The sequence below is a fragment of the Nansenia antarctica genome (assembly GCF_963989245.1).
Source record: "Nansenia antarctica genome assembly, chromosome: 1".
NCBI lineage: Eukaryota > Metazoa > Chordata > Actinopteri > Argentiniformes > Microstomatidae > Nansenia > Nansenia antarctica.
The window spans coordinates 13,396,869-13,463,516 of NC_137674.1; the positions used below are offsets into that span (position 1 = coordinate 13,396,869).

Below are 66,648 nucleotides of genomic sequence, written 5' to 3' on the forward strand. Positions count from 1 at the left end.
TTGTAGGGTCCCCTGTATGTAACTAATTATGTTATTTTGTAACATTATATTGTAACATTATTTTGTAACGTGTTTGACACCATTGCTCATTCCATTCCATTTGAAGTTTCCTATTCTACCTCCACTAGCCTCCATTGTTCTAAAAGTAACATTCTCCTTATTGACATTAAGGGGACATTGAGAATGTCCCATTTAAAGTCTTGATAAGTCTGAAGGAATAGTACAAAATAATGTCATAAGTTATATACAATGGACCCTACAAACTAAGCATACCAGGGGTGTTACTATCATCCAAGTGACTTTCACAGTGGTGCTGTGACTTTTACAGAGACTTAAACTACCTTGCCCCAAGATCCAAAGCATATCCCAAAAGGGGGATAATGATAATGATCAGCTTCACATCAGAGGGCAGAGAAGAAAGCAAAAATATTGCATCTATTCTATGTCCTGCATATACTGTATGTAACATTAAGTACAGTACAGTATGTGGATGTGTTCCAAAGAAAATGGCACAGCGAAATTGTTTAATCTATTGTTTAATTTATTTATTTACTTTGATAAAAGTGACTGAATTGGTCCATTTTTGCGTCCACAGTGTGTTTCGTATGAAGAGTAGGATTGTCTAAGACTGTCTAATAATGTCTGATAAGGAAGAAGGGACCTCAGAGCTGGCACTCAATGTGACTCTCACATTACGGCTTCTCATGCACGGAAAGGTAAAGAAAACTCCATTATATTATACTATCACTATAATAATAATAATAATAATAATACATTTTATTTATAAAAGCACTTTACATATAAAATCTCAGAGTGCTAAAACACAGTAAGATATACTATACTATACTATATACTATATACTATACCAATGTTCCAATTAAATCAAGAGATCGACTGAAGGTATTTTCTTATACAGTATGTATTCATATGTATTTATGTCATAGATATTGTACATATTGTTTCTTTTGTGTCTTTGTTCACAGGAAGTGGGCAGCATAATTGGAAAGGTACTGTAAATTGATTTAGATTTACAAAAACAAGTTTTCATTTCAAATGCGTATTTATTCCTTGTGTTTCATGTTCTCACATTTTCTGATTTATTACAGAAAGGGGAAACTGTCAAAAAGATGAGAGAAGAGGTAAATCAAATCTTATACCACTGTATAATATATATTATATATAATTGAATATGGCATTTTATGACACAAACTACAAACTAGAAAATGAACATTCTGAATAAACTTAATGTGCTTGGCCAGTTGTCTAAAAGTCTAGGTAGTGGAAATAGTTTACACAATGAGATATTGAGGTATATCTACTTTATTCTCAAGTAACATATTGCTTAGCAATTGCTGATGGAGGGAATCTGGTCCAAGAATAGCATAATACATAAGGTTAACATATTATATTCGGGAATAAATGTTCAAATCTTTGAAAACAATTGAGTGCTTCATGACAATTCTGACACAGTTGAAGGTTCCACCACTGATATAAGCACCATGGACAGCAGGCATGGTGGACTGATGTATGACAGCATCCATTTGTGAGCATACTCTGCCTGTTGTTTAGAGCATCTCAGTATAGTGTTTTTTAACTGATAGAGAGGACCCAAACATTTCACATTGCTTTTTAGACCCTCCCCCTCAAGCACAATAAATCAAAAGCTTAATGTGGCAACATCTGTGAATTATTCTCCCCAATGTAATTCAACGGCAAAGCAGGTATGGCAATTAACCTAAGGCTATTTTGTTTTAATGCATAGCCTATGATAAGGATTTATTTATGTACATGTAAATGTAAATTTATAATAATGTTCCATAAATATTAGTTTTATAGCCGTAGGACATACTGGCATACTTCCAAGCCGCTGAAAGCAAGGAAATGAGAATGCGTGCCTCACAAAAATAGGTGTCCAGAGTTTATGCACGACACCGTCTGCCTCAAAATCACCCCTCTGGTGACCAACAGAAATCATCTCCGTTCTAATCAAGATAGATTTATCTGAAGATTGTTCTATGGCTATAAAACTTTGTTTGAAGGCAGTCCTGGAATTCATTATTATGATTAGGCTTTAAATAACACCTGCTGCCACTGCTAAGGAACCTTTAAATAACACCTACTGCAACTGCTAAGGAACCTTTAAATAACACCTACTGCAACTGCTAAGGAACCTTTAAATAACACCTACTGCAACTGCTAAGGAACCTTCACAACTCTGGAAAACAATTAAATAGGAGACCTGCAGAACATAATGTGTATGATTACACAACAATGCACTCTCTTGGCTACCAGTTCTACCTCACTGAAAACACTCCACTCTATCTATCTATCTATCTATCTATATATATATATATATATATATATATATATATATATATATATATATATATCTGTCTCATCCTGTCCATCTATCTATGTAACATTCTATCAATCCATCCAACCAACCAAACCATATCTAACTGTATCTTCTACCATAATAAGACTGACACTTTCTTTAAACAAATCTATCTATATATCTATCTCTCCTGTATCCAAGTACATAATATCACAATACAACTTGCAACCGTATGTATTCTGTTATTCTTGGACTGGATTCCCTCCATCAGTGAGGCCATTCTTTCTGATTGGCTAAATGTCTAAATGATATCTAAATGATATAAATTTAGGTTATTTAATATCAACTGACATCAAATGACCACAACCACTAAAAAGTCAAACTTACTACCACAAATAAGGGGTGCGCTGCTGTTTTTCAATCCTTTCCAGTGTCACTTCAACAAATGGCCATGACATCAGCAATGTTATACATGACCTGATTGGCCTTCTGTTGAATCAACCGTAATTCATAACATACTGATAGTAAAAGACTCAATTTCGCTAATAGTTTTTCTGGAATTAATGTAGCCTCTCCAGAGCGCAGGGAACATGGAGATGTTGCGCGTAAAATATTAGATGAGCATGCCGCAAAGTAGATAGAGTTGGTTTGGTGTATGTAGCTGAAAACCTGTAGGAGTAGAAACCCTGGGAAGAATAGTACAAAAGATAATAATAATAATAAGTATGAAGGATTACAAGAGTGTTGCTTCCCAAGCGCACTAATTATGCACTATGTTAGTGTTAACGATTTATTACGCAGTTTCAGGAAAACAAATCATCCAAATATGTTTTCGTTTCATGTGACAGATCAAATGTATTAAAACGCCACACTTTTATTTATTTCCAGAGCGGGGCTCGCATTAACATTTCAGAGGGATCCTCTCCAGAGAGGATTGTTACCATCACAGGGCCCACAGAGGGAATCTTCAGAGCTTTTTCCATGATTGCAGAGAGGTTTGAGGAGGTAATTACAACACCTTGCAGGCTCTGGCAGGAATAACCTTTTCTCTCTCACTTTGGACAGAATCCTGACTTGACATACACTTACAAGATGCAAAATGACTCTTAATTGACTCGATGCTTTAACCATTGTCTTGTGCTCTGTTTTAGGACATCACTGCCGCTATGACCAACAGCACAGTGACAAGCAAGCCACCAGTGACACTCCGTCTTGTGTTTCCAGGAAGTCAATGTGGCTCTTTAATAGGCAAAGGGGGGTCCAAGATCAAGGAGATCCGAGAGGTAGGATTTTGGCCACAAAAATCATCTCACGTTTTGATTCTGGGTCTCTAGAAAAAGGTCACGAGGGAATTAACCCATTGCAACCTGGCAACCGATTCATCACTCCGTCAGAAATATCAACCACAGTCAGTCTGTCCTGAGTGTTCTCTACAACTGCTCGGTGTACAGTAGCTGTAAAACTCGTCGTGTGAGACTACAAACCTGCCCGCTCAAACATTTGTACTCTCCAAATAATGGGATTAAATATTTATTTTGACATGCATGACAGACATTAGTCGTGTCATTTTGTACATTTGAATATCGGAAGGCATCTTTTGACAAGTAATGGGTTCTCTTTTTTCTCCCATTTTGTCTGCGATTCAGACCACAGGGGCCCAGGTGCAGGTGGCGGGAGACATGCTGCCAGACTCCACAGAGAGAGCTGTTACTATCTCTGGCACTCCTCTGGCCATTACTGAGTGTGTGAGACACATCTGCTCTGTCATGCTGGAGGCAAGGCACTTTTACCTCTGTCCCACTGTAAACACAGCAGGTTCCACAACTATTTTTAGCTGAACATACTTGAACAATAGAAATAAGGTTTTACATAGACATTAGACAACGATATGACGGTAACAATGTATATGAAGTTGTCCCTACTGTATACAAGTGTAGGGGTAGTTATTAGAGATACACAGAGTTACAGATTCCCATATTATATTGATATATGGGACATAGTATATCATTTTTATTTGGGAAATTTCGGAGCCCCCCCTCCCAAATTTCGTTGTTTGGTACCTGTACTATATCAATGACAATAAAGACCATTCATTCATTCATTCATTTGATCACAAATACATCAAAGTCATCTAAGACACCTGAGGAACATCCATGTCATCTAAGGAACAGTAGGATACATGTCATCTCTTGCAGTTGATAATGATGCAGTTGTCCTGTCAATCATGTTTGTTGTTTTGCATGGTTGTGTCTCCAGTCACCACCCAAAGGGGCAACTGTTCCATATCGTCCAATGTCCATGCAGGGAGGAAACCATGCCATGTTAGCACAACAACACGCTCAACAACACGCTCAACCAGTGAGTAGGCCTACCACTTTCAAATAATAACTTTTCATAATGTGTACCAAAATGTCAACAAAAGAAAATATTTTTGATAAAGACATTCTTAAACATGATTTACATTGAAGTGTCGCTAACATTCATCCAGCCAAACAATGATCAGAGCATATTACGACCACTAGAGGGCAGCATCTGCATGCAATAATGAGTGACCGACCAGGGGAGATAAAATTGTTGCCGCAGACATTATGACTTGGCCAGAGCGTCTGGTCAGAGCTTGCACAACACACATTAAAATTAACAAGCATTTTTACAGTTTCAAGTGAACAGTACTCAGTATATAATAGGGCCTTTTAAACGTGTCATCATGCCTAACAACCCCTATCTCCCTTTAATTTGGCAATAAAATAAAATAAAAATAAAAATGAAACAAGGTAGATCGAACATTTTGAGGTTGTTAAAAACGATGGGAATATAGGACAGAGTGGTAGAGGATGCTGGGATGTGAGTAAAGTAGTCTCTAATAAAGCTAAAGGAAGCTTCTGTCCATTTACGTCCTGATTTTAACGTAAACACATTTTAACCATACCCTCTTGTTTCCCACTTTGTGTTGTAGGCGTTCGCACTACAAGGGCAGTATGCTTATCCACATCAAGATGTAAGTGTACTGGTCTGATCACACACCACCTATCCCAGTTACCCACTCCTGCCCAACACCTTCCACCACTACGCCCTCCTAAACCTTAACACTACCCTGTATTATAGTCACTTCTGTGCATACTACTATTACGTATACTAACATAGCAGTTTGCATTCTTTAAAAGGATTGTGGGCGAAAAAATGGGGATCATTAAAATCATGTAGCCCCTCTTTCTCATAGAAATACCATATGAACTATTGGCAAAATCCAATTATTACAGAGATAAGCCCGCGTGGCATCAAATTCTTATCCAAATGGATGCAGTATGAAACTCTGTTTTAACTTCAGATTGGCTCTGTATTGTAGCTGTCAGCTCCTCCGAAATAATCCAGTATTGATTGGTTAGTTCTAACTTCCTTCCTACCCTGCAGTTGACCAAGCTTCACCAGTTGGCTATGCAGCATATCCCCTTCCCTTCCCTTGGGCAGAGCAATCCTACCTTCCCTGGTACGTACCCAAGGCTCCCTGGGGAAATCCATGTCTCCCTCTCTCTGTCCTCCTGCGCTCATCACATCATTAAAACACCTTCCTCAGCTTCGGTCACTTTTTTTTTTATACCGTATATTTTATATTGTGTTTTAGTCTTACACATTTTACTGGTATGTTTATGTTATACTGGTATTATAATAATTATTATTCATATTATTATTATTATTATTATTATTATCCTTAATTTAACCAGACATGTCACATTGATATTTTCATCTGTTTATGTCTAAGTTATACAGACACACATAACAGTGTACAACATAGATCAATTACTTAGAAAAACAGTGCAAATGTGCAATACGAGTAACAGTATGCCACAGTGGCTATCAGAGGTATCAAGTCACTGACATGTTGCCTTACACCCTGCTCCAAAACATCCTCATCTTACAAACCCCTCTCCTCCACCTCTGCCACATCTCTCCTCCATGTCTAACATCCCCATACCATACCATCCCTGACCTACTGTACTGTGAACCATCCCATGTGTCCTATTCCACAACAAACCAGGATAATAAAAAAAAAAAACATGCATTCAACCAGCTTTCATTCATTGTTATGCAGATGTTTATTGGTTGTAATGTATTCAAAGATGTGTCACTTCTTTTATGATCTTGGGTTACAGTTTCATTTTTTAAATGTGCACCTGGGGAGGCTGTTGGAGGTAGAATGGATGGGCTCATTGTAATGCATGGAATGGAATAAGGAATGGTATCAATTGTCTACTCCAATTTCTACCTCCACCTGCCTCCACCGTGTACGTAATATGTACACTAATCCCACACCTGATGAATGCCCTATGGGGTGTCTCAGACATCATAATGTGCATAACAATCACCTCGGAGGCCTTTCAGTGTAAATGTAAATGTGCATTTTAATTATCATTCCATATCTTCTTCTGCAGGATTTGAGGCCGCTGTCCCTCCAACTTCTCAGGAGATGGCAATACCCAATGAGGTAAGGCTGTCTACGCCAGACAATGTACATCATGTAAATCACACTGTTGTAACACACCAATTGTTCTGCTCTTAAGTACTGTAAGTGTTTTTTAGGAGGGGCAAATTAACAGTGGGGGGTGTCTTTACCGCATAATCGACATATCCTATTATCTCTTCTCAGTTTATTGGCTGCATAATTGGTAGACAAGGCAGCAAGATCAATGAGATTCGCCAGGTTTCTGGAGCGCACATCAAAATCGGCAGCAGCACCACAGATGGATCGGCAATGCGCCAAGTCACGATCACAGGCTCGCCGACCAGCATCAGTGTGGCACAGTACCTCATCAACGCCAGGTAAGACCGCTAATTACCTTGTGAAATGTCAGTTATGACCTATTGGGTTCCCCATAGCAGAGATGGGATGGCCAATCACACAATGTTGTTGTAACTTAAATTAGGGCTATATATCTCATCTGAAACCCGTGGGCCTGATTTACACATAATCCACCGATCCATACTCCTGAAAGCATGAAAACCCTTGTTATCTTATTATCTCTTTTCATGACATTCCTTCTATGATTCTTTGTTTCTTCCTTTTTCTTACCCTCCTCCCATGTCGTGCCTCCCTCCTTCTTCCCTCTTCTTTTGATTTGCCTCCCCCCTTAACTAATTGACTGAACCCTATCTTGTCTCATCCCATCCTCTCAAACATGCTCTCCTCCCTGTATTTGTTTGCAGCTTAGAGATGGCTAAATACAGTATGCAGACTGCTTCCGCTGTGAACCAAGTTGACCTCAACATGGCCTTCTCTCAATCTGCTCCTACTGTCTCTACACCTACCTCCATGGCTGTCCTGGCTGGCACCACTCAAGCCCCCACCACCATTAATGTCCACTCCCCCTCAACCTTTTCCGCCATCCCCACCCCACACTATGCTGTCCCTGTCTCCAGTCTGCTTGGCATGAAATCTCTGCCTATGATGGCTGTCCACCCGGCCTCAGGCCTAGCACAAGGTCTAGTCCCGTACACTGCTAAGCTCCACAAATCTGACCGGCAGAAGTTTGCCCCATATTGATTTATGACTTAAGAAAGCTTTTCTGGTCTGGTCAATATTGTGTTTATGAAGTCATTCATACACTTTTCATTTATGAAAAAGTGAATCAGCAAAAATATATTTTGCTTCATTCATTTTGCTCATAAGAATTTGGTCACGTCAAGTATCTTGGAGTCAATAATCACTTGTTTCTTCCTTCAAAGCTAAATCAAGATACATCCAATATACATGTCTGATTAATTGGGCAATTGCTGATGAATACACGCGCTCACACTCAGCTACTTATTAATAGAACACAATTGTTTTAACTATAAATAAAACCACTGTACCTACTCTACAGTCTCATGTAAACCTGAACATACATTTCATAGGCTTATGAGCTACATAGACACATGGGATCCTCTTCATGGGTTGGCTTTATGTCTTGCTGAGGACTATAAAAATGTGTTACTCTCGTAGCGTGTTAAGCAAAATCGCTTTTCTCAGATATGTACTTTGTTTTGTATTATTGTAAATAGTGGACCGATAATATGTTTTTTTAGAAGGAAGCCAGTATCATACACTGAGTGATGCTGAACCTGCCATAGACTGTTGAGAGGGTTGGTCTATAGCGTTAACTGTGAAGTTTCTTTTAACAAGCATTGTTCCACTCCTCTGTCCCTCTGTCATGTTTCCTACTTTCCTCCAATAGGCTCTCATCACTGGTATCAGGCTTGGGTGTTCTGTAGTGTCGATGCACAGTTGCAGTTCTGACGGGATTATCCTAAAGACATTGGATTCGTGTGGATTTGACTCTACACAATTACACAAAACACAATCATGTGTGGGACTGGCCTAGTGTTTGTTTTGTTACAGTACCGTAGTTGATTTTCTCTTAATATGATTCAATCCAATCCAATTTGTGCTCTCTTCTGCGCTCTGTGTCTGTGGTTGATGCTGTCTATTGTAACAAATGTATGTTTATGTTGTAGTTGTTTTTAGTTAGGGTCTAGCCTCAGTGTTATTGATGAGCTCTCCCAATGTGCTATATTTGTCACATACAAAATGTATTTGAAATAAACAGACCTTTTGGGGTATTTTTTCCCTTTGTCGATTGACAGCAAAATCTAAGAATTGACATGCTTGTAGATATTGTTACATTTCAGTCTCAATTCAGATGTGGTATCCGTCATTATCAGTCATTATCTTAATTGAGTCATTACTGATACTATAGAAACCAAATACTATTTATATCTTGAGTTCCTTTGGGTACATTTTACAGATCTGTTTGACTCAATTCTAAGGAGTTGTAGGCCTTATTGTAAATTCTTATCATTATAACTTATCATAAGAGTTTTTACAAAATGCTATTTAATGTCCACCATAGGTACCATAGGTCTACAGATTCAATAGATTTAAATAGTTGAACTAAAAACAAAAACACCATAATAAAAGTCTCACTCTCACTATGTATTGTAAAAGTTATCCATTGGCCATTTCAATCGTTTAGATGCCCCTAAAATAATTGCTTATCTATGAGTATAGTAGAATTGAAAATTGGAAATGGAGATTGTAAATCATTGTTTTGCTTGTAGCTGAGTTTTGTATGGGCATAACAACTCTTTGGCACAAACAGGTTTACAGCAACAGGTATGGAGCAAACTTGTATCAACAGGTATGGAGCAAACTTATATCAACAGGTATGGAGCAAACTTGTATCAACAGGTATGGAGCAAACTTGTATCAACAGTATGGAGCAAATTTACATCAAGAGGTATGGAGCAAACTTATTTCTTTAACAGAATTTTTAGGTGAAGTTGGTGTGACCCAAAACATCAAGTAAATATTCAACACATATCCTCACAAGTAATGCTGGAACAACTTAGCCTCTGGTTGCCAATTCGAGCATTCTTCAAAAGTATACTGTAGGGGTGCTTAGGTGGCGTAGTGGACTAAGCGTTGACCATGTAACCGCAGGGTTCCCAGTTCGATTCCGGCCGCGGACATATCCTGCATGTTATCCCTCCTCTCTCTCTCACCATCCTTCCTGTCAAATCTCTACTGTCTCTGTCACAATAAAAATGAAAATATAAGTGGGACTACCCCAATCTGGAATGAACCCTGGCATTGCCTATATTAAACTACCGTACCTTTTTTCGACTATAGAGCATTATATACTTTTAAATCCACAATCCAACCCCCAAAGAGCACAGGGCTCTTAGCCTGTTTGCATGTCGATTTCCACTTTCGGGTCTAACATGCTGTTGGAGATATAGTCAATAATTAATGGGGATGGAAATGGTAATGACAGCTACAGTAGTGATGGTCAGCAGTGGTGCATCTCTGCAGTATGCCGTGGGCAGTTGGAAGGTCACAGCCTCGTGCTAATGCTGTATTAATGATTTCCTACGGGAGGGGGTTATATGTTGTGTGCACTGTTATGATTGTGATTGTGTCCTAGCTTTTTTCAGACAATGCATTTTTTTTGCAATGTTTTAAGACAGTGCTCAAATTACAAAGTTTATGAAGAATGTGTGTGTGTGTGTGTGTGTGTGTGTGTGTGTGTGTGTGTGTGTGTCAAACCAAGCGTGCTAATTTCCATTGTCTTTATCACATACTCACTATCTATCCTATACTTATACCCATATTTCAGGAAATCATTGTTAAGCCCTTTCTTATACAGTAGATCTACTTCTAGTTCCTGTGCTGTTTACAGATAATGGTACCCTTGTATCCTCTTCTCTTACTAGCACAATTACGTTTGCTTTCTCCAAAAGTCCTAAAATTAGGGTTTTAAAATTAAATGAAGGTTATCATTTCCCACATGGTCATGTTGAGCCTACTCTGTAACCATACCCCACCTAGTGGTCAAGTGGTCATTTGAATATGTGACGTCAGAACACTGATCATGTCATCCGAACCAAAAAAGTGGCAGTGGAGACGAGGGGACGCAATTGCTGCACACGCGTCTCGCAGTATATCGAACGACAATCCAGTTATCGTAGGAAAAGGAGTCGGACCACAAGATAGAAATGTATTAAAGTATCCTCATAGGAACCTAGATCCGCATGTATGATAGTGTAGTCTATTGGCTTATTTGAAACATATGCGTTTGTTTTTCTGTCACTAAAGCGCTTTGCCGCCGCTGAGGGCTGCTCATAGAATAAAAACGCTCCGACTTCAACCTCAAACATAACGGTCAGCATAACGACACAGGAGATGACAGGTAACGTGCTTTATAGTTTCTGCTAGTATTTCAATTGTTTTGCAACTTTCTATGTGAATAGGTTTATATTTCAGCGTGCACATAATTTCCTCATCAACTTAGTTTGAATTCATTGTGATGATAATCTCTGAAGATTTAGGAGACCATCGCGCTGCGCACATGCATGCCAGTTGATTAGATGTAAAGATTGTGCATAGGTGCATATCCTAAATGCACAAAAGCTGTTGGTCATAGTCGAAAACAATCTATCTGTGTGCTTTGTCTATCGACCGAAATACCTCTTTGTGTCGGCTATTCAGCAGCACAATGTCATTTTGCTTATGCTTAATGATGTATTATTATTCAAATGCTGCTGACATTTGAAGGGGTTCAGCTCGACCATATCATATATTATATATATAATAATAATATTAATATAATATCTGTATTACCAATGGCATGGCCGTGTCTGACTGCCTGTGCTGCTGTAACAGGTGCATGGGAAGTAGTGAACATCATGTTTATTTCGACAGATGAGCACTGGATGTGGAGTTTCTTTTTTAACCAATAGTCTACATTGTTTATGTCTCATAACATTTTGCACAGTATATGTTGAGATGTTGAAGAACTGATCCAATGTGTTGTTTGGCAGAGATATATAGAGTTTCAGGGTGTAACTGGCCTTCTTATTTGAAATTCTCAAAAACGGAAATGAAATATTCAATTTCTACTGTGTATTTAGTCACATTACAGTAATTTGGTCATATCTATGTTCATGCTTTAACATCTCACAGGTCTCAGTTTTCACCAGGTACCACATTTAGCAAATTTGACCATGTAGTTTTGGAGATATGAAGCAGTTAATTAGACCGGGAACACCAAGGATGGGGGGGCAAACATGAACACAACCGGAGGGTTAAATGGTGTGTAGGCTGTACTTAGAATCGCTTGAATTGGAATAGCCCTGTACGCACAATGTGACATTGAGAGTATGCATTTCTGCCACTTGTCCGTGTTAAACTACTTTTGTCATTATCATCAAGCAGTGGCGGCTGGTGCTAAACATTTTGGGTGGGGCACAGGTTATGGGGGCATGCTCCACGGGGAAGAATATCAACTTTAAAATCTGGATTTACAGTCGATTTTAGCATGAGAATAGCTCTACCCCCCTGTACAGACCTCGCCATCCCCTCTACCCCCCTGTACAGACCTCTTCATCCCCTCTACCCACCTCTACAGACCTCTTCATCCCCTCTACCCCCCTGTACAGACCTCTTCATCCCCTCTACCCACCTCTACAGACCTCTTCATCACCTCTACCCACCTCTACATCTCCTCTACCCACCTCTACAGACCTCTCCATCCCCTCTACCCCCTGTACAGACCTCTCCATCCCCTCTACCCCCCTGTACATACCTCCTCATCCCCCCTACCCCCCTGTACAGACCTCTTCATCCCCTCTACCCCCCTGTACATACCTCCTCATCCCCCCTACCCCCCTGTACAGACCTCTCCATCCCCTCTACCCCCCCTGTACAGACCTCTTCATCCCCTCTACCCCCCTGTACAGACCTCTTCATCCCCTCTACCCCCCTGTACATACCTCCTCATCCCCCCTACCCCCCTGTACAGACCTCTCCATCCCCTCTACCCCCCTGTACAGACCTCTTCATCCCCTCTACCCCCCTGTACAGACCTCTTCATCCCCTCTACCCCCCTGTACAGACCTCTTCATCCCCCCTACCCACCTCTACAGACCTCTTCATCCCCCCTACCCACCTCTACAGACCTCTTCATCCCCCCTACCCACCTCTACATACCTCCTCATCCCCCCTACCCCCCTGTACAGACCTCTCCATCCCCTCTACCCCCCCTGTACAGACCTCTCCATCCCCTCTACCCCCCTGTACAGACCTCTTCATCCCCTCTACCCCCCTGTACAGACCTCTTCATCCCCCCTACCCCCCTGTACAGACCTCTTCATCCCCTCTAGTGAGTGTGTGAGTGTGAGTGTGTGTGTGTGTGCGTGTGTGCGTGTGTGTGTGTGTGTGTGTGTGTGTGTGTGTGTGTGTGCGTGTGCTGAATACATAAACAAACAAGCTAAAAGACGACAATAGAAAACGTACCATGCTGACGATATTACTAAATGTTTGAAGTAGCTTTTATCTTAGCTGACTCTCTTACCTTCAGGTCGAGTTTGTGTATTCTGGCTTCGCAAAACACCAACAGTAGCAGCCTAACAGCCGCGGAGATTGCGCGGAGATTGCGCGGAGATTGCGACCACAAACGAAGTTTGACTTCGGTAATAGGTCCAGTTGTAATATCCTCAAGCAGGGGAGGCTGGCTCCCCACCAAAGGGAGAAGAGAGAGATTTTTTTTCTATGACTTCTAGACAGTGTTGCTTCTGAATATCATAGTCCAATCAGCTAGTGTTCTGTGGCGTATATCATAGTCCAATCAGCTAGTGTTCTGTGGAGTATGTTCCAATCAGCTTCAAGTCCCGCCCCTTTCGGTGCATGTCCCAAAACCCCATAGACAATTGACCGAATGGCCTGAAGTTACCAAAATAGATTTTACATGCAAGTCTACGAGAACAGCCTAGTGCAACTTCGAGTAGACTGAAAGTTGCCCCGAAAGGGGCGGGACTTGAAGCTGATTGGAACATACTCCACAGAACACTAGCTGATTGGACTATGATATACTCCACAGAACACTAGCTGATTGGACTATGATATTCAGAAGCAACACTGTCTAGAAGTCATAGAAAAAAAATCTCTCTCTTCTCCCTTTGGTGGGGCATTGCCCAATTGCACCTAATGAACCAGCCTCCCCTGTCATCAAGTCAGTTACAAAAAGGATGGAGTGCATTTAGACACCCACGGTAGCGAATAGAGATGGATTTACCTAATATGCCTCCAGAGGGTGCAACCTCAGACCACTCTTCTGATACATGGCTGTGGACCTCTGATCATTCCCCTCATGGTTACTATCCCAACCAACACCTTTATAATTGTACACTACTCCCACTCATACCAAATTACCTGGGAATAACTTACAGTGAGTAGGTTGAAAATGAATGAGGTTCTGAAATCCATTTGCACCAACAGAACATAATAACAGGTTGTGATTTTTCAAGTGGGTCACAGGGACATTAGTGGTTAGGTCTGGCTGTCCCATTTACTGGAAACAGATCTGGACGACTAAATTATTGGGATTTGTACTATTATGTCCGGAGCTGGACAATTATTGGGTGGGAATTGAGTGGGTAATAGACTCATTTACACCAAACTCTCCCGATAAATAACCCACTGAATTCATCAAATTATGATTCATAATATTATTTGTTGGATCGTTTGATTTATTAAATTTATGGAAGCTACTGCATCTTTAGGCATGTTTTATTTTATTTGGGTCAGTAGTTAATATCACAGTCAAATGATGCAATTGAATTAGACAGCCTAGAGCTGTCTTTATTCACTGGCAGGCTGCTTTAGAATACCCATCAGTCATTCTCATTGCTTTAATTAGCTTTCATCATTTCACACCATTTATTCACATAAACAAATGAAAGCTTTTCCAAGTTGAGAATCATTAATTCAATGTTGTTTCAACCCTGTCAAATCTCAGCCCACTAGCCACCACTCTCGGAACACTTTTCATTCAATCTCCATGCATTGTTACAAAATGAAGCTGACTTGAATCGCTTATGGGATCTATTTTTCTGATCTATGTGAATATATTTTGAGGGAAATCTCATACTGTAGTAGGCTATACTTATACGCAATCCACAGGTCAATTCAAACAGGAACTGGTGAAGGCACACGTCACTACTTCCATTTACATGTAAAGAGAAAAAATAAATAAAAAAATTATCTAGACGCACCCATACAGGAAGCTAAATGACGTATGAGCATCATGAATAAACTCTTGTAAATGGACTGCACTTATTATACCTTTTATCCAAACGCTTTACAAAGGCCTCTCATTCACCCATTCACACACACATTCACACACCAATGGCGGCAAGCTACCATGCAAGGCGCCGGCCCGCTCACTCGGAGCAATTTGGGGTTCAGTGTCTTACCCAAGGACACTTCGACATGTGGCCAGCCGGGGCTCGAACCGCCGATCTGCCGACCTTGCGATCATTAGACGGCGGCTCTACCTCCTGCCTGCGCCACAGGCACCCCAGTCTTGTATTCTTCTTATTCTCCTATTAAGACTTGTGTTGGGCTAGGGCACTCCAGGCAAACTTTAAAGAAGGAAGAGGAAGGTCAGATTCCCTAACGAGTTCATTTGAACACTGACCATCTTCTTAATCCAATGCATACAGTGTGTAGCAGAGCATGAGCTGCCGTATGAGCTTGCATGAGCATGAGCTTGTGATGCGGTAGCCCAGTCTGACACATGTCAATTCGAGTGTCACCCTCAGGCCATGAGGATGTCCTCCTAGCTTAATGGTAGACGCTTGTGTCTTTCATGTTGGAGTTAATTGGGTTTGAACCCCGCCCATCACATATGCCTTCCCTGGCTAAGTCAGTCAAATATTTAGATTATGAATGAGTATGGTCTCGTATGGTGCTACAGTTTGAGCTCTTGCCTCAATGGAAAGCTAGAATTTTATGGAGGGTGTCATTTTTTTCTCTCAGTGAAATATGGTCTACACTAAGTTAAGATGTAGCTTCACTAGCCATGCCAACAGATGAATAAGGCCATACATCATAAATTATTTCCGATAATAAGCATTATTGAATCTGCCACACTCTTCAGTATCATAGCCTGATTAATCATTTCTGATACATTTGCACCACGAGAGGCACTGTTGTTAGCACAACCTTAAACCTGACCTTAAGCAAATGATTTACAACCATGTTGACAATAATGAGTGAACCTGACCTTCTCAGCTGGAAGACAAAAAGTGTTTATTCACTGTGGTGCTGCATCACTGCATCACAGCTCCTTCAAATGTCAGGGAAAACATCAACAGTCCTCTGTCAGTGACACACACACACACATTTAATATCTTTATTTGCGTTCACATTTTACAATAAAATTCTTGAACACAAACAGTATTAGTTGCACCAGCATAGGACACTCGATAATTCAAGCTTTAAATCTGTCTATGGGTACAGGTAGCAGCGTCTCCTCCATATGTGGCGGCTGCCAATTATTGCAGATATTGAGCAGAATTTTGCCACAGCCTTTTATTTTAATTTAATTTTACCTTTATTTTACCAGGCGAGACAATTAAGAACAAAATTCTTATTTACAATGCCGGCCTGCAATAAGGGGAAAGGGGAGGGGGGCTGAAAGATAAAACATGTTAAAAACAAAGCACAAAAAGCATTAAACACATGTAACACAAACAATACAACAAAAGCACTAACAGACATCAATAATGGAATACAACAGTAAGCACAAAAAGCAGACAGGCAACACAAGACAATACAATACAACAAAACGCACTGGGACACAGCCAAAAAGCAGACAGGCAACACAAGACAATACAATACAACAAAACGCACTGGGACACAGCCAAGCAAACACAACAATAACCACTGAGACACGACCAATCAACACAGCGATACAATATGGACACTAAGACAGCCAGTAAACAAACCAATACAACGATACACACTGAGACACAGTCAAGCAAACATAAATACGGTACAACAATAACCACTGAGACACAGACACCAAATACGTACAACAACAGCAATAAGCACTTACGAAACAGGCCAACAAACATTAGAAAACAGTATTAACATTAACACAGAAAAGCTTAAAAGCAGAGAATGAGCAGACATGAGCGTATGGGGGCATAAAAACAAGTGCAGGTGGACAGAGGGTGTGTGTAAAGGGAATGAATACAAGTGCTGCCCTACAGAGAAGAGAAGCATGTGCAGGAATCAGTGAGGGTGTCTGAAATAGTGAGTCTGAAGGCAGAGAGGGAGATGAGTTTATCCAGTTTGAGGGTTTTTTGCAGAGCATTCCAGTCAGAGGGGGCAGCAAACTGGAATGATGCACGGCCAAGGGAAGTGGTGGATTTGGGAATTTTTAGTTGGATGTGGAGTGAGGATCGGGTGTTGCGAGTGACAGGCAGAGGGTGAAGCAGGAGACACAGATAGGGGGGTGATAGGTGGAGGAGGGTTTTATAGATGAGGGTGAGCCAGTGCATGTGACGGCGGGTGTGAAGGGAGGGCCAGTTGACCAGGGAGTAAAGAGTGCAGTGGTGGGTACTGTAGGGGGTGTTAGTGGCGAACCGGATGGCGGAGTGATACAGTGTGTCGAGCGTGGAGAGTGTAGCTTTGCATGCAGACCTGTAGATTGTGTCGCCGTAGTCAAGCATGGGGAGAATGGTCATTTGAATGAGGGTGCGTTTAGCGGATGAATTGAAGGAGTGACGGTTTCTATAGAGAAAGCCAAGTTTGGCCTTAATCTTGGCCTTTGCTTTAGGCTTGGGAATTCCTGCCATCTGCAACCCCCTGACGACTAGTCTGTGGACATTACCAAGGCTTCCAAATATAAACACTAATAATTTACATTTGTACCCAAGCTGTACAATGGCATCTTTGAGTGGATGGTACTTCACAACTTTGGTAAGAAAGGCCTCTTCTAGGCTGTAGTCAAACGCGCAACCCACTTCCAAAATGATGACCTCTCTACTGTCCTCATCGACAACAATAACATCTGGTGTATTGGCTGCAACATTTGAAAAATAGTCATATTCATTATTGCACAGATTGAACATGGTAGTTGAGACACGTGTGTGTTTATAGGTTTTAACAGAGGGTGTAACATATGAGAGCATGTCCTTAACTAGCAAGTCAACAATTCTATCATGCCTAGCGATGTACATGCCTTTATATACAAAGCAGCCATTCAGAATATGTGACAGGGATTCAGTGATTGAATTCTGATCATGGTGCAGACAGTGGGGAGAGAATGTGTTAGGGTACCACAGAGAGAGATTGAGTCTAGTTGGAAGGACCTGTAATCTAGCTTTAACTGTAAAAGTGACTATATCCTCATCTACTGCATGGTTCTTGGCACACACACACACACACACACACACACACACACACACACACACACACACACACGCACACACACACACACACACACACACACACACACAGGCATCAGTTAGGCCAGTGATTGGGGACAGGTCCTCAGAGACCCCCAGACATTTCATCAGCATATTAATAATACAATGTTGTTATCATAAGCAGTGTTACTACAGTACTCAGGTAAAATAACTACTAAATGTAGAATGTTATCAATTACCTACTTTTCACATTGATGCACTAATCAGCAACCCTCCAATGAAAAACAAAGCCTATGATAGCACTGGGCAGGCAGTGGCCACACTGTATGAACCCATGAGTTTAACATTTACCCCAACATTTAAACAGGCCCACAAAACCCACCTCTTCAAGCTCACCTTCACCAGTTAACCCTCCCTCCTCCTCTTCCCATGTGTCCCCAGCACTACTACCTTAATTAGGCCCCTATACTTTTTATTACTACTTACTATTTACCTTTTCCTTCTTTTTATTATTACTACTCAATCTTTTCAGTTTGTAAAGCGTCTTTGAGTGTCTAGAAAGGCGCTATATAAGTCTACTGTATTATTATGAGATGATGGCTAGCCTGGGGGCCAGTAGGAAAGAAAGAGGACTGGTACTAGCAGTAGTAGCTTTTAAAGCAGTGAGGTTATATGCTGTGTAGGGCCTAAAGCAGTGAGGTTATATGCTGTGTAGGGCCTAAAGCAGTGAGGTTATATGCTGTGTAGGGCCTAAAGCAGTGAGGTTATACGCTGTGTAGGGCCTAAAGCAGTGAGGTTATACGCTGTGTAGGGCCTAAAGCAGTGAGGTTATACGCTGTGTAGGGCCTAAAGCAGTGAGGTTATATGCTGTGTAGGGCCTAAAGCAGTGAGGTTATACGCTGTGTCGGGCCAACTTATTTGGCTGGCTCTCTCTCTCTTCTGCCACACCCTCTGTACACATCATTCTGCCTCTCAGTTCCACCCTGGAGTTCATGAACTTACTAGATTTAGTTGGAATTTACCCAAATCACATCACTTCTCTCAGTTGACATGGTAATATTTCTCAGGAATTAGACCTGTCCATTCATTTCCTAATACATACCAGGTTTGTATTATTATTATTATTATTATTATTATTATTATTATTATTATAACGGCTTGCAAACGCATCCTGTAGCGTCTTTCAATTCTTTTTTTTACATTTTCCCCATTCTTCCTGGCAGAACACCTCTAGCTCAAAAATATTCTTCGGCCTTCTTGCATGCATGGCCCAGCTGCTACACAACCCCAAAGCATAATGGATCCACCTCCATGCTTAACAGTTGGCAAGGTGTTCTTCTCTACAAATGCTTCACCCTTTTTTCTCCAAACATACCTTCTTTGGCTGTGGCCAAAAAGTTCAATTTTGGTTTCGTCAGTCCAAAGCACATTGTTCCAATAGGCTTCAGGGTTTTTTGCATACTTCAGATGCTTAATTTTGTGTTGAGGTTGTAGGAAAGGCTTCTTTCTGGCAGCTCTGCCATGTAGGTCTTTGTTGTTTAAGGTACGCTGTATTGTTGTCCTGTGAAAAATTAGACCGGTGTCTGCTACTCTTTTTTGCAGCTCCTTTGCAGTGGTGTGTGGGTTCTTCTGAGCATTTCTCACCAGATCTTGGGCCATTCTATCTGAAATTTCTCTTGGTCTTCCAGATCTTGCCTTGACGCAGTCAGATACTTTAGAAGGAATGGAGTTACTTCAGAATATATAGTTAAACCTTGGAATTATATTCACCTGACTCATTGAAGCCCTAACAAGTAAATCACCTTGGTCTGGGCCTTAGTAATCATCTTCTCAAAAGGTAACAGAGAATAATCCAAAAGGGTTCCCAAACTTTTGCACAGGGCTCTTTTCCTTTTTCTTTTTTTTCTTCAGAAAAATAAAAAGAAACCTTGCTTTAAAATTAGCAGAGAACTTGAGAAAAACCATGAACTTTATTTTTTTCTCTATCCAGTTCTCTGGGATTTATTTGGAGCAGAATTCATTGATTCTTTTCTTTGTTCAGAGAGCAGAACGAGAGAGTGGTCAATTCAGGTCCCTTTTTGTCCATTTTCTCCTCAGTCTGTCACTGCGGGAAGCGGTTGATGCAAGGAGAAGGGTTAGTGTAAGAAAGCGTATTGATTTTCTGACATAAGCCATATGAATGCACTCCATTCGGACAACCCAATAGGCTACATTTGTGTCTGTTTATACCTTTTACTGTATAGTTCTTTATTTGGCAGGGCACGGTAAGGTACATTGCAGTAACAAAAAGATATACTCTACTACAGCTCTGCATTTAGATACAGTGACAAAGTGAATATGAATGACTCTGCTATTATGTGAAAAAGTACTAATGATTTCATTTGGTCTTTCCAGATGGACTGACTCACGCGTGAAATGTGAAGTGTGCTATGTGAACCAAGGTGTCATCCCACCTTGCCGGTGGTGGGGAGATATGCTGCACTCTGTTGCCATGACAGCAGAAGTTCTCTTTGTTCTGTGGTTCCTGATGACCGGTACTCAGTGTAACCCCATAGTACCCGTGTCAGGGAGCCGGGAACGTCTGGAGAAGGTACTGATCCAGGTGAGGGAGGAGAAGCAGGACAGCCAGGCGTCTGAGGGGGTCGTGAGCTACAGCACCCAGCAGAAGCTTGAGGAACTCAGTTCCATAGCCCTAGAGGGCAACAGAGGGGCCAATAGAACCTCTGTCAACAGGGCCAGGCCTAACCCAGGCACTAAAAAGCGTGGAACCAAGGGAGCAAAGGCAGAAGATGTGTGGGGGGAGGAGCAAGCGGACCCAAACCTAATAGACGAGGGCCCTACCAGCGAAGTCAACCTCTCCCTTTACGCCATCGATGAGTATGCATACCCAGATTACAGGGGGAAGGGTTGCATGGATGAGAGTGGCTTTGTCTTTGCCATCGGTGAGAAGTTTACCCCGGGTCCCTCCACGTGCCCTTGCCTCTGCACAGACGAGGGTCCCCTGTGTGCCAAGCCTGAATGTCCCAACGTCCCCCCTCGCTGCCTCAGGGTGGACACCAGCCAGTGCTGCCCGCAGTGCAAGGAAAAGAAGAACTACTGTGAGTTTCGGGGCAAGATCTACATGTCGCTGCAGGAGTTTGAGGTGAGCCTGTGTCAGCCAGTGACAGCCTATGACAGCCATTTCTAACATGTCCAATAGCAAACACTTGGGGAACTGCAAATAGAACACTTCCGTGTGTGATGGGCTTATTGCAAGCACTACACACAGGCACGTTACTCTGTACTGCAGCAGCCAAGCACATTTTTATTATGGCAAAAGTCAGCATTTATTTTATCCTCACAATGCTTGAATGTGACCAGAGGCTGAAAACAGTGAGCCTGTTTAATCAGTGTATTTCTTTCTTTCTTTGGGGTGGGGGGGGGGGTTATTACTCAATACTGTATCTTGATACAATTGGTAGTCTTGGTAGAATGTATTTTTTTTTTTTACTAAGCTCATTAGACTTCAAAGAGCTCATCTCTCATTTATATTAGAAGTACTGTAGTGCATGGACAACTCTACTACCAGCTTTGTATTGTATCTTTGATAAAAGGTACTACATTAAGTTTAGAATTTTGTTACGTCACATTACACAAGTGTAAGAGGGTAAAATTCTTAGGCTTCAGATACTGACATTGCAGCACAAGACAATAACGCAATAGGCAAGATAAGTCAAGATAAAATCAAGTGAAATAGTACAAGATAATTGAGACATACAATAAGTGAGAGAATTGGACAAGTGACAAGTTGTGCGAGACAAATAAGACAAATAGACAGGGTGCAATTATCAGTACAAAATACAAATAGTAAAATAAATAAAACAGTACAAGTAGAATGTCATGAATCATGAGTATTGCACTCGGTGGCAGTGGGTGTAAGAGGTAGTACTGAGTACAGTGACAGTAAGGTAGTCTGTATACATGGGGTGTGTTAAGGTTAGGTAGTCTGTATACATGGGGTGTGTTAAGGTTAGGTAGTCTGTATACATGGGGTGTGTTAAGGTTAGGTAGTCTGTATACATGGGGTGTGTTAAGGTTAGGTAGTCTGTGGTGTGTTAAGGTTAGGTAGTCTGTATACATGGGGTTTGTTAAGGTTAGGTAGTCTGTATACATGTGGTGTGTTAAGGTTAGGTAGTCTGTATACATGGGGTGTGTTAAGGTTAGGTAGTCTTTATACATGGGGTGTGTTAAGGTTAGGTAGTTAGTCTGTATACATGGGGTGTGTTAAGGTTAGGTAGTCTGTATACATGGGGTGTGTTAAGGTTAGGTAGTCTGTATACATGGGGTGTGTTAAGGTTAGGTAGTCTGTATACATGGGGTGTGTTAAGGTTAGGTAGTCTGTATACATGGGGTGTGTTAAGGTTAGGTAGTCTGTATACATGGGGTGTGTTAAGGTTAGGTAGTCTGTATACATGGGGTGTGTTAAGGTTAGGTAGTCTTTATACATAGGGTGTGTTAAGGTTAGGTAGTCTGTGGTGTGTTAAGGTTAGGTAGTCTGTATACATGGGGTGTGTTAAGGTTAGGTAGTCTGTATACATGGGGTGTGTTAAGGTTAGGTAGTCTGTATACATGGGGTGTGTTAAGGTTAGGTAGTCTGTATACATGGGGTGTGTTAAGGTTAGGTAGTCCGTATACTTGGGGTGTGCTTGGGGATAATAGTCAATTGTCTATTAAAAATGCTGTAAATATGCTGTAAATATGCTGTACGGAGGATTGACAAGCTAAGGAAAGAAAATTTGACATTACATTACATTTTCAGATCGAAGTGGAGCTATATATGTATGTATAACTTGATATATCTGCAAAATGTTCTGCCGTAATGTATAACTTTTCCTAAATCAATTTCCTGGTTGATGAACACCCATTTGAAACTCTGGTAATCCTTGTGTTTTTGCTTTAGTTCCCTTTAACAATTCCAGCCAAAAAATTAGAACATATATCGCATGAATGGTTTTTTATAATATATTTTAAATGATAATATTGTTTCAAAGCTTTCTCTGAGCAAGCAAACACCAAGCAGAATCAGTGTGAAAAGTGCAACAGGGCTGGGTAACAGGCAACAGGGTAACAGGGTAACAGGGCTGGGTAGCAGGGCAACAGGGCTGGGTAGCAGGGCAACAGGGCTGGGTAGCAGGGCAACAGGGCTGGGTAACAGGGCAACAGGGCTGGGTAGCAGGGCAACAGGGCTGGGTAACAGGGCAACAGGGCAACAGGGTAACAGGGCAACAGGGCAACAGGGCTGGGTAACAGGGCAACAGGGCAACAGGGTAACAGGGCAACAGGGCAACAGGGTAACAGGGCTGGGTAACAGGGCAACAGGGCTGGGTAACAGGGCAACAGGGCTGGGGAACAGGGCAACAGGTCTGGGTAACAGGGTAACAGGGCAACAGGGCTGGGTAACAGGGTAACAGGGCAACAGGGCTGGGTAACAGGGCAACAGGGCTGGGTAACAGGGTAACAGGGCAACAGGGCTGGGTAACAGGGTAACAGGGCAACAGGGCTGGGTAACAGGGCAACAGGGCTGGGTAACAGGGTAACAGGTCTGGGTAACAGGGTAGCAGGGCAACAGGGTAACAGGGCTGGGTAACAGGGTAGCAGGGCAACAGGGCTGGGTAGCAGGGAAACAGGGCTGGGTAACAGGGTAGCAGGGAAACAGGACTGGGTAATTCTGCAGCTCTGTACTGCAGAGAGCCCTACTTTCATTCAAGAAACGGTTATATATCCTTTGTGCCTCGGGGGATTAGAAACAAGAGCAACAGGCAACACATTCTCTTTTTATTCAACTGTACTACACACACACTGCTTTATTACTCGCTTTCGAAAGCAAATTTACACCCTCTTCACGAACTGAAGAAATTGAAGGCATCTTTCTTCTGTTTCCCATTGAGCATGTTGATTTAACTTTTTGATTAATTTAGCTACTGATTCTAGACTCACAGGAGTATTTGTATTTATAAATAATTTATCCCAATCAAGTCTGGATAGACTGGACCTGCAGAAAGATACAGTAGCCACCATGTTCTGTGTGTAGTGGGGTGCAAAGAGTGTACAGTATATAGGGCCCTCCATAATTATTGGGACAGCATTTCTTCTTTTGGCCCTATACCCTAGAAGTTTGGATTTGAAATCAAACAATTGCATTGAAGTTACAGTATAGGTATTCTGCATTTATTTGAGACAAACATGACAAAAACAATTATACATAGTCCCGCTATTTCATGGCACCAAAAGTATTGGGACAGAATAATATTATGTCCAAATTAAGCACTCATGTTTAGTATTTGTTCATATTCTTTATCCAGGCATTACCTGTCTAATGTCTATGACCCAGTGACCCCACCAGACGCTGGGTATGTGAATGAATGAATGAATGGTCTTTATTGTCATTAATACAGTACAGGTACCTAGGCCTAGGCCCTGGACAATCTAGACAATTTGATTTGAAGTTTCCTGGCTTGTCATCAGTTCTTGTTAGTTAAGTCTTTGTTGTAAGTCTTTTTGCCTAAAATAGGGTTAGGAAATGAAATGCATGTTCGATTGGATTGGTATGGAATTTTCCACTTTTGGTCTTGAAAAGTCCTTAGTTGCTATGGCAGTATTTTTGATGTCTTACTGTATGATGAAGCGCAGTCTAATGTTTGGAGGTATATGCTTGTACTCGAGCAGACAGATGTTGCTGTACACTTTATTTAAATAATCGTCATAATCATATGTTATGAACAAACTGTGTTTAACAAATGTCTGGCGCTATTTTTCAGCCTAGGCTACATTACTTTTGCAGTCAAGTTAGCGACTGTTACTGTAATATAATTGCGTTTCCTCACATGAGCCGCGCGCAAATATCCTCACAGAACTTGTCTCTCGCTATTGTTCAGCCTGCATGGGTAACGTTACTGTCAAGTCAGCCTTGTCAGTCAGTCACTAGGTAACGTATGCTAGCATACTCACCATGGCTGGTGAAAAACTTTAGACGGGATACTGTCATTGGCCTTCCTTGTTATTACCAGGCAGTGACAGTCTATGGCTGCAAAAGGCACGGTCGCCCCTAAGCTTTAGCAAATATATTGTGGTTTACTTAATCCTGTTCAGCACTTGAGGTTACATGCAATGCATGACTTGTGCTATATAGGCTAAGTACAATTATGAAAGCGGCAAGTAGCAAGTGTGCGCATCAAAGGCATTAGGCACGTAACATCCATGCTGTATAAACACATGACAACCGTCCGTTATTTCCCGAACTTTGCCCGAACCCCCCACGAGGACCCGGGGAACAACGGTACACCCCGCGGCTGCTATCAGACTGGCCGCGGGAGTGAAGGCCGATTTAAGCTTCCAGCCGTAAGTGACGGGTCCCCCCCCCGCGCTGCTGCGCACACCACCGCTTCCTGGTGGATGAAACTCCCGTTGACAGCGGGGGGAGAGACAAGTTCTTCCCAGGAATTCGCTCCTAGCTGTGTCGATCGTGATAGGAGTGTCGTATCGACACCATTCAAATGGTTTCAGATTCCCTGTCCTCTCCCCTATCCGGACACGTTTGAATTGTTATCCTAACCCACGGTAAACCACAGTTATTAACCCGCAAAGGGTGCCTCCGGGCACCGTGTTTGTCTGTGCCTGACGCTTCCATAGGGCGCTCTACTCAAAGCGGCATAATAGCTATTTTTGTTTTGTTATGCTTGTTGTAAATAAAAGTTCTATGATGCATTGAAATGACATTAAACTAAGATAATACGATGGTTATCATAATTTTTCAAATATTTATTAATAAGTAATTACAGAAAAAGTAAATGACATTTCTGTCATGGCTTCCGCATTTTGGCCGACGAGAGAGTCGGAATCTTGTCGGAATCATGTGCTACCAAGCGGACCAATCACAGAGCTTACGGTTGCGTAGAAACTGACGCGTACTTACATTTTTGGAGATGTGCGCGTCAACCCTCTCCTAGGCTACGCAAGGCTACGCGGGCCTACGCAAGCTACGCCGTAGCCTACGCCGTCGATTTTACGCAGGAGCGTAAACTGGGCTTGAGTGTTGAGGGAGAGAGGAGACGGCAACCCTCGCTCGCCATAGACTGTATCCCTACTCGTCTCTCCTGAGCTCGGTTGTAACATGAACCGTGGCAGTGTTTCCTCCAGGAATTTTTACAATGGTGGCGGGTAGTGCTGACCGTGCACGCGCATGAAACGCGCACGCGCGCTCAAAACTCGAGGATGGCCCAAAAAAATAAAATGTTTTCCTGTACTTCTCCCGTGTGTCTCTTATTATCTGTGTCTGCATGTTTTTCCAGCATGTAATTCCGTTGTCAATAAAAACAAAAACACTGATCTGACGTTTTTTTTCACAACGTTATTACTTGTCACTTTAAGCCCAGGAGGGAGTTAGCGATTAGCGATGTTTAGCTTAGCTTAGTTTAACAGAAGTATCTTCACTTTTAACATGACTTCCCGTGGTCGTAGAGGGCTGGTCGACGGCTTAAAATGAGTAGACCTTATCCAGCTATAGTCTTGTGTTTCTACCCCGGGCATAGCCGGTGTTATTCACGGACAAACACTCCTGTTAGAGTGGTTCTAGTACACTGGACATAGGTAACACATAGAGAGGCTTCTCCTCTCTCTCTCCATCCTACACTACACTACACTACGCATCCTATACTACACTACACTACGCTAGCTCGCGGTGTTCGGGTGACAGCCAGGGCGCGTTCGTAAATACGCTCTGGAAATCTGATCAGCACTCACGGAATGCCTCTTGTCCAATCAAATGACTTGGTCCCTTTATGACGTTGAACCCAGTGTGCGCTCCGGGGCTCTCAGAGCGAATTTACGAACGCAGCCTCAAGTTCAATACTCGCGACACAGCGACACACTCGCAACACGGACTGGTCCAGTTTCAGCGCTTGTGGGTGTGTCTAGCGCTGCGAAGGTCTGAAAAGCGGCCTATTTTTTTTTTTTTTTTTTGGGTTGAGAAATCTGCATGGTGGCGGAGGAAATTCCATCGTGGCGGTGCGCCACGATGAAATGCATGTAGAGGAAACACTGCGTGGAATACGGGACTTTACAGTAATTCCCCAAATGACGGCCATGTCCAGGAAAATGGCTGTAAAAATTCCAACGTAAATTACCTACCATATTCCGTGGAACTCAGATGTCTAATAACTTACAGTATGTTGTGCGAATCGACATGTCAGTGATTTGGGGTGAGTTTGTTTTCTTCCGCCCCTTTTTTCTGCCACGTGTTCGAGAACTAACCAGCGCCTGATGCGCTTGTTGTTCATGAAGTGGATGGTACACAGAGCCATGACATGATATCAGGGGTCTTTGATAAAGGGCTTTGCTGTGTCCTGTGTCTTTGTGTGTGTGTGTGTGTGTGTGTGTGTGTGTGTGTGTGTGTGTGTGTGTGTGTGTGTGTGTGTGTGTGTGTGTGTGTGTGTGTGTGTGTGTGTGTTGTGAATAAATAGTATTTTCTCCCTCTTCCTCTCCTCCAGGTGTCTCCGTGTGAGAAGTGCCGCTGTGAGGCGAGCGGAGAGGTTCTGTGCTCTGTGGCTGCTTGCCCTCAGACGGAGTGTGTGAACCCGGAGTATGAGCCCGAGCAGTGTTGTCCCATCTGTAAGAGTGGTGAGTGTTGTCCATCTGTAAGAGTGGTGAGTGTTGTCCATCTGTAAGAGTGGTGAGTGTTGTCCATCTGTAAGAGTGGTGAGTATTGTCCATATGTAAGAGTGGTGAGTGTTGTCCATCTGTAAGAGTGGTGAGTGTTGTCCATCTGTAAGAGTGGTGAGTGTTGTCCATATGTAAGAGTGGTGAGTGTTGTCCATAAGAGTGGTGAGTGTTGTCCATCTGTAAGAGTGGTGAGTGTTGTCCATATGTAAGAGTGGTGAATGATTCCTGTTGTCTCTAATACTTCATCATATCATATAACATGAAGCATGCTGAAAGCAATAACTCACCAACTGTCCCTTACAGTTGTCATACATTACCAGTCACCATCACTACTACTATCACTACTACTATGACAGTCACTACTTCTACCACTGCTACTAGCCACTAAATAATAACAGTTTCAGAACAAAACAGGCAAACCTCCAAGCTGCCTTGCGTGTTTAGATGTTGAACAGTTCATGAAAGGCTACTCTCGACCTCATCATGCAAGATAACCATCTTGAGGCTGCTGTTGTAACCACTCTCAATAACATAGCTAAGACCGACAGAGGTCTGGATGCAAGGACCGACTATCCTATGAGAGAAACATGATAGTTATGTTTTTGGGATATACAGTAATGTGTTTGTTTCCAATTACATTGTTTACAAACAATGGGTTAAAACAAACTTAATCAAGCTTATATTTTGGTTCTGGTGGGGTAAAACAGTTGAACTAATCTCATTTATCAGTTATATTCTTCTAGAATAAATGGCTATATGAATTAAATTAAAAGTCCCAAAATGGATGTACAGACTGCCCCTTTGAGTCACCTTTACCATAACAACATTCACCCGTACTACTACTTGTCCTAGATCAAGCCCAAAAAAAATCATCAGGAAGTAATAATAACAACAATAATAATAATAATAATAATAATAATAATAATAATAATAATAATAATAATAATTCCCTCTCAATTACCCCAAATTACCCCAGACAGTGGGTTTGCTACAATATGCTGGTGTGAATAAATGCTCCCTGGGTTAGAGTGTGAGATTCTTCATATTTGAAAGCATTCTCTGGAGTCCTCTGGGTCACAGTGAATTATCTGAAGTTGTTTCAGATGGTTTCAGACAGCATGTCCTAGATTGTGTCCCTTTGTTTTTCTTTGGGTGACTAATGCAACATGGCAATGTCAGAAATGCTGCCTCCTTCAGCAAAAAGAATGATGACTGGCAATATGCATCTCAAACATGACCTCTTAAAGTGACATGCGCTGTTTACAGTAAACAATATAAATGCAATCATCATAAAAGGAAACACGTTTGCCTCAGCCTCAATGCAATAGTGAGGATTTGCTATGTTATGTTTTCAGGGATATGAATCTATAGGGGAGAGGCACTCGAATTTGCTTTAGCAGAAATGTGGCATACAGTACAGTATGTATATTCAATGAACCAAAACAAATCCACAGGCTTGTTCAGGCAATAAGGGTTTATAGTTTTAAGATCAATCAATGCCATGTAGCATAACTGTATTGTAACTCTATTCACAACTACTGGGACTACCGCATGTTACCATTCTACAGTGTACTGAAACTGGAAATCCCGAAAATCTCACACAAAATGACCATGGCTCCAGGGAAAAAGTAAAGTAGTTCAGTACATTGGTCGACATATCGTGATTTCTCTCTAATGTTGATATGCCTGCTGAGATGAGAACACACCAATTCTCAATAGCTATAGTAAATTCCATGGAAGAACATAGTGAGTAAATTAGTTTGGTTTAAGGTTGTTTCTAGGTTTCTTGCTGTATTGTTGTGTCAAGCTCATTCATATACAGATGTCTGAGGTAAACAGATGTTGAGACCACCTGAGAGCTCGAGGCATCTGAAGTATGACATCAAAGCTTCTCCAATTGCTAAAGGCCACAAACGTGGAGAACGGATAAGAGACGAGATTCAAGATCACACTCCACAGATCTTACCGCAGTGAACAAAACACCTTGTTTATCCTGTTCTGATAAGTTCTGTAGATAATGTGGCTTAAGGAGCCGAACAGAGAAGTCAAAGTTATTCATACACAAGTCATACAAGTCATTGGAATCCCTGTCGTTTATGCATCAATCTTTTGCTAGGCTATAACATTCTCACTGCTGTCATCAAGAAAAGTATTTAATTGAATGCATAGTGTTGCCATGAAATATATATCTCAGTGTGTTGACGTTTGATTACTTCATCTATCATGCAGAGACATCATTTTGGCCATTTCAGTCAAGCAAAATCATTTCTGTTCTGGCAGAGCACCGTGTCTCAGATGTGTTGTTCAAGCTGTATGCAAAGAGACACTTGAGGAAGAGCCGGGGGGGAGATGAAAGTGAGGGGGATCTCTAACATCCAACCCAGGCAGTTGTTCATGAATATCAAAGAACATCTGTGTGAACGGCAAGTTTGTGAAACGAAAACAAGTTCATATCCTCTGTACCTGTTAAACATGAAGATGTAATCATTATTGCATTGGATTTTGCTTATGCATGTGACCAATGTAGAAAATACATGAACATTCAGTAGATAGCACTATCTATAATGATACTTTAATTGATGTAAAATGCATAGAGTACAGTATATTTTCAAGTGCCGTCGATTTAACTTAAGAAGAAAGAAACCTTTGTCATATTTGATCAGTATCAATTACATTTTTCTTGAGATTGTATTTTCTTTTCCTAAAATAAGTGGATTCAATGATATGCGCCTCGAGGCTTAAACGTATGCTGAGTAAATTCAGCTTCAAGGTTTCTGCCACAGCCACAGCCTCCAATAACACAGAAAGCAAGTTAATCCAGAAGTTGTCTGCTGCCGCATGGTTCTCATTTCTTCACTGTGTCTCAGTCGGTAGTCCCTCCCCCACGACATTAGCTCACGCAGGCCATCGCCTTGGCAACGCATGAGGAAACAAGTACTACTCTTGAAGGCTTAGACATTGGGGTCGACACTAATCTGTGGAGGTTGTGATAAACAGGCCGAACCAGAGCCAAACACACTTCAGACGGCACCACAGAAGAAGAGGAAACCTGGTCGGTAGAAGGAAAGGAAACAGAAACTGTAATAAAACTCTAATTGAAATAAGCAAGGTATGGGAGGATGTGTTCATGAAGGGGTAATAGAGGTGCTGCGAAAAGAAGTAAGGAAAGATTGCATTAAAAGTTGTAAAGAGTTGATCAAGCGTTTTCCGTGTATATTTGGTGATGTGCCGAGTCAAACTACTGTAATTCGACATGACATTGATGTTAAGGGGGTGCGGCCTATCAAACAACATCCCTATCGTGTTAACCCGACAAAAAGGGCCTTGATGAGACAGGAAGCTGAGTATTTATTGCGTAATGGGTTAGCAATCCCTAGCTCTAGTGCTTGGAGTTCTCCCTGTTTACTAGAGATGAAACCTGACGGTTCTCCTCGTTTTATAACCGATTTCCGAAAGGTAAATGCTGTTACTGTTACTGATTCATATCCTCTCCCACGGATGGAGGATTGTGTTGACAATTTGGGTACGGCAAAGTATGTTAGCAAATTAGATCTGCTCAAAGGTTATTGGCAAGTGCCCTTGACTGACCGCGCCTCCCAAATGTCTGCATTTGTGACACCTGATCATTTTTTACAGTACACCGTGATGGCTTTTGGTATGTGCAATGCTCCCGCCACCTTTCAAAGGTTGGTAAACACCGTTTTAACAGGGGTGTCTAATTGTAATGTTTACCTTGATGATTTAATTGTGTACACGTCTACGTGGGAAGATCATTTACACATTTTGGAGGAAGTGTTAAAACGACTTGCTAAAGCTTCGCTAACAGTAAATCTGGCGAAATGCGAATTTGGACAAGCTACTGTCATTTATCTGGGCCGACAAGTGGGAGTAAAGTATACGAAGAGTAAAGTATAGGTAGTATAGTGGTTGAATTGATTCATCCATTTGAAGCGGTTTTCAGCTATCCTTGATTATGGAGAGAAGAAATGACTTGCATGATAGACAATATTCTCATGATATGCAAAAGCCAGAGGTCCACATCCACTCAACTGTGCAAAAGACTCTCTTCATTCATGCTGAAGGCTTTATTAGGGAAAATCTACTGTGCACAAAAATCAGAGGTTGGTTTCTCAAAAGCTTGGTCGCTTAATTAGTACAGTACTTAATTTCTCTCCACAACCCAGCCATAACAGAGTAACAATTATAAACATGTTTACACTCTGTGTGAACTAACTAAATGAATCACTTAGCTGGTGGGCTTGAATTTTTTCAAAAGAGATTTAAGCTGAGAAGCTTTCGGGAAACTGACCCCAGATCATTTGTAATACAGAGTAACACAGGTATTGTTCATGTTTTATAATGTTTTATTTTTTAATGAATGAAAGCCATGGAAACAAGGATAAAGGAGGATAAAAATGGAACACGTGATTGAAGCTATAATGTATTACATCCATGTGTACAGTATAGCTCTGAGCATACCATTTCTCATTTCTGAAACACAAGGTAAAATACTGCCAGCAAAAAAAAAAAAAACTTGACAGCAGTGTGAGTATATTAACATGTGGCAGCACATTGGACTGCAATTTCATGCAACACGTTGGGAGAGTAAATGATTCATGTGTTAGCAGAATCACTGCTCTAAATTCTTTCTTCCTCAAACACACACACACACACACACACACACACACACACACACTTCCACTTACCATTTTCACAAAGCCAGCCAGGGTAATTTTCTGCATTCAGAATGCATAATAAAGAACTGCATCAAGGGAAGTGACTAGCAGTTATTCTGCTGTTTCCATTACCTATGTCTTACAGCGAAGAAAAAAAAGTGTCTTTTAAAGTGTATCCAGATTAAACAGTAAAGACATCATCATTTTAGCTCAATTTTACGATAAATGTTTTATATTATGAATCAACTGCAGCAGAAGCTCAGTTGTTATGCAAACGAGGTCTCATCAGTATTCATCAGACGAGTTCTAAATGTGTTAGGATGTCATTCTGACAGCCTCAGATAAATGTTCACACTGATGTCCCAGCATGCTTTTACTTAGCTTGTCCATCAAATTAAATGTCTTAGCTGCAGCTAACAACTCACATGTCATCTTAATACTTACTTAATACTAAGAGACAGACACAGACAGACAGACTCAGACACAGACACAGACACAGACAGAGACAGAGACAGAGACAGACAGACAGAGCCTATTTGGGTCCCTGTTGCTTGAAAGATAAGGGATGATTTATGTGAATATCTTTTTGGCTACTTGTGGAAGACAAATGGGGTTTCTTGAGACAATAGCCTCGCTTTTACATTGGGAACCAGAGGAAAGAAGGTTATATAACTGTGGTGAACATGGGAGAAGTCTACCTTGGCCTACCAGGCGGTTTTGGTGGCTGGGCTCACCAGTGTTTTCTTCCTTTTTAATTAAAAAAATAATACAAATTGAGAACCAATTCTCATTTGCAATGACGACCTGGCCAAGAGGCAAAACAGAGGCAAGTCTGTACAACACAGTATATACAATATAAAACATGAGTACAATAAACAACAAAGAGTCGATTTTAAAAACATCCTAGCAAATACAACATCACAATATAAACAGTATATAGGGACCAGGGGGACGTTATTTTAAACGCAGGTGCAGTGATCAGAGACTCTATCTAGTAATGACTTTTTAAAAGAGGGTAACGAGATGAAGGTGTTGAGTTTTAGTGTTTTTTGCAATTCCAGTCAGTAGGGGCAGCAAACTGGAAAGAGTGACGGCCAAAGGAGGTGCAGACTTTCGGGTTTTGCCGATGATGGATTTATAAATCCATACATTTATAAATTATACCAGTGGATCTGTTGCCTGGTGTGGAGAGATGGCCAGTTGACTTGGGAATACAGGTCGCAGTGATGAGTGTTGAAAGGGGCACCGACGACAAAGCAGATAGCAGTGTGATAGATGACGTCCAGTTTATTGAGAACGTTTTGGGGGGCAATCCTGTTGTTTTTTTGTTATTTAGGAGGTTGTTTTTTTGGTATTTAGGAGGTGGAGGTTGGAGAAGGCATACTGGATGCTGTTGAAGCTGTGTTGCAGGGAGGTTAGGGCAGTGTTCAGAGAGGTGCCGGATGTGACCAGAATGGTGTCGTCAGCATACAGATGGGTGTAATACATGGAGCAATTTAATAGGGTTGGACCAAGAATGGAGCCCTGAGGGACACCCATGGACAGGGACAGTGGGTCAGACAGCAAGCCCTCAGCTCTCCCAGACTGTACACGGCCAGATGTTACAAACTGTTACAAACTGTTGTTTTTGGTCATGTCAATGTTTCAGATATATTTTTGTGATATTTCAGCCCAATAGCTGCTTCCTTGACTTCCATTGACCTCTATTTAGTCCTCATGTTGACAGACATTAAAAGCAGACTCAACGCAAAGCCTAGAATCAATACTAGAAAGTGACAGCTCTATTATTAAATGTGACAGAACACACCTGACTAAACCAAACAAGCCAATTGTCCCATTACTTTTTAAATAGACCTGAAATAGAAGACTATACAAAAGTTTTGTTATTTCTAAATGATGAAACCAATATGTACACAAATACTGTAAGATGATAATCTCTACTTTAACCTCATAGTAATTGTTTGAATTAAAATCCAAACTTTTCGATTATATAGCCAAAAGAAGAAAAAGAGCTTCACTGTCCCATTACTTACATGGGCCGGTTTCACAGACAAGGCTTAAGCCTAATCCTAGACTAAAAAACATCTTCAATGGAGATTTTACATTGAAAGTGTGATTTAGTCCAGGACTAGGCTTAAGCCTTGTCTCTGAAACCGGCCCTGTATGTCAGAATGCTGTTTTGGTTTGGAAAAAGCGTTTTCTAAAATGGACACGCATGCAGAAACACAAAAGCTAATAGTCTGACACTGCAATTCCGTTTTGAGAGATTATATTATTATTAGGGAGGATGTTGTTGAACTTCTAACTGAATTTCGCCACGATGGCCAGAGGTGGCAGATTTCTGACAAACTTACGCCCTGCTCATTGAAGCAAAGTTTATGTAGTCATGATGCTGAAATATTATTGATAATCCACGAACATTTGACCATCTGCATCTATGTAACAATGCTTTTCAGCTGAGACACTGTCCAATGAAAGGCAACAAAATGCCTACCCTTGTTCAACTCATCACTGTGTGTACACATCCAATGAGAGTGAGTGAAACCACTTACGATAAACAAACAAAAAAACTCTTCTTTTCCCAGGGCCAAACTGTTTTGCAGACACAGCAGTGATACCAGCTGGCCGCGAGGTGAAGATTGACGAGTGTACTATCTGCTACTGCACATACGAGGAGGGTACGTGGCAGATCGAACGTCAGGCCACCTGCAGCAAGAACGACTGCCAGCAGAGTTAGAAACCGGCTTTGGAAGGGGGGGTGGGGCCATGGGTACCTGGTGGCTAAACCAGTCAGCACGCAACTTTCAGCCTTCACCCAGCCTTCCTACCAGACATCAGGGTTAGATCCCAGACCATTCCATTTAAGCATTTATAATCACATGTATTGCTAAATAAAAGTTTTGTATGAAGATTTGTAATCCACGTACAGAATATCTATTTATCTATGTACTGAAATATGTATGATAGGTATAGGAGAACAACTCAGAACTAGGTTAAAGATATTTTTTATAAGCACTGTATTTTAATATACTGCTACTGTTCATGTACAGAGTCAGAGGTCAAACAAACATCGTGGAATGTACTGTATAGAACACCTACAGTTGTCTGTCTGTGTTAATGAGGTAAAACAACAGTTGTCTGCACTAGGGGAGGTAAAACAACCAGTGTCAATGAGGTAAAACAACCTGTGTGTTATGCTTGTATGACACTACGCAGTGAGCAGAGAAATGACAGCCCAGATGTGGCCCACGTCTCTTATCTAGCGGCATCCGGATGTGGCCCAGGTACAACGTTGTTCCCCACACCAGAAGTGGCCAGCTCTGGCTGCCATTCCTGAGCCTCATCTTTGCCATGAAAATGCCAGACCTTAGCCGGTATGTGGATGTGGTCCAGTTATCACTTGATAAATGTGACAGGGTCTGGTGAAAAAGGCTCCAAGTAGGGCAAGGTAATTCTTCATTTTTTTTTTTTTTTTTTTTTTACAGATGATCAAAGTACAGATTGTAAGCTTTCAAATGATGTGTCATACATTGAAATCTGACTTGAAGAAGATATGCGTATTTGAATGTTGGTACAACTCAAGTCAACTAACAGAGAAAATAACCCTCAATGTTTCACACTTTTCACAAGCAGGTAACTCCTCCCCAACCATTCCCCCATTAGTCTGTCATTATCTGTCAGTGGGGTTGTCAGCTAGCCCTCAGGAAACAAACTTGCAGGGCTGATATGTTTAAATTGCCAAATAATAATAATAATTCAAGATTCATGGTTTTTTTATTGCCATGTGTGCCAAAATGTTATTACATCCCATTATACAAGTACAAGAGTAACATTTTTATGGCTTCAGGTCCAGTCGATATTGCAGCAGCAAGATAAAACAAAATGGCAATATTTATAAAAGCAAACAACAAGGCAAGATACTAATTGAGCAACACAATAATAGAATAGTAAAAAATAATAATGTTGTGTCCGTGCATATGCATTTCTCATTATAGGGTATGTGACGTTTCGTGCCTCATCAGAACAGAATGATCTCTTCTCAAAAAGGTCATTCTGCCTGGCCATGTCCAATCCGGGTGGGGCTTGCACAGTAAGACCATCTATAGGGAGATGGACATCAGCGTTGCCCAGCAGCTGAAACTCGACTGGTTCTGCATTACAATGTTTAGTGGCCACAACCACACCAGGTCTCTGGGCATCAAAGCCGTAATAAAATAGAAGCAAGACAATACATTTAAAATGATTGCCCACTGTTACCAACACACAATTTTCACAAAATACTACTATGTTCATAAATTGTTAATACAATGACAACAATAATTACCTGAAGTGCTGGTAACTCTTAATATGTGGGAGCTTTCAGAAGAAAGCCAAGTTTTGAACTAACCCTGTGCCATCCTCCAGTCCTACAAGCTGGCTGGGATGTTTACTTGCTTCACAGGAGAGCTGTCCCTCACAACCCCAGCAATGTCTGACAAAGTGTCCACTCTGGTCTTCCCGGAGCACTGTTTGACCGGTCCAAAGCACCAGTCGGGGCCACCCTTGGTGAGGCCTGCAATCAGAAAGTGGAGGCCCAGCTTCAAGTGAAGGTTGTGCATAGTCCGCCAAGCACAGTACCATAGCACATACTGTGGGGGAAAATAAGTATTTCACCCCCTGCTGATTTTGTGAGTTTACGTACTTAGAAAGAAATTAATTGTCTATAATTTTAATGGCAGGTTCATTTTTAACAGTGAGAGACAGCAAAGACACAATTTGAGTACACTTCAGAACATGAGTCTTATACACAACGTTTACACATACCAAGCGTTTCCACAGCATCTTTGTAGAGAGAGCTTTGGTGGCATTACTTGGCAGTAACTTTGCACTCATGTCTCTGTGACCAGGGTGCCTGCCAGGGAGAACAGTGGTGTGGTCTTCTGCGTAGTTCGCTATGAATGCCACCACTCTTTTGATGTCCTCAGTATTGAGGAAGTACTTGTTTGTCCATTGTTTCCTCCACTGGCATGGCACTGCACCATGTTCCTTGTAGGATTGGGCAATTGATAGGGTTTTGCTGATCCTGAACAAAAACAAACAGTTAGTTCAGCACGCTAACTCACAAAGTTAGCTACCTTAGCTACTCAAAAACACCCGTTAAAGCCTAATAAAGAACACACACTAAACTTACCCCAGTACAAAGCAGAAGGTGTGTTGGCAGACAGTGCCGTGAATCCTGTATGTTGATCGATGAAACCTTTGTTTTGTAGAAACCTTCGTGGATTGAGTCATTTCAGAATTATTCATAGATGTGAGTATAGTTCCCAAAACAAGCATGTCTCCGTTGTCTGCTGACAATGACGCTGTGTTAAGTCTGGGGTTGTAGATCCGTTCTGGAGACAGTCTTTGGCTGGAAGAGACATCTTGTTGTCTTGAATTCTCTTTCCATCTCTGCTGGCACTTGCAATCAAAGTTTCTTATCTTCTTCATTTCATTTCTTTTTCTTATGTAATCGCTGTCCACTGTTGTAGCATCAACTGATCTTAAAACCTTTTCGATGCCCACAGCCACAGTGCCATTGTCCTTTTGGTCTGCTCCGCTGATGTTACGGAGTTGGCTAGTTAACCCACATCACATCAGCCAAAGTAGTGATGAATATAATTCCACAACTGGATATTACTTCATTTCCAATCATAGTTAGCTAGATTACTTACTTAGTTAGCTTACTTACGTATCAAATGTATATTTTGTCATATAGACGCATTACAGAGAACACACCATCTCCCACAGCTGTCCTGCATCGCACAGTCAGCAGGGAGCGAGCCCGCAGCGCAGAGCACATGAGAACTGCCCCAGACCCATAATATCGCTACTACTAAATATAATTCCAGCTTACTTACTTAGCTAGATTACTTATCAAATGCACATTTGTAATATGTTTACGCAGTGCATAAATACATGATGATAATATAAAACAGAGGTATGGCAGATATGGTATATGGCAGTCTCACACCTGACTCGTTCGAATTCACGTCTACTACGTTCCAGTTCTGAATCCAGTTGAATGCGTGATTCAAGTAGCTTGTGAAAACCCGGGACGTGTGAAAAGGCGCAACCCGGTAATCTTCGGGAATTTTTAGGGCATGTGTGAAGGGCGAAAATCCCTGGCGGACCCGGGTTGGGATTCCATGTAATTTACATGGAACTATGTGTGAAAGGGGCTTATGTAATCCAAGAGGAATGAGTCCATAAATTCTCCACTGTCAATGGTTCTACCGGCTGCTGAAAGACTGTTTATAGTAGTGGCAAGAACGTCAGCCTCCATTTTGTAAACAAACACACATACACACACACACACACACACACACACACACACACACACACACACACACTGCAATATGTGTTGGGGTCGTTGCAGGCGCAACAGCCAGTAAAATTAAGGGAATACGCCCCAAACCCACTGGCTAAGTTTGCTAACAAATTATAAATATTTAGTGATGCTAAATCTGTTGTTTATTATATTGAGTGGACTCTTCAACACTTCAACTTTGTAATATGCAAAAACACATGCAGAACTATGGGCCAGGTCGGGCTGCTTTAACATTAGTCGTCCCAACGGAGGTCCACAGTGTCCACACTTTATAATAAAATAACTCTGCCGTTGTTAAACCCATGCCACCTGACTTAATAACATATTTTTTTCAAATAGCCAACAAGTCACATATTGAAGTGCTTTACCCTCATCATGGTGAATCAGAAGTGACCTTACAGTTATAAATGGATTACCCATTTCAACTGTAATGGCTATATCTGCAACATTGGGCAGATGCACACGGAACAATACTGGAGATACCTGTGGAATGTGCAACCGACTTATATTTGGATCTTGCACACAGAAACTCAGAAAATGTGTTTTGCATGGTGGAGCATAAAAGCTGACGAATTTGTCTGTTGACATTACTGATGTATTTGTGTAAAGGCGCATATAGCCACTAAAAGATGATGTATCGACCTTCTTTCATATACAGTATGTATAATTATATTTCATTAAATGTCATTATTGCTTCAGATTTGTGTTCTGTTTTACGCATTAGCGTTTCACATTTGACCACATGTTTTTGTTACAGTCTGTCAATATGTTATATTCAATATGTAAGCTTTTTAAAATACAAAATGAAGTATTGTAATGATTCTGTGTCCCGACTAAACACAACCAGTGCATAATATTTTCATGGTATTGATCTAATACAATGATTACTCTGTTACACTTAACACTGTAAGCGCAACGCTGTTTCGCATACTTTTAGGGTGCCCTCTATGTCAAATGACCCCCCACTCTTTACAGTGAGAAGCTGTGTACTGACGCACAATGAGCGCTGGATGGCGCCGCTTGTACATTAGTCTGGCTCCGCAGCCTGAAATGAATTGAAACTCTGAAACCAAGAAGCCAAGGAGTCAACATCTCTATTTGTAAAAATGCATGTTCCTATGCGCAGAGAAGCGTGGAAAATTATGAGCTCAATCTGACATGAATAAGCGTGAGTCGGCTGAAAACGTATTTTCATGCAACATGGAACAAATTAAATAATATATATATATAATATAATGTATATAATGTAATCAAGTTTCAAGTGTATTTGTCACATGCTAGAAAGTTTTTCATTCAAAAAGAAAGTCAATTTCGGCAGGTATGTCTGTAATCTGAAAAAAAAAGTTGATTATCACTACTATTAAAATAATAGTAATAAATATTGCAATATCATTTACATTTACATTTTTGGCATTTAGCAGACGCCTTATTCCAAAGCGACTTACAATCAATACATTTGAATGCTAAGCATGTGAATCATCAGTCCACCATTCGTGGCAGGAAGAGTACTCTAGCTCAGGCCCGGGGCCACTGATAGAAGGAGAAACCTTCTTCTACCACCTTCTTCTATTTTTTTATTTTTTTTTTTAAATACTGGAGGAACAGAGAAACAGTACAAAGGGGGCGATAGAAGTTCTTAGGTACACAGTAGAGGGGAAAGCGGACGTCTTTAGGAGACGTAGTGCTGAGGGGCAGAAGATGTCTCAGGAGGAGCAGTTAAGGTGTAACCTGAAGAGGTGGGTCTTCAGTCTACGACGGAAGATGGGTAGTGACTGCCGTTCTGACAGCCGTGGGGAGCTCATTCCACCAGCGGGGAGCCAGAGTTGTGAAGAGACGTGATCGGGCAGCATGACTGCTGTGCAGAGGTGGTGGGGCCAGTCGGCCAGCTGAGGTGGAGGAGCGGAGTGAGCGGGCTGGAGTTTGGGGGGTTACCATTTCCTTCAGGTAGGCAGGGGCTGTCCCTTTAGCTGCCTGATATGCAAGCACCAGGGTCTTGAATCTGATGCGAGCTGCAATCGGGAGCCAGTGCATGGTGCGAAGGAGAGGGGTGACATGAGAGTATTTGGGGAGGTTGAATACCAGACGTGCAGCAGTGTAATATATATATATTTATATAATACACCAGTTTTTGTGGTTCCAGAGTTCTAAATTCTTATCCCAACTGACATGATCTGAACTGTGTGTGCCCCAACAGTAACTTTTTTGGGCATACATACCACCGTAAGCTAGAGTTGGCCAACTAGAAAACTTCCAATTCTCACCTAGTACTGGTCCCCCACATTTAGACCTACAGTACACTGGTCCCCCACATTTAGACCTACACTACACTGGCAACAATGGTAATTTATTAGAGCCATACACCACATACATAACAGAGCTGGCCCATGAGCAACGTTCCAACTCTCACCCAGTACTGGCCTGAGTGGCCTCCCACATTTAGACAGGAAGTGGCCCAGTAACGACAGGAATGTATCAGGGCCAGATATCACATCCCAGAGCTGGCCCATAGCAAATGACCCCCTCTCATCCAGGGCTGGCCCTCCACATTTTGACCAGGGGCCTCATTTATTAAAAAAAAAAGTACTTGAACGTCATCTTTGACTTTCACGTAAGCACATTTTTCTAAACGGACGTAAGCATTATTTATAAAACGGCTGCGATGGTTTAAAGTTGTGTACATGTTTCCTTCTATAAATACCAACGCAGGTAAAATGAACGCAGGTGAATGAGGTTTGTATTAACGCCCTGTGATAGCGGCTCAATTATAGCGGCTGAGTTAAGACAAGTGCTATAGGTAGGCGTTCGTCTGGAAGCGGGAGAGGGCAGAGAAGGGTGGCTTCCCGGTAAGTTGCATTTGTAACGTTTGATCATGACAACTAACCAGGCACATGCTTATACTCAGTACTCAAGTTGTAAAAGAAAATCAGGGGAGGTGGTGGATTTCATATGAGGACAATTTTAGCATCCCCTCAGCGTCAGTGACTTCAGTGTCAGTAACTTGGTAAAAATGTCATTGCATGTGTGCGTGCCCCCTCGCACCTTGAAATAGCAGTAATACCACTTTCATTGATAAAATGACGTATGGAAAGAGGGGGACGATTTTGACTGTTTTTATTTCTGGGGGGATACCATCCCCCCTCAACTCGAGTGCTGCTTATACTGTAATAATATAATGGTCTTATTCTTATCAGGTGGTCTTATTCTTATATGGCTGCGAACTCCCGTTGCGAACTCCCAGACACCGGAGAAAATCCAGATAATTTAGCGCGTGGCCGGGCAAGGTCCGTTGTGGAAGGCACTAGGCATGTTGAAGGGGAGATAGACAGCTCCGAGGGGATATAAAGGAAGACTGAAATACAATCATAAACATCAGTTCCTTTTAAATCTTGAATTAAACTAATTTTCTCGTCTGATAACAACATCGTTAATTTTATTACGAGCCACTTGCATGAATTACACTAGGCAGTGCGGCTTACATGCCTGTAATAACTCAGCATAACCAGTAGGTAATGGGCGTACGCAAGGTCAATACTCGACGTAGAGCTACGATCGTTTCCACGGTCAAATTGACTCACGTTGAAATTGTATAAATCACTACGTTGACGTGGTTTTCTACGTACGACACGGGTAAGATCAACATGTGATCTGAGTACTTTCTATAAATGAGGCCCCAGGTCAAGTGCATACTACGTGCAGTTTCTCTGTGCCACCACGAGACCAGATCTGGCCCTCAATGTCCTGCTGGGGTAGATCTGGAAATAATGATTCAACCTTTAATTGGTCTCCAGGTAAACCACATGAAAATGTGAAGAAATGTCTGTTTGATGATTTCTTTCTTTCTTGACATTTCGATGTGTTTTGATTTAAAGTTAATTTTGTAAACAGTTCTCTTTGCATTGTGTTTTCATGTTTTAAATAAACAACCTGTGCACTGTAGGTGTTCATACAGAAATGTCTGTTGTATGTTGTATACAACATTTATCTGTTCATGTTTAGTATTTATGAAACAGCACAGTGTTGTTTTTACTCTGTGTGTGTCCAATGAAGTGTACCAAAACGCTGATCGTTAATATTTTATAGATAGTCAACAGCAGATGAAATTATTCAACCGTTTTGCTAATGAATATGCAACTGCTATCTGCGTTACAATGAAAAGGACCAGTTGGAAACAGAGATTCAAGGCTTTCCGTAATAATTGCCTTAGGAAAAAGGCTGGAAAGGCTGGATCGTATACTGAATTAATTAGTGGGAGACTAGGCTTTCCAAATCATAGATCCCCATTTTCCCTCTGCTAGGTTTCCAATCTGAAAAGGTCAGCTATCCTGGAAATGTCAGTTTGAAATATCACTGTATTTCTGACAAGCCAGTTAAGATAGAGGGAAATGTGTCTTTACCGGGTGAGAATGAAGAGTGAATGCCTGGCAGAAGTATCAATATATCCTCTTCATGAGATCAGATACATACAGTTATAACTTATAGCAAAAGCTGAGTAACAATGTAGCAAGAGCCTATAGTAAAAGGATACAGATGTGACTTGTTTATTGAATGGGGTCTGCAGCTTGGCCCTTTGGGCCGACATCCCTAATGTGCCACACAGCGGCACTCTGTGATCCAGGGTTGCCAGACAACGGCGGTGTGCCTCCAGCAGTGAGACGTGCCTGTGAGCCAGCCTGAAGGATCGAGGTAAATAAGCCCAAATACGTGCACATTCATGACAAGCTTCGCTCAAGCAGCAGGGGAGCCTACCACACATCAGCATCTCTGTCTATCCTTCTCCTCCTTCTCATTACCATACAATCCCTCTCCGTTCCAATCAAAGCTTCAATTCACTCCAAAATGTTTGACTCTTAATGGACATATGCTTGGGGAATGCTTCTTCCTTCCTTCCTCCTCCTCCTCTATCTATCTATCTATCTATCTATTATATATCTGCCAATCTATCTATCTATCTATCTATCTATCTATATTTATACAATGCAATTACTGATGACTGGTGTGCTCACACATATATCTCGCCCTCTCTTCATTTAGCTGTGTATCTCTTTCATGTTTTTCCCAAGAACAGAGAGCAGATGTCTACTGTGTACTGTGTATAGGTGCAGAGTAATTAATGCATGCAGGGACCTTTTGTAGGGATCTGTTTATTATAATATTTAGGGATATATAAATATTGTATTTTGATTCAGTCATATAGTTATCAATTTAAAGTTCTGTCTGACAAAAAAAACATGATTAAAACATGATTAAAACTTCCTCCTAATGTCTACATACGTACATCAAGAGAGACTAAATTAGTCTTCGACTTTGAAATCGAATTCCCAAAGTACCTTGATTCCAGACTGCCCGGTCTTCCTTCAAAGAGAGCCCATTAATTGGAGACATCTGTCTGAGAAACCCATATGAGATTATCCTGGTGTTCCCAACACAGTAACCACACAATTAAGGTCTGGTTCTGGACAATGCTCCTATCAATGAAACTGTCTTTGTCCCTATCAAGTGATGAACTACATCATTAAGCTCTGGCAAACAGCCACCTCAGTCATTTGAAAAGAGTGCTGCAAAAGTTTAAGGGCCATTACTGCAGTTAAGTATTCATAAAGACAAGAGACATATCAGAGTGACATTAGTATGTGATGTTGACATCTTAGAATCTTTGCTAAAGTCATTCATTACTGTCATTTGAGACGTAGAATTACTCTATAGGAATATCCTGTCCAACATGGTCATTACTTGGTCTTCAAAGAGCATTAACTGAGACTTCTTGAATATATTCAGTCGAAGGGAAATGATGAAATGTGATTGATTCATTGAAATCTTTAGAAATGCTACGGTTCGGGTCATTGCCCACCATTATATCCAAATTTAGTTAAAGATGAGGTCATACAAATGACTGATGTATTAGAAAATGCAGGTTCGGCGATGAATCTAACAACCCGTAAGTCTGTCCAGAAAGATTATACACCTGCTGCTACACATTACTCACTGCACCTAGTTGATGAAGTCAGGCAAAAAAGCCAATCTTCAATGTTCTGGGCAGTGGGCCATTCAGACCTACAGTAGTGCATGTCTCTACTGCCAGCGAGAGAGATCAGCGAGAGAGAGAAAGCCTGTAGAACGTTTATATTACACACAGCCAGGAAAGCAGAGTGTAAAGTCTGTACTAGTAGGATCTACCAATGCTCACTCAGCTACGCAACAGTTTGCCAAACACTATAATAGTTATCATGCATGGTGGTGTAATTATTTTGCCCAGTGCAAGTCATGTATGCCTATAGTATCACTCTTTTGGCGCTTTTCCACTACAGGGCCGACCCTGGTCTTTAGCCTTTCTCCATTGCCAAAAGTACCCGTGCCGGTTTTAGTTCTTGTTCGGGATGGGTAGCGAAAGGTACTAAAGGTACTTTTTTGCCAGGCTGCGTGTGATGTGTGACGCTGCACACCGTTGATTGGTCAATGGAAATCGTCATCCCATGTTCATAGATTTCTTCGCTAACCGCCATCTTTAGATACCACAACAGATTTCGCTCTCGGAAAATGTCACTTACTGTTTCTATAATAACTTATTAATAAAGATTAGAAAAATTATGATAACCATCGTATTATCTTAGTTTAATGTCATTTCAATGCATCATAGAACTTTTATTTACAACAAGCATAACAAAAAAATCGCTATTATGGCGATGTCCTGTGCCTATGCTGTTCCTCAGTCCAGCGGCAGTCAAATGCCGGTAGATTCGCGTCTTGCTCCCTTTAACACATGTCGGCGTTTCCCTGGTTGCGAGATCTAAACTATTAGAACTGAAAGGGGCAGGTAACAGGCACGTAACATCCATATGCTGTATATATAAATACATATATTTGACTACCAGCAAGACACCAGAGTTACATGTTGTAAGGCTGATCTGTGCACGATAGTGCTCCATTTTGACATAATTCTTATCGCATTTCCCCCCGCTGATCTGTATAGCGGGGGGAATCTTATGACACGTAACTCCTCCTACAGTCCCGGGTCGTTCCTGTATAGTGGAGAACGATTCCTATATGGAACTTTTCAAAAGCGTGCCGAGGCGAGCCGTGCCGAGCCGGTCAATGGAAAAGCGCCATTTCTGCCCATTGATTAATTTGTATAAATGTCATTTAGCCCAGCATGGGGGCATGCTGTCTTTTGGTGGGGGGAGTATGTAGAGATCTGAAAAATGTATATATAAACAGCAACCAAAAGTGTGTATTTTCCACACTTCATTATTTTGTATTTTTGAGAAAATACTTGTTTGTTTGAGTGATGTGCTCCTAAGCCAATCAAATCACTTCAGAAGTCATGTGTTGAGAGTTTGAGGAAGTGCACGGGGCGGGACAAATGGATGAATGAGTGAGAGGAAAACACAGACACCTGTGGCAGAGGGGCTGTGTGTTTTTGGAGAGCGCTCGGACAAATCAAAGTTTAAACTGAAACAAAACCCGGAATTGCTAAACGTCAAACAATAATCCCAATTTAAAGCACGATAATAATAAGTAATGTATACGTCGTTGTTTAAAGGGTTAGCAGGTTTGTTATTTTTCATTTATGATAAACGTGTACATTCTGCCTGCTACCGGAGCAGCGACTTGTACCCTAGACTGAACTCCGAGGATTGTTATCCACATTGCCCCCAATCAGGACTGAGTCCGCGTGTGCAACGCGTCAATCCACACCATCATCGTCGCTACCGCATCTGCTTCACCTCCACATGGTACCGTGAGTAATTGGGAGTTACCGTATCAGTGGTACCAAGGACTTATTTTTCTTTCATATGTGCACCAACAAAATCCAAGCGCTTGGTAGACCTCAAACTGTGAATCTAGAACTTATTTTTCATTGATTGTAGTAAGGTTTGTGTTTGTTTCCACTTGATTGTTATTTTGTTTTGCATACACACACACACACACACACACACACACACACACACACACACACACACACACACACACATACACACACACACGTACACACATACCAGCTTACATCAACACATAGGCCTACACATAGTATAGCACACAGACATACAAACCCAAGCACATAGTGTAGCACACAGCATATACCTAAAATAAAAGAAACATATTTTTTGCTATTCCTTCTAAATTGCTGTCCTTTGTATTTTGTTTGTATATGGGTTTATATGCTTACTTGGTTTATGGGGACAGACAATTACAATTACATACACTTATCTGATTTGTTTGTATACAAGAAGAGAGTTAGCCTAGTCAGTTCACCATTGACAGCTAAGACTCAGAATCCTGTAAGTGTTACATCTTAATTTATTGAAATAGTACCTCAGAAGAGGGTTACACATATGCCAGCAAGTGTTTAGGCGTATTGTTGAGTAATCTGTTAGGAGTGCATCTCATGCAGCTTGTCAGTTCTCAGAATCTAGGGTTTAACATTGCTGCACTCTGAACATGCTTTCATGAAACATCTGTAACCATTGCATGTGATTAATTTAATGTTTACCCCCCTCAGAGTAATCTGAGTAAATCTGTTTAAGTAGACATATCTATGACTTGAAAATAAAAACACTGAAAACCATTTCCCATCATTATTCCTTCATAACCTGTATCTTTCATGGAAGTTGGAGGGCATGCATTCATGTCATGCGTCAACCATTTCAACTGATGTCTGTTGCGTTCTTATATCATTTCAGTTCAAATAAAAATAATTACCAGATCCTGTCACATATTCGTACAAATTCCATTCAGTCCAGTGCTAAAATCCCAAGTCCTGCAAAGCCCATCACGGCCACATAGGCTATAACATTCTCATGTGATCACACTCCTTGATCAATCTAAGTGAATCGTTTCATGATTGAACGAGGGCTCCAGAGAGTCTAAGGCTTGAAATTGTCCTTTATAGATCTGCTATTATATCTCCTCAGCTGCCATCAGCCAGACATTCACGTTTTCAATTTCACCTATCTTGCTGGGCGTGCCTTCAGAAGAGGTTGACAGTCACAGTTACTATAGTGAATGGTCGTTCAGTTGTAACATCACACAGCACCGTATCATGGCCTTATCCTGAAATTCAAGTTACCTGGTTTGATTGGATAGGGCCCGGAATATTGTGTGTGGTTTTGGAAACAGGCAATATTTTACCTCCTCCCATATCACCATCAAACACTAATCAACATAATAGTTTGTAGGTAGAAAAACCCATCTCTCCCTTTCCCTAAAGGACACAAGAATATTGGGGGTTCAATATACCCCCTATCCATCATTGTTTGATGTAGTCCATGCAGGTGAGTGATAAGACACAGACTGAAACTCTGAGGACGACATCTCACTGTTGAATCTGGAGTGAGGCAGTACCATCCTGTGTGACCTGATTACCCAATGCATTTCAGGAGGTTCACTTCAGGAGAGCGTTGTTTTGATCCCCACATCTGCATAACTAGCTGTCAGACTGTTAGATGGTACTGTAGGATTGTGTGAAATCAGCTTTCATGTTTGCCCTGTTGAGTACAAAATGTTTGTATTTGCAACACATGACTCATCTTGGAACATTTTTCCTTTTTCCTTTTTACATATAGCAATTCATCATTTACACTTGATATTTGCTATCAGCCTGCACACACTTAACGTTATTCCGGACCTACAGTATAAGTTATGTAGAGTTCTGTCATTCTGTCCCCTCTGGGTCCTCAGCGTGTGAACAGCACAGTGATATCAGTATGAAACAAAAACCACATTGGACACATTTTAACTGAGGCCTTTCTAAAGCATATCAAGCCCCCAGATAGCTGACAACATTTTTAGGTCCAGAAAGTAGCTCTCTCACTTCTTGCTTGCATTTAAGTTTCAAAAGCAGGTAATTCCACTTGGGTCAATGGGGACGGAAACCGCTTGGATAGGCAATATGGTGGAGGTTTAATAATGGAAACACAGGTCTTGGGGGACAAGCCCATTTCTCTGAGCAACAGAGAAAGCCCATTACCCTCAGTGTTTCTTTGCCTAATGCAAACTCTTACTTGTAATTGAAAATCAGAGCTGTATTATTGCACTCTGTCATTTACATTATGTTCTCCACAAGAAAAAGACCATTCTAAATATACCATTGCGAGTAGAAATAATCTGAAATTCCAATGGGCAGACTGTTGCTCATGTGCCCTCCAGTTCCAAACCAAAGATTGTTTGTTGCTAAAGTATTATTGATTCACAATGTTATATAACTGGGCCATATCTTAAGATTGTAAACTAGTTTGAAGTACAGTGACTGGTGCCATTACAAATGTTTTTAAACATGAATGATGCCAGAAACATATGCTTAACATTTTTGATCCCTCATTTTGATGACCATTTATACACATACATGTGTTTGTTTGTCATCCATTAGCCTTTTAACAGCTGTTTGATTCCATATTATATAGATTGTATGTTGGATATCCATGCTTGAGTTTTGTGGATGACTGTGCTACTGAATTACTGATATAAAATGATGAAGAGACATTTCCACTAGGAATAATCTTAATTTATGTGCTTTCTATTTGTGTTTGAAGAAGACACTGAGCATCATTACAGTGATGGGTTGTGGGAAGACTGTGTGTGTGTGAAAAGCTCCATATTAGAAGCATTATAAAGTGCAGATTTTTGCCCCCACCTCCCCTCATGAAAAATGTACAGAGGCATATTCATTACTCCATTGAGCTAACCGAGTGTGACAAGTGCAGAGCACTTATAAAGCCGTCAGCCTCTCTCAGAGGACATGACTGCTCCTGGTGCTCATGGGATTTTCATCTCAGCATTCTGTTTGGATTTTTCCAAATGGTTGGAGGTGCTGTACACAGTATGAGACAGAATTTTACTCCATCTACTTTGCTCTCTACGCTATGCTGCATGAGCAGTGATCAATGCTGCCTGCCTTTACAGCGTGATGGATACGCCCCGTGAGTCATGACCCAAAGCCACTGAGTTAGAAAATAAGGCCATACATTTACATGATTTCAGAAGACGTATGGACAAATTCAAATTAGTGAGTGCACAAAAACAACATTCATAGAGTTTGTGTGGGTCCCATTATAATATTTAGACATTAGAGTAATAATCACCCCCCCATTATGGGTCCCACGTTTGTTTCTCTTTATGTCTAGCCTTTAGAAAACATTGAAGCGCTAACTGTACCTCATGCATATGGAGATGCAGTGTACAGCTTTGGAAAAGAACCATGTAGTGTAGATTAGATGTTCTGCCGTAGGCACTTCCTCTGGAAAGATAACGTGAGATATGAAAAGCACAAATCTCTACTTTTTCAGTGGAAGATCATTAATTTTATCTCCTCTTTGTTTTTACCCAACTTCCAAGCTACTTTTATGGGAGACATTGAGAACATTCATTAAACCGGTATCACAATTATAATGAATGGAGCTGGTTTATTCTTAGGTTTGCTTTACACTGTTAAGTCAAGACCCAGATGATCATGCCCTCTCCCCAACTACCCGTCCCTCTTTCCTTCCTCTGTCTTGCCTGATCCTGAGGTGTCATATTGGGTCACCATCAGTCTCCAGCTACAGTAGTTGTCTGATTGCTAAAAATAACCCCTGCCCAGATGGAGAATCAACCACATTGATAGATAGATAGACTTTATTTGTCATTGTTACAGTACAGGTACCAAACAACGAAATTTAGGAGGGGAGGCTCCCCCTCCCATTGTCTGCAACAACAACAATACAATCATGACTTTGCTTCAATGACCCTCTACAACAGCAACAAAAAAATCTAAAGACGCATTTTCTTCCAGATTAATACAGCCTGTTCAAGTGAGTTGCCGTGGCACTGTAGTGCTAGACCTAGCACCATGGGATATGGGATAGGTACAGTATGAGAATTGAATAATTTCCGACACTGCAGAGGAGAAGCGAGGCAGACAAGCTGACTAATAACACTGAATTCTGCTCTGCCGGAAATTATTTCTCACTCCAGAAATACCCAGACATGTCCCTGCCCAAAATACTCTCATCCTGGGGCAGGGGGAGGGCTTACATTCATTAAAAGCTTTCCAGCAACATAACTGGAAGAAAATTTGAATAACATAATAGTATGTTGAAATAGGAATAATGAATGGACTGTCAATGCAAAGAATAATTTGGACTGCAGAACAATGGAACATCTTTTCACACAGTAAAAATACATAAAAAGTGACATTAAAAGTGAAAACAAAAGACGTGCAGCAGTGGTAAAGAATAACAAAACAAAAAAATACATTAGAAACAATTTACAAAAGTAAAACATGTGAACATGATTTTAAATAAATACATGGTTGTGAGTTAAACAAAGCAGATCAGATGTGTTGACAGAATATTGACAGAAACAGTGAAGTTGGGTTGTGGTATGTCATAAATGTTTTCTGAAATGTAACAGTACACGTACAGGTCTTCTGGGGGACTCGTAAGCAATTCCAAAGTGAAAAACCTTTATAAGACCTTTCAAGTGATCACATGATCAGTTAACACAAGTTAACATTGTATTTAACATTATATCTGACTCCAAAAGACATTTCTTGGTTAATAATGATGACAATGATTTGCTCATCCTTGTGTGACAGGATTCTTAATAGGACTAGATGTTAAAATCCCTAAATAATTAGCACAACAATTGACTGAGTGGAGTTGGAGATGTCCTCTTGGGTGGAGTGGAATTTGGCAATGATCACGTGGTGCCACCAGTACGACACATCTTCAGTTGTGGTCCCCGACCTCATTGGGTGTTTCGGCCATTTATCACAAGACACCCACTGCCGAGGTTGGCCCACCACAGGCTGATCAGGCCTGGGTGTGTGTCGCACAGTGGCACCACGTGGTCATTTGGGAGCCCATGTTGGGTCCCTACGTTTCAGCCACAGCCAGTGACTGCTCCGTTCTGCTGCAGTGGACAGTTCTTTAATTGCCTTCCGTTGGGCCTGTCCTCTGATCCCTACTGCCCTCAGGAGCCTTGTGGTGGAGCTGGCTACAAAGCCTCTGCAGCCCACCTCCACTGGCCACACCTTCACGTTCCAGCCCCGCCCCTCTGCTTCGACTGCTAAGTTGGCATACCGCAGCCTCTTCCGTTCGAATGCCTCATCGATGGCCTCCTCTCATGGGACCGTCAGTTCTACGATGAAGACACGCCGGCAGGACTTGGACCAGAGGACTAGGTCTGGGCGCAGGTTGGTCGCTGCAATTTCGGGTGGGAAGGTGAGCCTCTGGCTGAGGTCTACCCGCATTTCCCAATCCCGGGCTGCGTTCAGTGGGCCTGAGTCTGGAGGTGATGGCTTGGTCCGCTGTTTCTCCCCTTCCCGGATGAAGACAGACAATCATATCGGTTCCTAGATTCATTATGAATAGCCAAAATGCTATTTTACCATGCCCTCAAGTCAAGTTCACCCGGTTATGGCGGCAGCTGGCAGCACTGGTGCTTCAGGAGCTCTGCTTGCGCTTTTAACTTTTGGATTTATTTTAAACTTAGGACCGTTTTTAAACATAAAGCTAGCCTCCCGCAACATAGCAGTGCACTGAGACGCACCGGTAGTTACGCATTTTGGATACAGAAAGTATAACCTGATGCAAGCGTTTAACATCGCCGGCCGAGATCAACACAAGATAAGTAGTGCAGTCCGTGGCAAACGCCAAAGTGACAGTCTTTGGCTCCTGGCAGGTCTAAGCTTACCAGATCGGTCTCGGGCGAGGAGTCAGACGAAACTCAACACACTGGCCCTCCAGGTTTGGGGTTGGGTGTGACGCTAACAACACCACCCCGTCAAAACACTACCGTTGCAGAAACTACAATGAGCAAACCTTTTCTCATGAATGAATGAATGAATGAATGAATGAATGAATGGTCTTTATTGTCATTGCTATAGTACAGGTACCAAACAACGAAATTTAGGAGGGGTGGCTCCCCTGGTGCTAGGAAAGAAAAAAAATAAATAAAAAAAAAAGAAGGGAAGGAGCTGGTTTACATAAATAAAGGCTATGTACACTATCCACTATACTATACTGTACAGATAGACGACTAGGGTTGTCATATTGCACATAGTGTTATTGCACATTCATTTGAAGTGTCGCAGTTTGCAGGCTAGAAATGTACATATTTGTGCCTCAGCACTACACCTGATTTTTCAGTCCAGCAGCTGCCATCAATCCGTCCAGACTGTCCAGGGCCCAGAACCTAGGTCTTTGCTGTGTTCAGGGCCTGGATGGCCCTGGATGGCCCTGGGGTAGAAGCTGTGCTTCAGTCTGTTTGTCCTTGCGGCCATGGTCATCAGGCCCATAGTAGACCCCAGCTACCCAAACTATTTGAGTGGCAGTATGACCACTCCTGATGAAAGCTGAAAGGTAGTCAGAAGTGAGAAAGAGGGTCTACTAGAGCCTAAAACCGCCTTGGAGCATGGAATGTCCAGACCATGTATGAGACCCCCAAGACAGCACAAGTCCTCAGTGAGATGAAGAGGTACCACCTATCCTGGGGAAGTCACTGGACTGGCTCCGTCAAGTGCTGCATGATGGATCTGTCCTTCTCCATTCAGGCCACGAGAATACCTCCATACATGGCGTAGCCATCATTATCTCAAAAGAAAAAACCTTGCTGGAATGGGCAGCTTATTGCCAAGCTGTCCACTTTTAACCTCTCCCTGTTAGCACTCGAATGGATTGAGTCATACCTAACTGGAAGAAGTTAACATGTTTCTGTGAACAATCAATGTTCATCAGCTCTTGTGCTCTGGGGTACCACAAGGATTAATACTCTGCCCACTTTTGTTTTGCCTATATATTAATGATCTACCATCTGTCTGCTCTGATGTCGAAACACATATGTATGCAGATGACACCATAATATATGTGCATGCCAAGACAAAACATCTGGCTGCTGCCAAACTCATCACAGCTATGGATCAGATTACTAATTCGCTAAACCTTTCCTGCCTGCAACTTAATGTAAATAAAATTGTAGTAATGTTTCTCACTAAAAGCCAATGTAACATTGTGTCATATACAACAATCTTCAGTCAAAATATTAGTATTATGTTGCGATTTAAATATCTGGGTATTATTATTGATTTCAATCTGCCTTTCAAAGCACACATTAAGAAAGTGTGCCATAGGGTCAAGTTTAGCCTAGACAATTTTGAATATATTAGAAATGCACTGACCTTTAACACTACCAAATTATATATGGACGCCATGATTATGTCACATCTAACATACTGTCTGACAAGCTGGGGACAAACTAACAGCTCGTCACTAAAGTCACTAGCAACTCTTTACAAGCAAACCCTCAAAGTTCTGGACCAGAAGCCTAACAGGTCACATCATTGTATCATCATAAATAACCGTAAACTTCTGAGCTGGGAAGATGTAATCAAATACAAAAACATCTGCCTGGTTTACAAAATCCTGCATAACACCGCTCCTCCTCCTCTTAACTCATTCATAAGTTATAACCCAACATAACAATAGCAGTCAAATCACCAGGCGCACCACACAAGATGATTCTCTAGTCCCATTTAGGAAAAGCACATTTGGTCAACTATCATTTTTCTTTAATGAGATACAGAACTGGAATTGACTACCCACCCATATCAAAGATATACCTACTACATACACCTTTACAACACACCTTAAAACATGGCTGTCTGATGACGATAACTGCACACGTTAATCTTTGTCTGATGTGACGTGTGTGCTATATGTGACATAATCATCCATGCTGCCCCATCATCCATGCTCTGTGTAATAATGCATAATCTGCATAATCATCCATGCTGCCCCTCCATCTCTGCTACCTCCCTGCCTTTATGCCTTGTATGTGCTTTCACTGTGGTTGCTGTGACCATTTTCTTTTCCCTTGTCCCCTCTGTATTGTTAAATTGCATTGAATGCTGCCATCATCTGTGCTTGCTTGTTTGTGCCTGCTCCAATTGTGTATTATGTTAATGTTTGTATGTCTTTCTTCATTTTGCTTATGCTTGCTCTAATTGTGAATATAATGTAATTATTTTTCTTTTAACTAATGTATTTTAGGGTGCATATTAACAACTTGCCAACTTGGGACTACAGCTGGAAATTAGCCATGTAGGCTAAAGTTGCTCCATTTACTGCTTTACTGCTGTTAATTAATGGGGACTGTCCACGAAACTAGAAACTAATAAACTAAACTACACTAAACTAAGATGAATCGGGTTGTGAGGAGATTACACTGAGGTCATCAGAAACTGATGACTCACTCTACATCTCATTAACAATGCATGTGAACATTAAACATTAAATGAGAGAACCTGGTCATGATTATGTCATGCTGTATTAACAGAACCTTTATTTAGAGCACAACGCCAGATTAATACACATAGGTTTCAAAGAAACATATGACTAGGTTTTTGGTGACAGCAGCTGGTGAAAGCGGGAACCAGTCGACGACTGACAAGGTTATTGGATCAGTAAAACGCTCATAAAAACGTCTCTCAGTTCTATGCCTCTTTATGAATCTGACACAGCCTATCACTTTTCTACGAAGGATGCAGCGGTCACATTACGCTTTTCACTGTCCTGGTGCCCTGCTGGTGGAATGAGCTTTCCACTGCTGTCACTACCTATCTTCTGCCGCAGACTGAAGACCCAGACTCAGGCTTCACCTTAAATGTCACTCCTAAGACCACCTTATCCTCTCTACCCCCCTGTACAGTTTCTCTGCAGTATTTTTAAAAATATATATATACCTTCTAGCATTATGACTGCCAATTGCCCTAGCATATTACTGTTTCTTAAGATGACTGATGGATAGATGATTCACTTACTTAGACTAACGTAAGTCGCTTTGGATAAAGACACCTGCTAAATGCCCAAAATGTAAATGCAAATGATACTTCATTAGTGGCATCAGGATGGGATAGTTGATTGGTGAAATAGAGAAAGGTGTCTACTATCCACCTTCAATGTCTATCAGCTTTTGGAACCAGCCCTATTAGACTCCTACAGGATTCCAACAATTTTGTGTGAAAATCCTACTGTTTGAACTGTTTGAACCTATCCTATAGCGAGCCAAAGTCTCCACCCCCCTGGTATGATGCACTGGTACCAGAAGGAAGATTTTTTTTTTATCAAGGCCTTAATTTGATGGTTCGAAACTTTCCTGGTGTTATTAATAACACTAACACATAAACCTTACAGGAAAGCAATATCATTTGCTATCATTTGGGCTACCTTTAATTCAGGGTTTTCAATCGTTGTGTCAATTTGGTTGCTGACTGGACTGGTTAGGTCTCCTGGGCCTCCTCAGAACCCTCTTTTCCAAGGATTACCTTGGTTTCCTCTGTTCCAATCTTGATTCTGTTGTTGACCTCTACCTCAGCCGCTTCCTCCTCTTCATTGTTGGTTAGATCTGGAAGGGCAGGTTCTAAATATGTGACCTGTTTCACATTGTATCTGATTTGATTTGATTTGATTTGATTTGATTCATTAGGAACCCCATTAGCTGATGCGTCAGCTACTCTTCCTGGGGTCCACACAGAACATACACAAAATCATCATAAAAACATATAACAAATAAGAAAGACATCAATATAACATCACAGAACATATAACAAAGAAGGAAAAACATCAACATACATAACAACAAATAAAAAAATAAAAATGTGAAATAAATAAGAACAAAATAAAAGTTGGCAATGCTCACGGCCTCAGTTTGGTGAGCATTACAAAACATAACAAAAAAAAGAACCATCCACAGATTCTACACACAACAATAATAAACAAAAATAGACTCAAAATGCTTAGTTAGGAATGCCAGTGAATCTAGTGCATATGTTTCACTTGTTTTTGTAAACCGATTTTATTCTGATATACTGATTTTATTTTATGACTGATTGCCTTGTTACATTTACATTTTACATTTTTGGCATTTAGTAGACGCCTTATTCCAAAGCGACTTACAATTAATACATTTGACTAAGCAAGTGAATCATCAATCCACCAGTCATAGCAGGAAGAGTAATCTAGCTCAGGCCGGGGCCATTGGCAGTCTCCATGATAGAAGGAACAACAAAACAAAAAAAAGTGGTAGTTCCCTCGCCCTCCTGTGCTGCCTTGAAATCTTCTTCCTCCTCCATTGATTCCTCCCTTGGCCTTTTCCTGGACCCTGATATCCAGTGAAGATCTGAACTTGTAGCTGCTGTGGCCATCCCAAGGCTTGGGGAGGTGGCTGTATCTGTGGATGACGTTGGTCCTGCATTGGAGGTGATTGAGGAATAGGCTGTACGATCTGTGGCATACTGACTGCAGCTTCAGTCACAATGTCCTTGTTTTGGTCTTTTTTCTTGTCTTTTTCCAGCTCTGCAATTTGTAGAGACATTATTTTCTCCTTGAGTTTTTCTTCTCCTTGAGATTGAGATCTTCTCTCTTGAGATTTCCTTCTCCTTCTTTTATCTTGCTTTCAGCTTATTTCCCGGTGTGGTGGATAAGCATAAGCTTTATAAGATCAGATAAGCTTTGTTTTCAGTTTATTTACCATCACTTTTGACAGGTCTGTATGAGTCAGGTACAGTTTTTTCAAGGCCTTCCATAGAGCAGGGAGATGAGCATTGAATGGCGCTGTCTCATGTTTTTCTGCTGTAGCCAAATGTCCTACAATCTATGGCCTACACATCGGATCCACAGTTGTTTCATATCTCCAACGGCTAACGTCAGATGACAAGTTTTTTACTTGAAAGCTCTTATCCAGGCCCTTGCACCACTTGTAAGTAGGAAGCTTAGAGTAGAGTTCCTCCATGTCTTCGCTATGGCACATGAATGAATGAATGAATGAATGAATGAATGGTCTTTATTGTCATTGATATAGTACAGGTACCATACAACGAAATTTGGGAGGGGGGGCTCCCCTGGTGCTAGGATTTTTTTTTTACTAAAAACAAGAAGGGAAAAAGAGCTGGTTTACATAAATAAAGGCTATATACACTATCCACTATACTATACTATACAAATAAAACACTGTGCTGTACTCTATGCTATGCTATAAATATCCTGACATTTCCTATCTCTGAACCTTATGTACCCGAGGGTTGTCATATTGCACATAGTATTATTGCACATTCATTTAAAGTGTCGCAGTTTGCAGGTTTGAAATGTTCACAGTTGTGTTTCAGTATTGCACTTGATTACAATCTAGTAGCTGCCATCAAATTGTCTAGATTGTCCAGGGCCTAGAACCTAGGTCTTTGCTGTGTTCAGGGCCTGAATGGCCCTAGGGTAGAAGCTGAGCTTCAGTCTATTTGTCCTTGCGGACATGGTCCTGAACCGCCTGCCCGAGGGCAGCCGAACAAAGTGTTCGTTCCCAGGGTGGGATGGGTCTCTGGAGATCTTGGAGGCCTTCCTGAGGCAGCGTGTGTTGTACAGCTCTTCCAGAGAGGGGAGGGGGGCGCCGATGATCTTCTGGGCCGATCTCACGACTCTCTGTAACATACTTTCATGCTTGTGGCCCATTAGTCATCAAGAGCGGGGCTATTATGTCGTTTTCCTTGTTTTCTTCTGGGATTCTTCCTGTTGATCCCCAGGCTCCTTGGTATCTGTCAGGTGATCCTCTGTCTCGATTTGATCATCTTATAAATCAAATCAAATCAAATCTAGTGCATCCAACTGTGTCCGCAAATAGTTAGATCCAAAAAAGTTTCTCTGCTCTTCTGTGAGCTTCCGATTTGTTTTCCTTTTCATCGATTTCCACAGCTAGATTATTCTGTGTTCAAGGATGACTGTACCTCCTATCTTGTACTGACCTCCTCCAGGGGCTTGGAGTATACATGAGTCTCTGGTCCACAAGCTGATTTCTCCATTGCCATAGCTCACCCTTGTCCTATCTGCTTGTCCAGGCATGGAGGTTGACAAACAGTAAGATAACAGATGAGTACTTCCTCATCTGTTCTATTTCTTTCTCCCCATGCAACTCCGAGGTGAGGCTGCTTGGTCTATTCTGTGTCTGAGGCGGGCTTTTATTATCTCACTATATAATGAGATCCCCAGCTCCCACATGGAGTATGAAGCTATTTTGCAGTTTTACGGTGTAGGAGGCAGGCTAATTCACAAGACGCGCCAACTAGTGGTCTTAATGTGTAAGTAGCAGCTTCCCATTGTAAAGACTATGGTTATTTGACCCCCGAGGCGGCTCTAATAGTAGGTAAAATAGGCGTGGCTGTTCTAGTGTTTTGGGTTTCCATCAAACTGAATGGTTGCTCCTGTTATTATCATGGGCATTTAATGAATAGGTATTCCTTGGTTTACCAGTGCTTGTTTGTTCTGTTCTCTCAGTGTGGCAATACTGGGGTACACTGATACATATGATGGAGGAACTGGTGCCTTGCCTTTAGGTGATGTTGCTTTTTGTTGTGTTGCTGCTTTAGATGTGACTTGGTTTGCTTTAATGCTTCTCCCGACCATTTCTGCTTTCCATCGCTCCAAGGCAAGACGGTGTGAACAATGTTTTTCTTCTTCTCATCCAGCATTTTTTAGAAGCGGCTTCTTTCATGTTGTAAGCTGTTTCGACAAAGACCATGTGCTTTGGACTCCAGGTGCCTTCAATGGGCCAGGTGTATGGACGATGTATTGCAGAGTTTAAAATCTATCCATCTCAAATTTAAAAAAATGAGCAAGATGTGTGTCTTTACAATCAGAAAAAGAAATTAATAAAAATAACATAAAAATCTGAATACATTGTTTGCACTCTCCACACAATGTTGCAATAGAAAATCTCTGCCCCTTTTCTCTTTCAAACCAGAGAAAATGTATGCAACACTTTTGTTTTTCCTCCAATGTTTCACAAGTTGAAATCAAAGACCTAAGACTTACACAAAAGGCCTATTTCTCTAAAATTGTGGTCACAAATTTGTTTAAATCTGTGTTAGTGAGCACTTCTCCCTTGCCGAGATAATCCATCCACCTGACAGGTGTAGCATATCCAGATGCTGATTAGATAGACAGTATGATTATTTCATAGATATGCCTTAGGGTGGTCAGAATAAATGGCCACTCTAAAATGTGCTGTTTTGAGGGAGCCTCAACTCATGAAAAATTGGAGAGCAAAAGCGTTTATATTTTTGTTCAGTGTATGTTAAAATTATATACCATTTAACCTAGCTCAGCCTGTTCGATACAGCTATCTATGAGTATAGATACACAAAATTAAACTGCAATGTTTTGCAAGTTTTCCAGAGCACTTATAAAATAGTAATAGTGAAAGAAAATAATTAATTAAAGAACATACTATGATTATGCTTGAAGGAAGTGGGAATGGTATATACGATTTTCTGCAAGAAACTGGGAAACTCACAAACGCTCACCTGTCTTCTCTCTCTCACACACACATGCACTCGACCTACCTCTCCTACACACACACACAGTCTCCACTGTGGCCACCACTCAGAGTCCTGCACACGGCAAAGGACATGAGCCTTCTCAGGAAATAAAGCCGCCTCTGGCCCCACTTGTACAGGATCTGTGTTACCAGTCCAGTCCAGTTTATTGTCCAGGTACCCTCAGGTACTTGTAGCCCTGGACCACCTCCCCATCCTCTCCCTGCATGGAAACAGTCCTCCTTAAGTCCACCACCATCTCCTTTGTCATGCTGATGTCGAGTAGCAGGTGGTTTCGCTCCCACCTCTCAACAAAACTGTCTCCTGGCTTCCATCCCACAATACGGTCTTTTGGCCTCCATCCCACAATAGCAGAGTTGTCCGAGAACTTCTTCAGATGGCAAGTGTCTGTGTTGTGCCTAAAGTCTCTAAGTGGGAGTGAGCTTTGTGTAGCAGGTAGATGATGGCATCATCCACACCGATGTCTGCCTGGTAGACAAACTGCAGGGGGTCCAAGGATGTCTTCACCAGGGGCCTCATGTGTGCTAGCACCTGTCTTTCCATGGTCTTCATGATGTGAAGTGGGAATATCAGCCTGTAATTGTAAATATGAATGGGTCATCTGATTTGAATAGAGAAAATGTGATGTTAGTCTGAAGAGAATGTTTCAATATACAGTGCTGCTTGATTGTATGTGAACCCCTTGTGCAATCATAAGATTCTTTTTGTTTTTACCATGAAATCTTTATTTAATTAGAACCAGTCTTTTTTATCTGACATAACAGGTTTATATTTACCAATTCCATATGTTGGTTTAGAGGGAATCATGCGTGTAGTAGGAAAACTACATTATAAAGAAATTAGTGCAGGTGCAAAAATAAGTGAACCTCTTCAGTCAATAGCTTGTGGCACCTCCATTAGCAGCGATAACTTTGAGTTAACGTCTCGTATAGCCACTAATCAGTCCAATTGAGTGAGGACTGAGGGGTGTCTGGCATGAACTGCCCGCTTCAGGTCCTGCCACAGCATCTCAATTGGATTTAGGTCTGAATTTGACTTGGCCAATCCAAAACACAAATCTTCTTTATCCTGAGCCATTCTTTGGTAGATTTGTTTGAATGCTTTGGGTTGTTGTCTTGTTGAAAGACCCATTTTCAGCCCAACTTTAGCTCCAACTTTAGCTCCATGACTGATGGGACAGTTCTGTCCAAAAATCTGGGTATACCTAAAAAGTCATTGTTCCCTTAATGATGTGGAGTCGGCCAGGTCCAGAGGAGGAAAAGCAGCCCCAGATCATGACATTCCCACCACCATGCTTGACTGTTGGGATAAGGTTCTTTTGATGGTAGGCAGTGTTGGGTTTTCGCCAAACATAGTGTATTTTAGTGTGACCAAAAAGGTAAGTTTTGGACTTATCTGTCCAGACAATGGTCTTCCAGATGCATTCAGGCATGTCCAGATGGTCTCCGGCAATGTTAAGAAGGGTAGTTTGGTTCTTTTTTGACAGCAGAGACCCTCCCACGAATGCCATTTTGATTCAGTGTTCTTCTTATTGTTGAAGCATGCACAGTTACCTGAGATGCAGCAAGGGAGGTCTGCAAATCTCTAAATATTATGGTTTTGTTTTTTTCTTGTGGTTCTTGGGGATATTTTGGAAGGGTGTCAACTTCTAGGCCGAGTTGCTGTCATGTTAAATTTCCATTTGTAAATGATTGGCCTCTCATAGGGCATTCACACCGGCAAAGAACCGTGCCGGTTCCCGAACGCGAACGCGAACCAGCACGGTTCTTTGCCGGTGTGAAAGCCCTAACAGTGGACTAATCTAGTTCAAATCTTATATAGCCTTCCGCAGACTGATGTGCTCTCACTGGCCTCTTCCTGATGTCCTCTGAGATCTCCTTTCCTCTCGGCCTGGTGTGTTTTGCATTCACCTGTATGGATAACATAAAACTGACCAGGTTTCTTATCTCTATTGATCAGAGTCCCACCCAAACTCTTTCCTAAAGATCTCCCCATCAACTGGTTCATCTGGTACCCAATTATATCCCACCGGATTCTACTTCCCTACTTGATCTAACCAATGCAACTTGGGCGTAACTTATTTTTGCACCTGTACTAATTTCTTCATAATTTAGTTTTTATATTACATGCATGATTCCGTCTAAACCAACATATGGAATTGGTAAATATAAACATGTTATTATGTCAGATAAAAAAAGACTGGTTCTGATCATGGTAAAAACAAAAATAGATATATAATTGCACAAGGGGTTCACATACATTCAAGCAGCACTGTATATGACTTTTAAGACAGATGACCTTTTGAGCAGTGAGTTTCAATTCACCATGCCCAACACCAGCTGATTTAGGTTTGGAAATGATGCACTTGTTGAAATAAGAGGGGATAAAAGGGAGACTGTATTCCATACTGTAGACAATAAAGATTAAAGAATATCATAAAATAATATGCACAAAGTATATTGATTCACTGAATGTCTTTATGTCCTGAGTTTATCAGCCAATTCGAGACAAACATCTTTTAGATCCAAAAGTGTCACTTGAAACATCCTTTAGTAAAGGTACACTGTGTGGGAGTCAGTGACATTCACAGCACTCAGTTACAAAAAAAATAATTCAGCTATTTTTAATGCAACATGTTTGTTCAGTACAGCTCTTGAGATGATTACATTAGCTAAATTCATCCATCAACAGACATCACCATCATTACTGTGACATCTTCACACCAATGATCTCTTAAGGTAAATAATGCATGATAAATAGCTATTAAGAATCTCATGCATCATAACATAATATTGAATGTCAATCAGTTTTAATTTATTTTGACAACCATTTATATTTACTATCACAATTTTAACAACTCAAGCATCACCAGTCCATGGGCACTAAAGCGTGTGTATGTACGTTGCTTCAATAAATATTTATAGATAGATAGATACACAGACAGACAGACAGACAGACAGACAGACAGACAGACAGACAGACAGACAGACAGACCGACCTACCTGTTGGTCTTTGCTCAAATATTCTAAGACCAAAATGTATATTTCACATGATACAACTTAAAATATTTCATAGCACTTCCCTAATACTGCCCAATAACTGTTTTGTGAGAACCTTGAGAATTCGGCAGTTTTATCGTAATAATTATGATGTAAGCCTTATCTTAATGCCTTATGTACAGGGGTGCACATAACTGGTTCGCCAGTGCGCATGCGTCGCCAAAATGCATGCTGCGCGCAGATCAGCGGCATGAACGCGCTCTTGCGCACCAACAGCTGGAATCGCTGGGAGAGGAATTTACTTCCTCAAAATCCAACTGCTGACTGCTGACTGCTGCATCACTGCAAGCCCCACTAAGTAGGGCTGTTACGATTATTCGACGTCATCGACGTCATCGATTACGTCAATACGTCGGTTGCCGTAAAATGCGTCGGTTAGTCGTAAAAAACAAAATGGCTGCGACCAGTGCAAACACGGAGGCAGAAAAAGACTTCGCCCACGATCGTCCAAAGTATGGGAGTACTTTACAAAAAAAGAAACCAATGGCAATGTGGTGGTCTGTAAACTGTGCAAAAATGAATTGGCCTATCACAGCAGTACGACTGCAATGAACGAGCACCTCAAGCGAAAGCATCCTGGAGCGCTTTGTGAAGACAGCCGCGAGCTAGCACCGTAAGTCAGCGTTGTATTTCTGTTCACTTTTCCGGCCGTGTATCAGTGAAAAATGGATAGCTACTAGTTGGCTAGCTACAGTAGCCTTACTAGCCTATTGTTATTGTGGTGCTCGCACCTACTGTACGTTATCTAGCTCGTAGCTCGCATGCTACGTTAGCATCAATTTAGCTAATCATAACATAGCAGCGAGAGTAACGTTAGCTATGTAGCTGGCTAGCTACGGTAGCCTTACTAGCCTATTGTTATTGTGGTGCTCGCACCTACTGTACGTTATCTAGCTCGTAGCTCGCATGCTACGTTAGCATCAATTTAGCTAATCATAACATAGCAGTGAGAGTAAAGTTAGCTAGCCATGTAGCTACTAGCTAGCTATGTGTTGTGGTGATGGACAGACTTCTAAATGGCCATGTTGGCTAAACATAGCAGTGAGGTGGAAATTAAGGGGCCTACACATGATAAGAAATGTGTGCTTTTTTTATTTTCAGGAAGCAAAGCAGTGTGGAAAACTTTTTCCACAAAAAGAGCACAACTCCATGCACACCCCAGATGGCTGCTCAGCTTTCTAACAGCATCTTACAGATGATCGTCAAGGACATGAGACCTGTTGCTATTGTGGAGGGTCAAGGCTTTCGTGAGATGATCAACACATTTGAAGTTAACTTTTATATTTTATAATATTATATTTTATGTTGAGATTGTTATTGCTAAAGATTGTTACTGAGAGTATACGGTATTCCGGTTCGAATTTCACTTTTTTACAGAATTTACTGCATTCCTTGCACTTTTCCTTTTACTTGAAGTTAACTTTTATATTTTATAATATTATATTTTATGTTGGACTGTAAGAAAGAGAGGATCTTTTTTGTTGTGTGGAATATTGCCCTGCAGTGCAAGAATAATTGAATAAAATACTGAAATGTTGATAAGAAGTTTTTGACATTTATTTGGGAAAAATTAAGTGACACATTAATCGAACAGCAAAAAATAATCGTTAGACTAATCGTTAAATTAGTCGCTAGACTAACCGAATAATCGACAAAATATTCGTTAGATTAATCGTTAAAAAAATAGTCGTTTGGGACAGCCCTACCACTAAGTAACTATTTGCCGACCCCTCAGCCGAAGGCCCGACGAGTAATCCATCACAACAGTCGACCGACGACGACCACGGCGACTCCCCTCACGAAAACATTCGGAAAGTATCGTAACTCGTACTTTCATTCCGCGTATCGCGTATCGCACGGTTATCACGCCGACACGTGAAATTCAGTCCCGAACGACTCGTCGCTAAAAGGAAAAACAACACAAAGGGACACATTTCTTTTCTCTGAAGCTATCAAACGTTCAGACGTTTGTTTTACAGCTTCATTATCGCACCTCGACCCCTGACCCAGGGAATATGGTTGGGAATTCTATTAGAAGGGAAAAAAAAGACTTTGTTGCACAATCAAAATAATGAGCTATTTAAAGTGATAGCCTACATTACAACATCCTCTACCATGGTTGAAATTGAGGACAGTATTAACAGCAGTCAAGAGAGCAGTGATGATGATGATTAAGCTTGTAGCATAAGTAAATGCTTAGGCTATACATTTTTGTTGAAAAGTTGATTTCAGTGTTTACAGAACAGAGCAGTGCTTAAAGAGATGTCCGTTTATTTCATTGTGTTTAAAGGAGTCTGACAGACTTTCATGCTTAAAGAGCAGTCATTTGATTTTGCATTTGTTTCTTTTGTGTTGCACACAATCATTTGTTCGTTCATCTTTATTTATGAATAAATGTCGTTTTGCTAATATAAGTTATCCATGTATCCCTTTTTTATCCATCCTGTGGGACGGGTCGTGACTCGCGAGCTCGGGGAGCACCAAGCAGCATCCCTAGGTGCTCCTCTGAGCACTGGCCCCAAAAAGTTATGTGCACCCCTGCTTATGTACCCTGTGTTATGCCTGTGGATCTCTAACTCCATCTAGCGCTCATTTGTTGGTATTGCCGAAGGTAAAACAAGTTCGGGACAGTGCGAGGATGGGTCCAGACTCCAGTGCACGTAGAACATGTATGGAAAGCCGTAATGGCTTTGACAGATAGCCTGGCTATCTGCTGAGGTTATTGTATCACATACAATAGCTTCGTTTTTGTTCCATGACGCACAACTCAAATTACCCAGTATGTTCATATGATGATGTAAGTAAACAGTAATTAATACAGTATTTAATCCGTAGAATATGTCTTATCAAACGAGCTTTTTTGTCAAAATGGGCCTTGCATAGAGCAGCAGGGGTGGTCTGTAAATCATAACATGTACAGCAGCAGTACTAATTATGGCTCATATAAGACAATTAATGACACAAACCACACCTGGCCTCCCCCAGGCAGCGTTGGATGTGGAGGTAGACTTTGAGCTAAGAAGAACATTACATTACACAGTCACGTGATATGTGTGTCCAAAAACGATATAGGGGGTAGACTTTATGCATGGGGAACGTCCGTGCGTAAAAGTAGGCCTAATCTATGCCCTATATATGAACTAGAACTAGAGCAAGGAAAGAAATACTTAGGGAATAAACAAGAATGAAGCATAATTTAAAAAGCAGTTATAAGATCGAGTTCTTACTTAAGTGAAGTGACTTCGTGAGCTTAGAACTATAAGGTTCTATCTCCGTTTAGGGTAGTTCAGAGATATTGAGCGTCAAAGTTTTTACATTCCGTTATGTTTTGTGAGATGGAACCTTTGTATTTTATGAATTACTAACTAAAAAATGTCAACATTTAAAAAAATAACACCACACAGGCATTAATAAACACCTAATGGATCAGA

General features: G+C 41.4%; 2 protein-coding genes across 2 annotated transcripts; both read left to right on the forward strand.

Annotated features, from left to right (window-relative positions):
- Positions 1–638: 638 nt before the first annotated feature.
- LOC308162127 (poly(rC)-binding protein 3) lies at positions 639–7,874 on the forward strand (the record flags this gene model as incomplete). Its single annotated transcript, XM_080536234.1, has 12 exons — positions 639–716; positions 984–1,007; positions 1,107–1,139; positions 3,224–3,340; positions 3,487–3,618; positions 3,982–4,110; positions 4,592–4,693; positions 5,292–5,333; positions 5,747–5,822; positions 6,766–6,818; positions 6,981–7,153; positions 7,538–7,874. 12 exons carry the CDS (start codon positions 639–641, stop codon positions 7,872–7,874), a joined length of 1,296 nt encoding a protein of 431 aa, XP_080392360.1.
- Positions 7,875–20,558: 12,684 nt separating this feature from the next.
- Positions 20,559–35,194, forward strand: vwc2 (von Willebrand factor C domain containing 2; the record flags this gene model as incomplete). The annotated part of the gene is made up of 3 exons (XM_080538610.1): positions 20,559–21,227; positions 27,610–27,739; positions 35,043–35,194. 3 exons carry the CDS (start codon positions 20,559–20,561, stop codon positions 35,192–35,194), a joined length of 951 nt encoding a protein of 316 aa, XP_080394736.1.
- Between the last annotated feature and the right edge of the window lie 31,454 nt (positions 35,195–66,648).